This window comes from Heptranchias perlo, unplaced genomic scaffold (assembly GCF_035084215.1).
Source record: "Heptranchias perlo isolate sHepPer1 unplaced genomic scaffold, sHepPer1.hap1 HAP1_SCAFFOLD_50, whole genome shotgun sequence".
Taxonomy (NCBI): Eukaryota; Metazoa; Chordata; class Chondrichthyes; order Hexanchiformes; family Hexanchidae; genus Heptranchias; species Heptranchias perlo.
This window is the reverse complement of record NW_027139516.1, coordinates 3,361,125-3,433,213: the sequence shown is the minus strand read 5'-3', so window position 1 is coordinate 3,433,213 and position 72,089 is coordinate 3,361,125. Positions and strand designations below refer to the sequence as shown.

Below are 72,089 nucleotides of genomic sequence, written 5' to 3'. Positions count from 1 at the left end.
CTATATTAACAATCAACTGTAAAGTCATTCCCCAGTGTGTGAGTTATCATGAGCATATTAAAAAAACTGTAAATTCATTCCCCAGTGTATTGTTTATCATGACTATATTAACAAACAAATGTAAATTTATTTCCCAGTGTTGTGGTTATCATGACTCTGTTAACAAACAACTGTGAATTCATTCCCCAGTGTATTACTTCTCATGACTATATTTACAAACATATGTAAATTCATTCCGCAGTGTATATGTTATAATGACTGTATTAACAAACAAAATGAGAATTCATTCCCCAGTGTATTGGTTTTCATGACCACATGCACAAACAAATATAAATTCATTCCCCATTTTTTTTGTTATGTTGACTAAATTAACAACTGTAATTTCATTCCCCAGTGTCTGAGTTATCATGAGTATATTAACACAACACTGTAAATTCATTCCCCAGTGTATTGGTTATTATGACTATCTGAACATTCAACTGTCAATCCATTCCACAGTGCATTGGTTATCATGACAATGTGAACAATCAACTGTCAATTCATTTCCCCAGTGTATTGGCTATCATGACTATATTAACAAACAATTGTAAATTCATTCGCACAATGTATTGGTTTGCAGGACTAAAGTAACACATGTAAATCCATTCCTCAGTGTATTGGTTATCATGACTATATTAACAAACAACTGTAAATTGTTTTCCCAGTGTATTAGTTATTATGACCATCTGAACAAACAACTGTAAATCCATTCCCCAGTGTATTGGTTATCATGACTAAAAGAACAAACCAATTAAATTCATTTCCCCAATGTATTGATTATCATGACTACAATAACAAACAACTGTAAATTCAATCTCCATTGTATTTATTATCTTGACTATATGAATAAACAAGTGTAAAGTCGTTCCCCAGTTTATTAGTTATCATGACTGATATCAACACAGAACTGCAAATTCGTTCCCCAGTGTATTAGTTATCATGTCGATGTGAACAAAGAGCTGTAAATTCATTCCCCACTGTATTGGTTATCATGACTCTATTGACAAACAACTGTAAATTCATTCCCGATTGTATTGGTTATCATGAATACCTTAACAAAGAACTTTAAATTCATTCCACAGTGCATTTGTTATCCTGAATATATAAACAAACAACTGTAAATTCATTCCCCAGTGTATTGGTTATCATGACTATATTAACGAACAACTGCGAATACATTCCCCAGTGTATTGGTTCTCATGACTATATTAACAAACAACTGTAAATTCATTCTCCAGTGTATTGGTTCTCATGACTATATCAACAAACAATTGTAAATTCATTCCCCAGTGTATTGGTTATCATGACTATATTAACAAACAACTGTAAATTCATTCCCCAATGTGTTGGTTATCATGACTACAATAACACACAACTGAAAATTCATTCCCCCAGTGTATTGGTTGTCGTGACTATGTCAACAAACAACTGTAAATTCATTCCCTAATGTATTAGTTATCAAGACTATATTAACAAACAACAGGAAATTCATTCCCCAGTGTATTAGTTATCATGACTATATGAACAAACAACTGTAAATTAATTCCCCAATATGTTGGTTATCATGACTATATTAACAAACAACTGTAAGTTCATTCCATAATGTATTCGTTATCATGACTATATCAACATAAAACTGTAAATTAATTCCCCGATGCATTAGTTATCATGACTATATTAACAAACCACTGTAAATTCATGCCCCAGTGCATTGGCTATCATGACTACCTTAACAAAGAACTTTGAATTCATTCCACAGTGCATTGGTTATCATGACTATGTTAACAAACAACTGTAATTTCATTCCCCAGTGTATTGGTTATAATAACTATATTAACAAACAACTGTTAATTCATTCCCCAGTGCATTGGTTATCACGTCTTTATTAACAAACAACTGTAAATTCATTCCCCAGTGTATTGGTTATCACGACTTTATAAACAAACAACTGTAAATCAATTCCCCCAGTGTATTGGTTATCATGGCAATTTTAACAAGCAACTCTAAATGAATTCTCTATTGTATTGGTTATCATGATTGTATCAACAAACAATTGTAAATTCGTTCTCCCAGTGAATTGGTTACCATGACTATATTAACAAGCAACTAACTTCATTCCCCTGTGTCGTGCTTATCATGACTATATTAACAATCAACTCTAAGTTCATTCCCCCAGTGTGTTATTTATCATGACTACATCAACAAACAACTGTAAATTCATTCCCCGATGTATTAGTTATCATGACTATATTAACATACAACTGTAAATTCCTTCCCCATCATCTTCGTTATCATGACTATATTAACAAACAATTTACATTATTTCCCATTGCATTAGTTATCATGACTATATTAAAAAACAACTGTAAATTCATTCCCCAGTGTTTTGGTTATCATGACTCTATTGACAAACAACTGTAAATTCATTCCCCAGTGTATTAGTTCTGATGACTATACTAACAATAAACTGAAAATTCATTCCCCAATATATTTGTTATCATGTCCAATTTAACTACTCACTGTAACTTTATTCCCCTCAATCAGTTATCATTTTCATTATAACAATCAACTGTAATGTTATTACTTCTATGATTCTATGGAGATAGAGAACGAAAAATAATAAATATAAAGAGAATTCGGGAGGAACAGAAAGAGGGAGAGGGGTGAGAGGGAAACCTATAGAGAGAGGGAAAGTGAAACAGACTGGCTTTTCCCTCTCCCTTCGCATGGCTTTCTGGAAAGTGCAGACTTTTTCGATCTCGGGATAAATGCAGCTGAAGTGCTCGGTTCGATCAAGCAGAGACTATTTCTCTAATGGGGGGAGGTGCTGCATCTTAAGTCACCTTAGAGTCAGACACACGCTGTTTGATAAACAGGTATGACATTTGCTCTCCGTTTTTAGCAGACAACCAACAAGGAATCATTTTTTGAAATTGATCCAGAAATATTGTCGTTTATTTGATGATGGCAAAGGAGGATTGGAGAACGAGAGGAGATGGGTCCTCTCCTCACAGGGCAGACTGTTGCTGGTTTTGTACCTCGACAGATTCCGCTTTTCCTATCCTGTCCCTGACTGCCACGATGCACTGGTTTAGTTCTCAGTTCTGAAACTGGTATCTTCCCCGAGACCAGATGCTGTCACTCTGAGATCTTCATGAACATTGTACCTTCAATCCTAATCATATCTTGACATCTGTAGCTTGGCTCATTCATGCAGGTGGATTTTGATTTCATTCCAAACTCGTGTTAGCTGTGGTTCAGTGGGAGCACAATCGCTTCTGAACCATAGGGTTGTGTGTTATAAGCCCGTTGGAGCGCTGGTATTCAGTGTCCCAACAAATACCTGGCAAGGGACCAGATGAACCTTTGACCCCTTCACCTTACATCCTCACTGAAGAACTGTCTGGGTTTAACCTCCCAGCTTATGTCCAGAAGTGAATGATGCCAAATATTGCTCGCTGAACTGGCTTACATCTCCCAGTTCAGATTGAATGAGTTCATCTCACCGACCATTAATTAGGATCCCCACAAGCTACTGAGTGAATGGATTAACACTTTCTTTCCAAATCTTCAAAGAAGTCAGACAGCAAATCATGCACAATAGTGGTTTACTGACTTGGAAATCATAATTACCGTTGTTAAACATTGAGTACAACAATAATAAGTACATATAGAGAGTTGCATACAGGGTCAAGTAGCAATTTTAATAACAAATAATTAATAGGCATACAATTAACACAATGAATAACCGATTGCAAAAGCAGCTGAGAGTATCACCGTAATTCAGCATTAGCTGGATCACTGATTCTCACATTATAGTTTAGATCCGTGTCTGACAATATTGCAGATTAGTGAGATTAATTTAGGATTCACTGTGTGGATATCTGACAATTTAACCCCATGAGATCGCCAGGCTAAGGAATAGATTAGAGAACAAATTCACATCGGGCGTCAGAGCAAAACGGGCGACAACGAATCGGCAGCTCGTTTTCTACTCTGCCTGATTCTATTTTCCATTTAATGCTGCATTCCCCGATGAGATGTTAAACCAGGGCTCCCTTTGTCTCAGTGCATGTAAGAATGCAGCCCCACCATGGACCCTTCCAGACACTGCATTGACCCACTGTCCCACTGCAGCCCAGACTGAGCCCCACCCTGTGCCCTTCCTGTCTGTACATTGACCCAGTGTCTCACTGCAGCCCAGACTGAGCCACACCCTGGGCCCTTCCTGTCTGTACATTGACCCAGTGTCCCACTGCAGCCCAGACTGAGCCCCACCCTGGGACATTCCTGTCTGTACATTGACCCAGTGACCCACTGCAGCCCAGACTGAGCTCTACCCTGGGCCCTTCCTGTCTGTACATTGAAATAGTGTTCCACTGCATCCCAGACTGAGTCCCACACTGGGCCCTTCCTGTCTGTACATTGACCCAGTGTCCCACTGCATCCCAGACTGAGCCCCACCCCGGGCCCTTCCTGTCTGTTCATTGACCCAGTGTCCAACTGCAGCCCAGAATGAGCCCCACCATTGGTACCCCTGTAAATATCGACTCACTCTCACCGACCCCTGTAAATAATGACAGAATCTGGGGACTTCCTAAATATCTACAGTCCTTGGAACCATTTTACATATTGGCTCACTCACAGACATCCATCATTTTGATGACACAATCTGGGGGCTGTCTCTATATCTACAGTCCTTGGTCCCCCTTTTTCATGTTGATTCACTCTCCCAGACCCCTCGACAAGCGGAAACAAGAACATCAACAACTTGCCTTTATACAGCACCTTTAACGCAGTAAAACGTCTCAATGCACTTTACGGGAGCGATGAGCAAACACAATTTGACACTGAGCCACATGAGGAGACATTAGGACGGGGTCAAAGAGGTAGGTTTTAAGAGTGCCTTCAAGGAGGAGAGAGAGGTGGAGAGGTGGAGAGGTTTAGGGAGGGAATTCCAGAGCTTCGGGCCGAGACAGCAGAAGGCATGGCCGCCAATGGTGCAGCGATTAAAATCGGGAATGCGCAAGAGGCCAGAATTGGAAGATCGCAGAGGTCGCGGAGGGTTGTGGGGTTGGAGGAGGTGACAGATGTTCGGAGGGGCGAGGCCATGGAGGGAATTGAAAACAAGGATGAGAATTTTAAATTCGAGGCGCTCCCGGATCTCGAGCCAATGTAGATCAGCGAGCACAGGGATGATGGGAGAAAGGGACTTGGTGCGAGTTTGGATACGAGCAGCAGAGTTGTGGATGCGCTCAAGTTTATGGAGAGTCGAAGATAAGAGTCCGGCCAGGAGACCGCTTTAATCGTCCAGTCTGGAGGTAACAAAGGCATGGATGAGGGTTTCAGCAGCAGATGAACTGAGGCAGGGGCAGAGACGGGGGTGATGTTAGGGAGGTGAAGTAAGCGGTCTTAATGATGGAACTGGTTTATGTTCAGAAGCTCATCTCAAGGTCAAATAGGACGCCAAGGTTGCAAACGGCCAGGGAGACAGATGGAGTCGCTGGTTTGGGAACGGAGTTTGTGGCAGGGACCAAAAACAATGACTTTGCTCTTCCCAATATTGAGTCGCAGGAAATTGTTGCTGATCCAGTACTGAATGTCAGACACGCAATGTGACAAATGAGAGACAGTGGAAGAGTCGAGAGAGGTGGTTGTGAGGTTGAGCTGGGTGTTGACATTGTACATGTGGAATCTGATTTTGTGTTTTCGGATGATGACGCCGAGGGACAGCATGTCGATGAGAAATAGGAGGAGGACAAGGATCGATCCTTGGGGGACTCCAGAGGTAACGATGAGGTAGAAGGAAGAGAAGCCATTGCAGGTTATTCACTGGTTACCACTGGATAGATAAGAATGGAACCAGGCGAGCGCAGTCCCTCCCAGCTGGACAATGGAGGTCAGGCCTTGGAGGAGGATGGTGCGGTCAACCGTGTGAAAGGCTGCAGACAGGTCGAGAAGGATGAGGAGGGATAGTTTACCACAGTCTCAGTCACATAGGATGTCAATTGTGAGTTTATAAGGGCCATTTCAGCACTGTGACAGGAGCGGATACCTGATTGGAGGGATTCAAACATGGAGTTGTGGGAAAGATGGGCACGGATTTGAGAGATGACAACACGTTAAATAAATTTGGAGAGGAAAGGGACATTGGAGATGGAGGCGATAGTTTGCAAGGACAAAGGGGTCAAGAGTGTTTTTTTGAGGATAGGGTAATGACTGCAGATTTGAAGTGGAGGAGGACAGTACCTGAGAAGAGGGAACCGTTAACAATATCAGCTAACATGGGGCCCGAGAAGGGAAGTTGGGTGGTCAGCAGTTTAGTGGGAATTGGGTTGAGGGAGCAGGAGGTGGGTCTCATGGTCAAGATGAGCTCGGAGAGGGTATGAGTGGAAACAGGAGAGAAACAAGAGAAAGATGTGAGTTCAGGGCTTGGGCAGGGGGGAGCCGTAGGGGAAGTTTGCCTCGGTGGGCTAGGGGAAGCGAGGCAGCTGAACGGATGGTCTCCATCTTAGTGACAAAGAATTCCATGAGCTTCTCGCACTTTTCGTTGGAGGTGATGGTGGAAGGCGACAGGGGAGAGGGTGTTAAGAAGATGGTTTCTGGTGGAGAAGAGAAGCCGGGGGTTATCTTTACATTCCAGGATGATCCTGGAATAGTGAGCAGTCTTGGCAGAGGAGAGAAGGACCCGATACTGCCCGAAAGAAGGCCCAAAAGAAGGAGAAATTAGGAGGGTTGACAAAAGCTTGAAGCAAGAGATGGGTTTCACGGGAGGTCTGAAAGAAGGAAAGAACTTGCCTTTGTATCGCGCCTTTCAAGACCTCAGGACGTCCCAAAACAGTCAATGAAGTACATTGTGAAGTGCAGTCACTGTGGTAATGTAGGAAACGCTGCAGCCAATTTGCACACTGCAAGCTCCCACACATTTCATTGAGATAAATGAGAAGAAAATCAGTTTCAGTAATGTTGGTTGGTGGATAAATTTTGGCCAAGACACCAGGAAGAGCTCCTCTACACTATTTTGAATATTGCCAGGGGATCTTTTACATCTACCTGAGAGGGCAGATGCGCCCTCGCTTTAACGTGTCCCACAAAAGTTGGCACCTCCGAAATTGTCGCGCTCCATCATTACTGCCCCTCCGAACGTTCAGCACTCCCTCAGTACTGCCACTCCGACAGTACTGACCCGCTGCAGTCCGTGTGGTGAAGGTTCTCCCACAGTGCTGTTTAGAAGGGAATTCCAGGATTTTGACCCAGCAACAATGAAGGAACGGCGATATATTTCCAAGTCGGGATGGTGTGTGACTTGGAGGGAAACTTGCAGGTGGTGTTGTTCCCATGTACCTGCTGCTCTTTTCCTTCTGGTGGTAGAGGTCTCGGGTTTGGGAGGTGCTGTCGAAGAAGCCTTTGCGAGTTGCTGCCGTGCATCCTGTGAATGTTTATGGTGGTAGATGGGGTGCCAATGAAGCGGGCTGCTTTGTCCTGGATGGTGTCGAGCTTCTCTAGTGTTGTTGGAGCTGCACTCATCCAGACAAGTGGAGAGTATTCCATCACACTCCTGAATTGTGCCTCGTCGATGGTGGAAAGGCTTTGGGGAGTCAGGAGGTGAGTAACTCGCCGCAGAATAACCAGCTTCTGACCTGCTATTGTAGCCACAGTATTTATGTGGCTGGTCCAGTTAAGTTTCTGGTCAATGGTGACCCCCAGGATGTTGATGGTGGGGGATTCTGCGATGGTAATGCCGTTGAATGTCGAGGGGAGGTGGTTAGACTCTCTCTTTTTGGAGATGGTCATTGCCTGGCACTTGTCTGGCGCGAATATTACTTGCTACTTATCAGCCCAAGCCTGATGTTGCCCAGGTCTTGCTGCATGCGGGCACGGAATGCTTCATTATCCGAGGATTTACGAATGGAACTGAACACTGTGCAATCATCAGTTAACTTCCCCATTTCTAACCTTATGATGGAGGGAATGTCATTGATGAAGCAGCTGAAGATGGTTGGGCTGAGGACACTGCCCTGAGGAACTTCTGCAGCAATGTCCTGGGGCTGAGATGATTGGCCCCCAACAACCACTACCATCTTCCTTTGTGCTAGGTATGACTCCAGCCACTGGAGAGTTTTCCCCCTGATTCCCATTGACTTCAATTTTACTCGGGCTCCTTGGTGCCACATTCAGTCAAATGCTGCCTTGATGTCAAGGGCAGTTACTCTCACCTCACCTCTGGAATTCAGCTCTTTTATCCATGTTTGGACCAAGGCTGTAATGAGGTCTGGAGCCGAATGATCCTGGCGGAACCGAAACCGAGCATCGGTGAGCAGGTTACTGGAGAGTAAGTACCGCTTGATAGCACTGTCGACGACACCTTCCATCACTTTTTTTGATGATTGAGAGTCGTCTGATGGGGCGGTCATTGGCAGGATTGGATTTGTCCTGCTTTTTGTGGACAGGATATACGTGAGCAATTTTCCACATTGTTGGGTAGATTGAGAAGAATAAACCCATATTTTCTAGTTCAGAAGAATGAGAGGTGATCTCATTGAAAATTATAACATTCTTAGAAGACTTGACAGGATAGATGCTGTTAGGCTGTTTCCCCTGGCTGGAGAGTCTAGAACTTGGGATCATAGTCTCAGGATAAGGGGTGGGCGATTTCGGACTGAGATGAAGAGGAATTTCTTCACTGAGTTTTGTGATTCGTTGGAATTCTCAACCCCAGACGAGTGTGGATGGTGAGTCGTTGAGTATATTCAAGGCTGAGATCGATGAACATTTGCACTCTAAAGGAATCAAGGGATATGTGGATAGGCCGGGAACGTCGAGTTGAGGTCGAAGATCAGCCATGATCTGACAGAATGGCGGAGCAGGCTCGAGGTGCCGTATAGCCTACACTTGATCCTTATTCCTCACGTTCTTATAACCATCCGAGAGCACAGTGCTCCCTCAGTACTGACCAGCCGACAGCACAGTGCTCCCTCAGTACTGACCATCCGACAGCACTGTGGTCCCTCAGTACTGGTCAACCGACAGCACAGTGCTCCCTCAGTACTGGTTATCCGACAGCACAGTGCTCCCTCAGTACTGAACATCCGACAGCACAGTGCTCTTTCAGAACTGACCATCCGACAGCACAGTGCTCCCTCAGTACTGACCATCTGACAGAGCTGTGCACCCTCAGGACTGACCATCTGACAGAACTGTGCTCCCTCAGTACTGACCATCCGACAGAACTGTGCTCCGTCAGTACTGACCATCCGACAGAACTGTGCTCCCTCAGGACTGACCATCTGACAGAACAGTGCTCCCTCAGTACTGCCATCAGACAGCACAGTGCTCCCTCAGTACTGAAGATCCGACAGCACAGTGCTCTTTCAGAACTGACCATCCGACAGCACAGTGCTCCCTCAGTACTGACCATCCGACAGCACAGTGCTCCCTCAGTACTGAACATCCGACAGCACTGTGCTCCCTCAGTACTGAACATCCGACAGCACTGTGCTCCCTCAGTACTGACCATCCGACAGCACATTGCTCTTTCAGAACTGACCATCCGACAGCACAGTGCTCCCTCAGTAATGACCATCCGACAGGACAGTGCTCCCTCCGTCCTGACCATCCGACAGCACAGTGCTCCCTCAGTACTGAACATCCGACAGCACTGTGCTCCCTCAGTACTGAACATCCGACAGCACTGTGCTCCCTCAGTACTGACCATCCGACAGCACATTGCTCTTTCAGAACTGACCATCCGACAGCACAGTGCTCACTCAGTACTGACCATCCGACAGAACTGTGCTCCCTCAGTACTGACCATCCGACAGAACTGTGCTCCCTCAGGACTGACCATCTGACAGAACAGTGTTCCCTCAGTACTGCCATCAGACAGCACAGTGCTCCCTCAGTACTGACGATCCGACAGCACAGTGCTCTTTCAGAACTGAACATCCGACAGCACTGTGCTCCCTCAGTACTGACGATCCGACGGAACAGTGCTCTTTCAGAACTGCCCATCCGACAGCACAGTGCTCCCTCAGTACTGAACATCCGACAGCACTGTGCTCCCTCAGTATTGACCATCCGACAGCACAGTGCTCCCTCAGTACTGACCATCCGACAGCACTGTGCTCCCTCAGTGTTGACCATCCGACAGCACAGTGCTCCCTCAGTACTGACCATCCGACAGCACTGTGCTCCCTCAGTATTGACCATCCGACAGCACAGTGCTCCCTCAGTACTGACTATCCGACAGCTCTGTGGTCCCTCAGTCCTGACCATCCGACAGGACAGTGCTCCCTCAGTACTGACCATCCGACAGCACAGTGCTCCCTCAGGACTGACCATCCGATGGAACAGTGCTCTCTGAGTACTGCACTACAGTGTCTGCCTGGATTGTGTGTTCAGGTCTCTGGAATGGGACTTGAACTCACAACCTTCTGACTCAGAGGTGAGAGTGGTACCACTGAGCCCCGGCTGGCACCTGAAACGAGGAGAGGAAGATGGAGGGGCTTACGGAGACCACATTGGAGCGTGGATATCACTGAAGGCACGGCTGTCAAAAGAAGGACAAATGCACTGTGGATGCACAAGTTGCCAGAAGTGGAGGACGGGAGTGGTGAGCGACTCACCAATCAAAAAGCCAGGGGTGGGATGGAATCGGTAGCGAGGACTTTCCAAATGTTAACTGGAGGAAATTGTATCTCATCGAAAACAGAATGTGGGTCTGACAAACACAAAAACATTGGAGTCTTAGAAACATAGAAAGGTTACTGCACAGAAGGAGGCCATTCGGCGATTCGAGTCCGTGCCGGCTCTCTGCAAGAGCAATCCACCGAGTCCCACTCCTCCGCCCTTTCCCCGTTGTCCTGCATTTTTTTTTCCTTTCAAGTACTTCTCCGGTTCCCTTCTGAAGGCCATGATTGAATCTGCCTCCACCATCCCCTCTGGCAGTGCATTCCAGATCCGAACCACTCGCTGTGTAAAAAGGTTTTTACTCATGACATCTTTGGTTCCTTTGCCAATCTCCTTAAATTGATGTCCTCTGATTCTTGTCCCTACCGCCAATGGGAGCAATTTTTCTCTATCTGCTCTATCTGGACCCCTCATCGTTTTGAACAACTCTCTCAAATCTCCTCTCAACCTTCTTTGTTCCAAGGAGAATAACCCCAGCTTCTCCAGTCTATGCACATAATTAAAGTCCCTCATCCCGGGAATCATTCTGGTAAAAATCTTCTGCACCTCCTCTCAAACCTTCACATTTTTCCGAAAGTGCGGGGCCCAGAACTGGACATAATACTCCAATTGTGGACGAACCAGTGTTTTATCAAGGTTCATCATGATATCCTTGCCTTTGTGTTCAATGCCTCTATTTATAAAGCCCAGGATTCTGCATGCATTTTTAACTGCTTTCTCAACTTGGACTGCCACCTTCAACGATTTGTGTATAGAAAAGCTCAGATCTCTGTCCCGCACGAAGAGTCAAGAGAGGCGGTAGTTTTGTCAGCATCCATCCGAAAGCTAGTCCGTGTCTGCGGACTATGTAACCAAAGGGCAGCATGTAGATGAGGAAGAGGAGGGAGCCAAGGATTGAACCTTTAGAAACATCAGAGATAAAGGTGATAGGGCGGGAAGAGAAGCTTCTCCTGGCTCTGATCAGATAGGTGAGTGGAACCAAGAGAGGGAAGTCCCACCAAAAGGGACCAGTGTCCGATGTATGAGGAGGTCATTGGTGGGTTTGCTGTTGGTATGAAGACGGGGAGGGGTGGGCCATGGAGGGATTTAAACTCAAGGATGAGAACTTTAAATTTAAGGAACTGGGAGGCAGTGAGGGTCAGCGAGGCCGAGCAGGACCTGGTGCTGGTTGGACATGAATAACAGAGTTTTGGACGAGCTCACATTTATGGAAGGTGGAGGTTGGGTGGCCGGCCAGGAGTGCATTGGAGGACTGGAGTTTGGAGGGGACAGAGGCAATGATGAGGGCTTCAATGGCAATGGGTTGAGGAAGGAATGGAGGCGGGTGAGGGAATCACGGGGCCTTTGCGATGGATGTCAAATCGGGTCATGAGCTCAGCTCAGTGTTACACGGGGCCAATTTTACTGGAGCCGTTAACCAATGTAGAATAAACGGGTAAACATCTGCAGTAATAGCGGAGAGAGGAATGTCAATGGGACACATTCAGTGTCCGTCCGCTAATATCACCCACAGTCATTTCTAGGCTGCAACCCTCAACCTACCCTACTTGTGTCCCCGGATTCAGTCTACAATGCGGAGAATCTGGAACATTTATAGATGAATCTCCAGGAGTGAACATGGTGAATACAATTAGATAAAAACTGTAAATGGATACGATCATTATTATTGGATCAGTCCTGTATGAGAACAGATTTAAACTTTATTCCTAAGAGAGGTCTGATTAAGATAATATCCTGGACTTTGAGATCTTCGTGTTTTATTCACCACATTATTTACATCGGAGTCAAAGCTGCTGATGTAATGTGTTTGTTAAACTGTCTGTAACTAATAGCAATGGTCAGGAGTATAACCGTGTCAGTGGAGACTTATCGCGTGTATAAATCAGGGCTTGTTGGAATGGATCAGCTCAGAGTGCCTGTTGGAGTTGTGGTTTCCAGGCCAACAGAAATCAGTGCTTCTCACAGAAATGGGATATCCAGTAATAATTCATGTACAACGCATGTATTATCCTGTTCTTGCAGCGGTTGGAGTTTCAGGTAAGCCATTATCCCAGCTGTTAATAGTTTAAATCAGTGTTAAGTCGAATGCTGTAATTGGCAAATTACTTTTTCTCCCGACATATATTACACAGTGACTTGTTCTGTTCTATCGGTTGAATGATGGAATGTGTTAAGTCTCTGCTCTTTCGGTCATGTCGGAGGTGCATTATATCCGTAATGAACTTTGTATATCCAACCCTGACATTGTTACTGGATTAGTCCCTGTATTAATATATTGTTGAATAATGCTATCTCCTTAACTTGTAAAGGCTCGAACTTGTAGGAGTTATATTATATCTGTAGTGACCTTTGTACTTACAAAGCTGGCATCATTACTGGATTATTCCCGTACTGAATGTATTGGAATCAGACGCTGTCAGGACTAAGAGCTGGTATCAGACCACCAGGAGCTGTTAATATTTCCATCGTGTGGAACTAACCTGTTCTGGAATATGTTTTCATCAATGTGTTTTCAGTGATTGATAATGAGACTTCTCACGGTCTCAGTGTCACAAGGAGGCAGTGCAATGTCCTCCCTCCCCAATAACATGCTTCAGTTTAACTGGGATTTCAATTAATTTATTGGTGAACACTGTTATGAAATATTATTTCATTATGTGTGTATCTGACGCCGCTTCAGATGTCTGGTTACTGAACTGAGTTTGCTGCTGACTCCTTCACATCTCATTCTCTGCTTCACTGTGGATGAATTCACTGACTGTCACTGGACTTCATTGTAAAATGAAATGTTTCGATGTTATCTTGTATCAGTTAACACTCTATCTGTTGGAAACAGGAGCCCTTCTATGTATCTGTAGATTATAAGTGTGATTTGGCGTTTTGTTAATTGAACAATCCCGCCATCTATCACTTTACTATATAATTACAGCAGAATGAATCTGAATTATTGTGACAGCTATCTGGGAGAGGAAATTGATTCTGTTTATTCCATGATTTGTAGATGAAGTGAACAGTGTAGGTGAACAAGTGGAGAATCGGATGATCTGTAGAAACGTTAAACTATTCCACAGAGGCTTCACTATTTAACAAACTGACACTGAGAATAGGATCGGTGGAACACGGGGCTGGTGAACAGAATGCAGGCACAGGATGATAGGATTTAATCGGATATAAAAATGGACTTGGGAAAGAGAGTAGATTGAGTGATAGAGAGGGCGACTGAGAGGGAAAGCGAGATGCTGTGGTGTGAATAATAAATCAGAATGAACTGCTGAAACTTCCAGTACAATTAAATATAGAAAATGTGACTTATGATATGGTCAGATTGGGTGAGTTTTTATTGTGGGACTCGCTCCTTGTGTTTATATCCCTGTCAGGCCCTCAGTCTGATTATGTGAATGTTCCTTGTTTTCCAACGTATAACTAAACATGATTAAAAGTTACTTCAAGAAGAGAATCAATAATTTCTTGATCGTAATGAATTATTCGGATACTGTACGTTAAAGTTGGGGTGAATTCAATGAACAACGAGGTTGATTTAATTAATACATATCAATGTAATTTTAATTGAATGCACAAAGTAAATTTATTGAACATATTTTATACACAACACACGTTCGCTGAAACCTACAACCACAGAAATGAACAGTTGAATGTATTAGTTGGATTGTGTTACTGGTACCTATGGATTAGATTTCCTCCAACACTCTGCTGCAGTCTCTCCCTGTGAATCCCAGCCTCTCCTCCCATTGCATTGAATCCTCTGTCTCCTCATCCGTTCCTTCAGTTTGTCCACTTTCCCAAACCATCTGCTCCTGACTCCCCTCCAGCTCCTACATGTCCTTTTCCTTGACTCCCTCCCAATCTCACTCACTGGCTTGGTCTCCAGCTGCCTTTCCCGTTTAGTGCCAGCCCCTGTCGGCTCTCTTAACCCAGAGCAACAAACCAGCTGCACCTCCTCCTGTCCCCTCACGTTCCGACCCTTCCCTCTCTTTCCCGTCAGTCTGGAACCTAACTCCTGCTTTAATTCGCTGTATTCCCATTGTGTAAAACCCATTCTCCCTTCCCCACCGGCACCGAGTCCTCACTCAGCCCTTCCAGTGAATCCGGTGCTCATTTTATTCACTTTCTGTATCCATCCCCCGATTCATTATTGATCATTGTGTTTAAAAACATCTCTCTGCCCGAAAGCGATGCCCAGGTCCATCAATCACTTTCCACCCTTCGATGCAGCAACAAAGCTGGAAATTTCACCCCAGATCCTCTCAAACTGCTGCTTTGGCTCCAGGTCTGATCAGTAATTTCTCTGATTCCTTTTTTCTCTCTTACAGTTAACTTGGTGGCGATTGTGATCCTGTCCCGAGGAAAGTGCGGTCTCTCCAAATGTATCAGTCGCTATCTGGTGGGAATGGCAGTGGCCGATCTCATGGTCGTTATCGCGGATCCGATACTGAGAGAGATTCCTTTGATGTATCTCCCAATTTCATTCCTGAACATTACTCCCGTGTGCAGTTTTATTATATTCTTGGGATTTGCAGCTGCGAATGTTTCTGTCTGGTTCACAGTCGCTTTCACCTTTGATCGATTTGTGGCCATTTGTTGTGAGAAGCTGAAAACTAAATATTGCACCGAGAGAACGGCGGTTGTGGTTCTGGGAACAGTGAGTGTGCTGGGCTGTTTGGTGAATGTCCCCTGGTACTTTACACTTGAAAACGAATTTATAATTGATAATGTTTCCTTCTTTTGTGCGACTAAATTGATCTTCCGTACTTCCCCCGCATGGGCAGCATTTGACATGTTTCACCTCATTTTAACCCCTTGTGTCCCGTTCTGTCTGATTTTGCTGCTCAATGTTCTGACTGTCAGGCGTATTTTAATGTCCAGTCGAGTCCGCAGGGGACTCCGGGGCCGCAGCAATGGAGAGAATCAGAGTGATCCAGAGATGAAGAACCGAAAGAAATCCATCATTTTACTCTTCACTATATCGGGCAGTTTTATACTGTTGTGGCTGACGCGGGTTGTCTTTTACATTTATGTGCGAATTGCAGATATTCGGTATTATTACTCCTACACTGACCCTGTTTTGCTCACAGAACACACAGCAAAGTTGCTGCAGCTTCTCAGTTCCTGCACAAACACGTGTATTTATGTCGTGACCCAGACTAAATTCAGAGAGGAGCTGAAGAACGTTGCGAAATACCCACTCAATCTAATTGTTAAATTACTGAAATCATAGAAAGAGCTGAAGGGTTTCAAGCACTCGAACTAAATCCCATTTCATACTCCGTCCCCGACACTTCCCGGGGAATGGAAAGTACATTTTATATTAGCAGCACAGAATCACGAAATGATCTTACATCTGATTCTGATATATTTTATTGACAATCTTTCCTATTGAGGCAGGATTTACTCTGCAGACGACACTTGAATTGTTGCTCGAAATGGCGGCTCGAAAGGGCTCAGCTGGACTTCAACCAATTGGCCACCGGGCAAATTTTGAAAAGTTGGTAATAAAAGTAGCTGCTGTGGGCCTGATCAGAATGCTTGCAGTCCACATAAATGGAAAAGGAGAGAACGAGGGAGAGAGAGGGAGAGAGAGAGAAAAAAATGACAGGGCGTTAGAGAAAGAGGGAGAAAGAGACAGAGATGGGGGAGAGGAAGAGAGGGAGAGGGAGAGCGAGGCAGGGGAGGGAGAGAGACACACACAAACAGCGGGAGAGAGAAACAGAGAGAAGGGGGGAAAAGAGAGAGATTTGGACAGATGGGGAGAGAACACAGGGACAAAAGAAATATAATGATTAAAAAAGCGCAGAAAAATTTCAGACAGATTCACATAAAAGCGAGGGTGTGTGTGTGTGAAAGAGAGAGAGTGAGACACAGAGAGAGAGACACACACAAAGAGGGAGAAAGACAGAGCTACTCGGAAAAGGAGAGATATAAAGACAGTTTGTAAGAAAGGAGAGAAAAATAAAGAGTGAAAGAAATCATCTATATAATGAGAGAGAGCAAGCAGACATGGATGGAACGACAGAGAGAGAGACTGACAAAAAGTTACAAAGTGATGGAAGTGGAAGTGGAAATAATAAGATAGAAAAACAGGCAGAAAATTAACAGAGACAAACGACATAAACAGAGAACAGATACATTGAAAGACGGACAAACACATAAAGAGATAGGAGGGTAGAGACAGGAGTGAGAATCGAACACAGAAAGCATTAAATAACCAAACAAACTGTGCAATCAGCCTGGAGTGTGTGAGAGTGCTGACCAGCAGAACAGCAGCAGATGAAGCAGGCCAGACTGTTCATGTTTGTTCTGGGGTAACACTCTTGTGGATTTAATTTTGACATTTGTAAAGGTGATGCCTGGAGGCTGCACAATAAAGTCACTCAGCCTTGTGTACCTGGCCCTGACCATTACTTACTGGAGGAGTTTCCCAGCTGCTCTGTGTAGTATAAAATCATCTGATAAACGAAAGCCTGAGAATAAATCGGCTTCAGCATGTCATTCGGAAAAGGACTCTTAAAAGGTGGAAGGTGTGTAAAAAGGATTGTTAATGACGTATTGTAAAAGATCACACAGCAGAGGATAGATCACCATAGCAATAAGAACGATTCCAGGAGGGCGAGAGCTGGTTTGAACATCTGCCGACCTAACTCGGTTACGTTGTGGACACTGGGAGAAAACAAGTAAAGTGTCAATCAATCGTGGGTTGTATTTTTATGAACCTATTGTTGATAAGTCACCGTCCCAGAGATGTGAATCTGTGTTAAAAATCTGTTTAAAAGCTGGGCAGAAGTTGAGTGGAGAGAGACACAGATCCACCATAACTGTTCCAAACTCACCTTTCGCTTCCTGGCAGCACCACCTCACCTGGAATTTTCCTGACTACTCGCTGCCTCCCAGCTTGATGCCATGATGCAGGTTCACAGATTGCCTGTGAAGCGGATGACCTGGATACAAGAGAAAGCCTCGCTGCATTACACCTGTATCCATGAAAATACCTGGAATCTTCCTGGCAGGCTTGAGCCAACCATGAGGATATAACTTTCATTATGGGTTTATTCTAAGATAGACATTTGATTTCCAAACGGTTATGCATTTTAGGAATTCAGAATGTGTTGTTTTATTGGTGCTAAAGCAATTCTAAATCAGATATAAACCCAAGGTGCTGTTTAAATTTTAATGCCAATTTTTCCAGTGTATTAATAATAATACATGATTGTTTTCTTTATGAAGCCATGGTTTGTGCCTGAAGTTTCTTTAAGAAAAAGAGCTCATCAAGTTAAATGTAAAATTAAATTTCGTGGAGATAAAAAGTCATTGCCCCAAATTAAAGTGTAAAATCACTTTGCACCTTTTTGCTCCTCCATCTGTACCATGTGTAACTTTCCCAGTGAGCTGCTGGATTCTGTAATAAATCACAATGTACTCTTACCCCTTCTGCTGTGTTACTAAACTGGACAGGGTCCCGCAGCACTCTCCTGATCTGTTACTGTTACAAATACTGTTATTGTTTCAGATTAAAGAAATATATGAATAATGGAGAAATTAACCAAATCCCAGATCACAACTACATTCAGATTGAGTCCAATTTTACTCTGATTTATTCAATAGAAGCTCGAATTACATTTTCGACACAAAATGGCTAATTGGACCTTCCCTCCAAATGTCTGGTCTCTCCTTCTCCAAAGCATTACGTCCAAATAACCAAATGCGAATCCAATTTTTGCTGAAATTCACTTTTTGGTGTTTAATGCCCTCACTGCACCGCTGTCTTTGTGTTAAACACCAGCCAATGCGAGTTTCACACAGTTTGTATCTTTAACTATAGTGCAACAGTGATATAACAGCAACAGCAAATGAACCCCCTCCGTCTCTCTCAACACAACAAGCTCGACCTTGCCCCTCACCCTGACTGCTGCCCATTTTACTTCCGGTACAATGCAGCCATTTTGAATGAACTTCATGGCCGCCATTTTGCTGACGATGCCCTCATTGTCCCTCACTAAGATGGCCGCCCTACCCGTCATTAAGATGGCTGCCTTACTGGAGGCCATTTACTTTCAGGTTCAGGGCAGCCATTTTGTTTAAGCTTCAGGGCAGCCATTTTGTTTAACATGGTTACCTTGACCCCAATAAGATGGCCACCTTGGCTCCAAGTATGATATCCAGCTTGCCCCTCAGTATGATGTCTGCCGTAGAGCCGGCTATCTTGTTTCCTGTCCCAGACTTTGAAGTTGTTGTTCATGGTATCATCGTGGGTTCAACACAGCAGAAGGCCATTCGGCCCACCGTGCCTGCGCTGACTCTTTGAATGGGTGATCTCATTTCCCTCTCAGCTCTCTCCCCACAACCTTTATCTGGGCCATGTAGTAGTGGTAATGTGTAAATATATATATTTATGTATCCAAGTTGTTGTTGTAGTAATTGCTGTAATATATAAATGCAAGTTGTTATGTCTATAAGGATTGTCTCTCAATCTTTACATTTATCTACTTTATAAACTGGGCTTTGTTTCTCTGTAAATGAATGTTGCTGAGAGATTGTCCCTGTAACTGAGTGAGGGATCTTGCTGTCTATTTGTTTGTTTTTTAAGTTCTTTGCTTTAGCTCTTTTAAATGATATGAATTCATTTGAACACTTTGGCTAATTGGAAAAAGTCACAAACTGAACGTTGACCACAAACTACAGGCTTTTTATCCACTGCTAATTAAAACAAGAGAAAAGAGCAAAGGTAAAGTTCGTTCACCTTGTTGTTCCCTGTTCCAGGAACAGAAGAGAAAAGGAACTCGGGGCAGTTTGGATCCTGCAGCAAATATTGACCAGGACAGAGAGTCAGACCGGCACATTTTAGGGGGAATGAGTGAGGGGCAAAGTAGGAGAGAAAACCCTGAAACTTGTATTAGAGAAAGAGTGAAACAACATGCGCTCTTCAGTCTGTCCCGAGTCACTCTCTCTCTCTCTCTCTCCCAACTTTCCTCTCTTTTCTTTAGAGTCTCAGATTTGTAACTGGGGATTTTATCAATGATGTTTGTTGAGAGTTTGCCTATGGAACGGAATGAATGTGAGTGAGTGAGTGTGAGGGAGCTCTGGGCTCTTGCTGTGCTTTTTTCATCTCTTGCTTTGTTTTTAATCAATTCCTTATTTCTCTCTCTCTGGTGGATTATTTTTGTGGAAATGCCGTAACATGAAGATGTGGAAAGAGAAATTTTGGGAGGAAGTGGAATCCTTGGAGAAGAAGCTCTCTCTTCAGAGGGGAATGACCGACGCCTTCACCACAGGCTGCCCCCAATAGGGCTCACGTGAGTTGTGTCTGGGTTTCTGTGGGATCACTGGGAGCACTGTGGGGTCACTGTGCGATCTCTGTGGGGCATTGAGGGATTACTTGGTCACTGTGATCACTGGGTCACTGTGGGATCATTGGGTCACTGTGGTGTCACTGGTTCATTGTGGGATCACAGTGGGATCACTGGGATCACTGTAGGTTCACAGTGAGATCATTGGGTCACCGTGGGATGACTGTGTTTTTGAGGAATCACTGTGGGACACAGCGGGATCACTGGGACATCATGAGATCACTGGGGCTCAATGGTATCACTGGGTCACTGTGGGATACTGTGGGATCACTGGGAAACTGTGCGATCCCTGGGACATTGTGCGATCACTGGGACATTGTGGGATCAGTGGGTCGCTGTGATATCTCTGTCGAGCATTGAGGGTTCACTGGCCTCACTGAGTCACAGTGGCCTCCTCCTGTTCCTGTGTAAAAGTGTTGAGGTGCTGAAAGGCCTTCTCCTGTTCCTGTGTAACAACCTTGAGGGGCTGAATGGCCTCCTCCTGTTCCTACTTAACCGGCTCGAGGCGCTGAATGGACTCGACTTTCAAGTGCATTTGGCTCGAGGGGCTGAATGGCCTTCGGTTCCGGTATAACACGCTGGAGGGGCTGAATGGCCTCCTGTTGCGAGCGAACAAGCTGAGTGGCTAATTGGGCTCATCCTGCTCCAGTGTAACAGGCCCAAGGTGCTGAATGGCTTCCCCCTGTTCTTATGCGACTGGCTCGAGGGGCTAAATGGCCTCCTCCAGATCCTACATAACAGGATCGAGAGGTTGAATGGGCCTCGCTGTTCTACAGTCTAATATTCGCGAGGGGCTGAATGGCCGCCTCCGATTCCGATCGAACAGGCTTGAGGGGCAAAATGGCCTCCTCCTGTTCGATCGCTCAGCTGGTAGTGCAGAGGACTGTACTCGGAAACAAAGTCATCCTAAGGTTGCGGGTTTAAATCTGGATTGAAGAAGCCCGCGTGCTTTTGGAGTAAGCAGCAATTATCTCAAGGCCGCTTTCTTAACTTTACAGGCAGCCGACAGCTTAACATGTTGGTGCTGAGGCACTGGAGAGCTCTTTTCCTTTCTCAAACCTGAAAGCTTTCTGCGCCTGCCCGAACACGGCAGTTTTGCTCCAGCGTTTGTCTCTGCTCACCAGCAGGGAGTGCCTTTGAGCAACAACACGTCAAACCGCACTCACTTTCAGGCAAATAAGCCTTCCATCAGTCAGTCAGTCAGACAGAGCTCTCGCTGTTTCCTCAAGCTCGGGGCGGCTGTTCTTTTCCGATGACCTCGTCTGCTTCCACAGGCTCGGGCTCTTCTCAGCATCATTCACGATTACTGAGCCTTCCCGTTCTGCTGTTGCTCACTTGCTGATGCTCGATACCGCGGATTGGAGCAAAGTATTGAATATATTCAGGGTGGGTGCAATTCGTGGCGCTGCTTTGAAGCGAGTGTGAAGCGATTATTGTGAAGGGCAATTGCCTTACTGCATTTGGCGAGTTCGTTCAAATGGTAAGTGCGTGCTTCGTATGCGAAAACTTGAGGGATCGATGCACGGATTTTCCACTCACTTTATTAGCTTGGGGAAATGTCCGGAAACAAACTGCTGTCAGTTTTGAGCAAAACCATCACCCACGGAATTCCTAAGCTTCGATAAAGAGGGGTCAAGGGCAGTAAATCTTTTGGTGTGCTGCAGTCAGCAAAAGGTTTTGAATTTAGTGTTTCGCAAAGATGGAAAGATGAAGTGAGACATTGAAAAAAGCTTCACAGGTCCTGATATCTTTTCTGTGGATTGAACTCAGGATTTACAAAGTTAATAAAACTAATGCACTCCCTGCTGTGTGAAGAGCGCACGAATTGTGGAGACTGCCAGGCAGCACTGCCAATTCGGTCAGTTTGCAAGCTATCAAAAGTCATAAAGTAATGGGCAGTTTGCAAACACAATCCAGTCAGGTAGGATTTGACCAGACAATCTTCTGATTTGCCATGAGACACGATATCCACTGCTCCACTGGTCTTGGGTGTGCAGAGAAAGCAGCAGCTCACACTGCCACAGCGCTGCGGTCTGAGCAGGAAATGAGTCAGTCTCGGTCATGCACACGTGACTCCACGAGTCCGGGAGTGTCAAAAGGCACACAGTGAATATTTACCAAAGAGAGCAATAAGAACATAAGAACATAAGAAATTGGAGCAGGAGTAGGCCAATCGGCCCCTCGAGCCTGCTCCGCCATTCAATAAGATCATGGCTGATCTGATCCCAACCACAAATCTTGGCTGCTTCCCTTCGATCGTTCAGCTGGTGCAGCGGAGGACTGCAATACAATTAACAGATAAAAGTCATCCTTAGGTTTCTGGTTGGAACTAGCGAACGTGCTTTTGGAGTAAGCAGAAATTAGCTCAAGGCCGTTTTCTTTACTTTACAGACAGCCAAAAGCTTAACATGTTGGCGCTGAGGCACAGGAGACCTCCTTTCCTTTCTTAAACCTGAAAGCTTTTTGTGTCTGCCCGAAAACGGCTGTTTTGCTCGAGCACTTGCCTCTGCTCACCAGCAGGGCGTACCTTTGAATAACAACACGTCAAACCGCACTCACTTTCAGGCAAATCAGCCTTCCATCAGTCAGACAGACCGACAGACAGAGAGAGCTCTCGCTGTTTCCTCAAGCTCGGGCTGCTGTTCTTTTCCGATGACCTCGTCTGCGTTCCGCAGGCTCGGGCTCTTCTCGGAATCATTCACGATGACTGTGCCTTCCCGTTCTGCGGTTGCTCACTTGCGAATACTCGATACCGCGGATTGGAACAAAGTATTGAAAAAATTCAGGGAGGTGGCAATTCGTGGCGCTGTTTGGAGGCGAGTGTGAAGCGACTCTTGTAAAGGGCAATTGGTCTCGCTAAGCAGGGGAATTAGCTCAAATGGTAGAGCGCTCGCTTAGCATGCGAGAAGTAGCGGGATCGATGCCCGCATTCTTGACTCACTTTTTTACCTTGGGGAATTGTCCCGAAACAAAAATGGTGTCAGTTTTCAGCAAATCCAGAACCCACGTCAATCCTCAGCTTCGACAAATAGAGATCAAGGAGCAGCAAATCTTTAGGTTTGCTGCAGTCAGCAAAAGTTTTTGATTTTGGTGTTTAGCAAAGATGGAAAGATGAAGTGAGACATGGAAAAAATCTTCACAGGTCCTGATATCTTTTCTGTGGATTGAACTCAGGATTTGCAAAGTTAATAAAACTAATGCACTCCCTGCTGTGTGAAAAGCGCACGAACGGTGGAGACTGCCAGGCAGCATTACCAATAAGGTAAGTTTGCAAGCTATCTATAGTCATAAAGTAATGGACAGTTGGCAAAAACAATCCAGTCAGGTAGGAGTTGTCCAGACAATCTTCTGATTTGTCATTAGACACGAAATCCACTGCTCCACTGGTCTCGGGTGTGCAGAGAAAGTAGCAGCTCACACTGCCACAGCGCTGCGGTCTGAGCAGGAAATGAGTCAGTCTCGGTCATGCACACGTGACTCCACGAGTCCGGGAGTGTCAAAAGGCGCACAGTGAATATTGACCAAAGAGAGCAATCTTGGCTGCTTCCCTTCGATCGTTCAGCTAGTACAGCGGAGGACTGCAATACAATTAACAGAGAAAAGTCATCCTTAGGTTTCTGGTTGGAACTAGCGAACGTGCTTTTGGAGTAAGCAGAAATTAGCTCAAGGCCGTTTTCTTTACTTTACAGACAGCCAAAAGCTTAACATGTTGGCGCTGAGGCACAGGAGTCCTCCTTTCCTTTCTTAAACCTGAAAGCTTTTTGTGTCTGCCCGAAAACGGCTGTTTTGCTCGAGCACTTGCCTCTGCTCACCAGCAGGGCGTACCTTTGAATAACAACACGTCCAACCGCACTCACTTTCAGGCAAATCAGCCTTCCATCAGTCAGACAGACCGACAGACAGACATAGCTCTCGCTGTTTCCTCAAGCTCGGGCTGCTGTTCTTTTCCGATTACCTCGTCTGCGTTCCGCAGGCTCGGGCTCTTCTCGGCATCATTCACGATTACTGTGCCTTCCCGTTCTGCGGTTGCTCACTTGCGAATACTCGATACCGCGGATTGGAACAAAGTATTGAAAAAATTCAGGGAGGTGGCAATTCGTGGCGCTGTTTGGAGGCGAGTGTGAAGCGACTATTGTGAAGGGCAATTAGTCTCGCTAAGCAGGGGAATTAGCTCAAATGGTAGAGCGCTCGCTTAGCATGCGAGAAGCAGCGGGATCGATGCCCGCATTCTCCACTCACTTTTACTTTGGGGAATTGTCCCGAAACAAAAATGGTGTCAGTTTTCAGCAAATCCAGAACCCACGTCAATCCTCAGCTTCGATGAATAGAGGTCAAGGAGCAGTCAATCTTTTGGTGTGCTGCAGTAAGCAAAAGTTTTTGATTTTAGTGTTTAGCAAAGATGGAAAGATGAAGTGAAACATGGAAAAAAGCTTCACAGGTCCTGATATCTTTTCTGTGGATTCAACTCAGGATTTACAAAGTTAATAAAACTAATGCACTCCCTGCTGTGTTCAGAGCGCACGAACGGTGGAGACTGCCAGGCAGCACTGCCAATTAGGTTAGTTTGCAAGCTATCTAAAGTCATAAAGTAATGGACAGTTTGCAAAAACAATCCAGTCAAGTCGGAGTTGACCAGACAATCATCTGACTTGTCATTAGACACGATATCCACTGCTCCACTGGCCGAGGGTGTGCAGAGAAAGGAGCAGCTCACACTCCCACAGCGCTGCGGTCTGAGCAGGAAATGAGTCAGTCTCGGTCCTGCACACGTGACTCCACGAGTCCGGGAGTGTCAAAAGGCGCACAGTGAATATTGACCAAAGAGAGCAATCTTGGCTGCTTCCCTTCGATCGTTCAGTTGGTACAGCGGAGGACTGTAATACAAGTAACAGATAAAAGTCATCCTTAGGTTTCTGGTTGGAACGAGCGAACGTGCGTTTGGAGTAAGCAGAAATTAGCTCAAGGCCGTTATCTTTACTTTACAGACAGCCAGAAGCTTAACATGTTGGCGCTGAGGCACAGGAGACCTCCTTTCCTTTCTGAAACCTGAAAGCTTTTAGTGTCTGTGCGAAAACGGCTGTTTTGCTCGAGCACTTGCCTCTGCTCACCAGCAGGGCGTACCTTTGAGTAACAACACGTCAAACCGCACTCACTTTCAGGCAAATCAGCCTTCCATCAGTCAGTCAGACCGACAGACAGACAGAGCTCTCGCTGTTTCCTCAAGCTCGGGCTGCTGTTCTTGTCCGATTACCTCGTCTGCGTTCCGCAGGCTCGGGCTCTACTCGGCATCATTCACGATTACTGTGCCTTCCCGTTCTGCGGTTGCTCACTTGCGAATACTCGATACCGCGGATTGGAACAAAGTATTGAAAAAATTCAGGGAGGTGGCAATTCGTGGCGCTGTTTGGAGGCGAGTGTGAAGCGACTATTTTGAAGGGCAATTGGTCTTGCTCCGCAGGGGAATTAGCTCAAATGGTAGAGCGCTCGCTTAGCATGCGAGAAGTAGCGGGATCGATGCCCGCATTCTCCACTCACTTTTTTACCTTGGGGAATTGTCCCGAAACAAAAATGGTGTCAGTTTTCAGCAAATCCAGAACCCACGTCAATCCTCAGCTTCGATGAAACGAGATCAAAGAGCAGCAAATGTTTTGTGTGCTGCTGTAGTGAAAGTTTTTGATTTTGGTGTTTAGCAAAGATGGAAAGATGAAGTGAGACATGGAAAAAAGCTTCACAGGTCCTGATATCTTTTCTGTGGATTGAACTCAGGATTTACAAAGTTAATCAAACTAATTCACTCTCTGCTGTGTGAAAAGCACACGAACGGTGGAGACTGCCAGGCAGCACTTCCAATTAGGTAAGTCTTCAAGCTATCTAAAGTCATAAAGTAATGGACAGTTTGCAAAAACAATCCAGTCAGGTAGGAGTTGTCCAGACAATCATCTGATTTGTCATTGGACACTATATCCACTGCTCCTCGGTGTGCAGAGAAAGTAGCAGCTCACACTGCCACAGCGCTGCGGTCTGAGCAGGAAATGAGTCAGTCTCGGTCATGCACACGTGACTCCACGAGTCCGGGAGTGTCAAAAGGCGCACAGTGAATATTTACCAAAGTGAGCAATCTTTGCTGCTTCCCTTCGATCGTTCAGCTGGTACAGCGGAGGACTGCAATACAATTAACAGTTAAAAGTCATCCTTAGGTTTCTGGTTGGAACTAGGGAACGTGCTTTTGGAGTAAGCAGAAATTAGCTCAAGGCCGTTTTCTTTACTTTACAGACAGCCAAACGCTCAACATGTTGGCGCTGAGGCACAGGAGACCTCCTTTCCTTTCTTAAACCTGAAAGCTTTTTGTGTCTGTCCGAAAACGGCTGTTTTGCTCGAGCACTTGCCTCTGCTCACCAGCAGGGCGTACCTTTGAAGAACAACACGTCAAACCGCACTCACTTGCAGGCAAATTAGCCTTCCATCAGTCAGACAGACCGACAGACAGACAGAGCTCTCGCTGTTTCCTCAAGCTCGGGCTGCTGTTCTTGTCCGATTACCTCGTCTGCGTTCCGCAGGCTCGGGCTCTTCTCGGCATCATTCACGATTACTGTGCCTTCCCGTTCTGCGGTTGCTCACTTGCGAATACTCGATACCGCGGATTGGAGAAAAGTATTGAAAAAATTCAGGGAGGTGGCAATTCGTGGCGCTGTTTGGAGGCGAGTGTGAAGCGACTATTTTGATCGTTCAAAGCAGGGGAATTAGCTCAAATGGTGGAGCGCTCGCTTCGCATGCGAGAAGTAGCGGGATCGATGCCCGCATTCTCCACTCACATTTTTACCTTGGGGAATTGTCCCGAAACAAAAATGGTGTCAGTTTTCAGCAAATCCAGAACCCACGTCAATGCTCAGCTTCGATCAATGGAGATCAAAGAGCAGCAAATCTTTTTTGTGCTGCAGTCAATGGACAGTTGGCAAAAACAATCCAGTCAGGTAGGAGATGTCCAGACAATCTTCTGATTTGTCATTAGACACGATATCCACTGCTCCTCGGTGTGCAGAGAAAGTAGCAGCTCACACTGCCACAGCGCTGCGGTCTGAGCAGGAAAAGAGTCAGTCTCGGTCATGCACACGTGACTCCACGAGTCCGGGAGTGTCAAAAGGCGCACAGTGAATATTTACCAAAGTGAGCAATCTTGGCTGCTTCCCTTCGATCGTTCAGCTGGTACAGCGGAGGACTGCAATACAATTAACAGAGAAAAGTCATCCTTAGGTTTCTGGTTGGAACTAGCGAACGTGCTTTTGGAGTAAGCAGAAATTAGCTCAAGGCCGTTTTCTTTACTTTACAGACAGCCAAACGCTCAACATGTTGGCGCTGAGGCACAGGAGACCTCCTTTCCTTTCTTAAACCTGAAAGCTTTTTGTGTCTGTCCGAAAACGGCTGTTTTGCTCGAGCACTTGCCTCTGCTCACCAGCAGGGCGTACCTTTGAAGAACAACACATCAAACCGCACTCACTTTCAGGCAAATCAGCCTTCCATCAGTCAGTCAGACCGACAGACAGACAGAGCTCTCGCTGTTTCCTCAAGCTCGGGCTGCTGTTCTTGTCCGATTACCTCGTCTGCGTTCCGCAGGCTCGGGCTCTTCTCGGCATCATTCACGATTACTGTGCCTTCCCGTTCTGCGGTTGCTCACTTGCGAATACTCGATACCGCGGATTGGAGCATTGAATTCATTCAGGGAGGGGGCAATTCGTGGCGCTGCCTCAAGACGAGTGTTAAGCGATTATTGTGAAGGGCAAATTCACCACCGCACCTGGGGAATTAGCTCAAATGGTAGAGCGCTCGCTTCGCATGCGAGAAGTAGCGGGATCGATGCCCGCATTTTCCACTCATTTTTTACCTTGGGGAATTGTCCCGAAACAAAACTGGTTTCAGTTTTCAGCAAATCCATAACCCACGTGAATCCTGAGCTTCGATAAATCGAGATCAAGGGGCAGTAAATCTTTTGGTGTGCGGCAGTCAGCAAAAGTTTTTGAGTTTGGTGTTTCGCAAAGATGGAACGATAAAGTGAGACATGGAAAAAAGCTTCACGGGTCCTGATATCTTTTCTTTGGATTGAACTCAGGATTTGCAAAGTGAATAAAACTAATGCATTTCCTGCTCTGTTGAGAGTGCACGAACGGTGGAGACTTCCAGGCAGCACTACCAATTAGGTCAATTTGCAAGCTATTAAAAGTCATAAATTAATGGACAGTTTTCAAAAACAATCCAGTCAGGTTGGAGTTGACCAGACAATCTTCTGATTTGTCATAAGACACGGTATCCACTGCTGCATTCGCCTCTCGGGTGTGCAGAGAAAGTAACAGCTCACACTCCCACAACGATGCGCAATGAGCAGGAAATGAGTCAGTCTCGGTCATGCACATGTGACTCCACGAGTCCGGAAGTGTCAAAAGGCGCACAGTGAACATTTACCAAAGAGAGCAATCTTTGCTGCTTCCCTTCGATCGTTCAGCTGGTACAGCGGAGGACTGCAATACAATTAACAGATAAAAGTCATCCTTAGGATTCTGGTTGGAACCAGCGAACGTGCTTTTGTAGTAAGCAGAAATGAGCTCAAAGCCGTTTTCTTTACTTTACAGACAGCCTACAGCTTAACATGTTGGCGCTGAGGCACAGGAGACCTCCGTTCCTTTCTTCAACCTGAAAGCTTTGTGTGTCTGCCCGGAAACGTCTGTTTTGCTCGAGCACTTGCCTCTGCTCACCAGCAGGGCAAGTGCACCTTTGAGTAACAACACGTCAAACCGCACTGACTTTATTACGAACAGAAGACAAACACACGTCTTCGTTCAAAAAACACCCTGCAGGTGGACACATAGTGAGATAAATACAGGGCAGAGATGCAGACAGTATCCGGAAACATCGGGAAGTAGACAAGAGAAATAGATTGAGCGCTTTTTTATCAGAAAAATGTCTGAACCTCCACGGTCAATGAAAGGGCTTTTGTTGGTCGGTTTCCCATTGAACCGGATAATTCGGGAGAACTTGGTAGATGTTTGGTTCGGTTCCCTTGACCCCACCAGCGGAAAAGGTTTGTCGATTCCACCCGACAACTCGTTTCAAAAGCCACTCTGTCCAAAGCAAATGTATCCTTCCAGATTAAAAGGGAATAAAACTTGAAAAGAGTGTCACTGTGGATCAGTTTTCTCTCACTCAAAGTAAACTGTTCAATGAAGTAAAAGATGCACCTTCCAAAGAATCAGGGAACAGCCACTGTCTCCCTTTTTGGCAGGAGAAGAAAATCGATGTGGATGTTTCTGGAGACCAAGTTCCAACATAATGTTCCTGCCCGGAATCGAACTGGGGACTTTTTGTATACAAAGCAGACATGATAACCGCTGCACTACGGAAATGGATAATATTTCACTAAACAATGGGCAACTGAATGGTGTTCTCTCTCTGCTCGCAGTTGGAATGTGTTGTTTCAAGTGCAGCAAGAGATCCAGACAGTGGCTGTTCCCCCTTTGCTTTAAAAACTCTCAGGGTGGTGGGTTTCAGCCCACGTTGGGCGAGTACCGTTTTAAACTTATATGCTGCTTCCACCGGTGAGCCACAGCTCTGACACTTCCCCCACCCCCCCTCCGTCTCACCGCTCACGATGGGGCCGCGCCCGGGCTGAATCTCTCCAATTCGGTTTCCGCCCCTGTCGCAGCATGAAATGGCCCTTCTCAAAGTCACAAATGATGCCGTATGTGACTACCACCATGATATACTATCCCTCCTCATCCTTCTCAAATACAATATCTCACCGTGCTGTTATGCTGTTAGACTAGTTTCCTCTCTCTGCTCTTATTTGGAATGTGTTGCTTTTCCGTCTGACAACACTTAGTATCATCGTATTATGTTAGTCCACAAGAGGAGATCATTCGGCCCGTCGTGCCTGTGCCGGGTCAAACGCACATTTTCGTTCAAAATTCGTTCAGGAATAGATTGAGTGCTTTGTTATCAGAAAATTGCCTGAACCCCGACAGTCTACAGCTTTCCACCTCAATATCAACCACACGGCCTATTTTTGTGTCACCCGAAAATTTCTTCATCATGCCCCCTACGTTTAAGTCCAAATCGTTAATGCATACCACAAAAAGCAAAGGACCAAGTACCGAGCCTTCCGGCACCCCACTGGAAACAGCCTTCCAGCCGCAAAAACACCCATCGACCATTACCCTTTGCTTCCTGCCACTGAGCCAATTTTGGATCCAACAAGCCACATTCCCTTGGATCCCATGGGCCTTTAATTTTTCGATCAATCTGCCATTTGGGAATTTTTCAAAAGCCTTGCTAAAATCCATGTCGACTACATCAATTGCGCTACCCTCATCGATCCTCCTTGTCACCTCCTCGAAAAATTCAATCAGGTTAGTCAGACACGACCTCCCCTGAACAAATCCATGCTGACTGTCCTTGATGAGTCCGTGCCTTTCGAAGTGACAGTTTATCCGAGCCCCCAGAAATTATTCCAATAATTTGAAATGGAGTCTTTCTCCTGGTTGCTGCAATAACAGACAAGGCGATTAAAGTAACCATGCCCGGCGAGTTCAGTCGGGAGAGCATGAGATTCTTAATCTCAGGGTCGTGGGTTCGAGCCCCACTTTGGGCGAGTGCAATTTTCAACTTTTATGCTCAATTCACTGACCAACAGTGCAGAAATAATGCAGAATGGAATATGCATTCGGTAGTCAGGATGGCCGAGCGGTCTAAGGCGCTGCGTTCAGGTCGCAGTCTCTTCTGGAGGCGTGGGTTCGAATCCCACTTCTGACATTCCTTACTTTTACTAAGACGTGAAAATATTTTATTGGTGGATTGGGCTGCAGCTGATTTTTCGACCAAGTTGAGTTGCTCCTCCCACAAAAGCAACTGGCTTTGTGATGGAAATGTGACTTGAGAAGTTTCAAACGGTGAAATGTTTGACATATTAATGACCTGGACAAAGAAATAGAACAGCAGTGGGAAACATTTAAAACGGTGATCAATAGAGTCCAGGAGAAATATATCCCACTGAAAAGCAAGAACAAACTAGCCAGAAATGACACACCAGGGATGAATAAAGAAATAAGGGTAAAATTGAAACTGAAGAAAAAGGCACACACTGGACAATAAAAGAGAGAGGGGAATGTGAAAAGACTGGGAAAGAAGTCTAAAGAAATATTAGAAAGGCAAAAAGGAATATAAAAAAAAGCTAAGTATTCGAGACACAACAACAGCCAAAGAAAATTTAGGATAGGAATAGGCTCACTTAGCGATACACACGACAAACTCACAGGCAATGACAGCGAAATGGCAGAAATATTAAATAATCACTTTGCTTCAGTATTTACCAGGGAGACTAATATTGTGGGCATGGCAGTAGAAGAAGAGATCAAAAAATATGTAAAGACATTTAAGATGGAAAGCGGGGAGATAATTGATAAACTAATCAAACTCAGAGAGGAAATTTCCTGTTCGGAGGCTAACCAGAGTTTCAAACCGCTCAGCCACGCTAATTTCCGTATTACTGTTCAGGAGCTCATTTCACAGGGACACGATTACTGCGCTCCATTTAGGGAGGCTCAGTGAAAGGCGGAAATTGATCTATTAATCGAATCATAGAATAAGACAGCGCTATTCGGATACCATTCGGCCCATCGTGCCTGTGCCTGCTCTCTGAACGAGCTGTCCAGTTAGTACCACTCGCCTGCTGTTACTCCATTGCCCTGAAAATGTTTCCATCCAAGCGTTTATCCAATTCCCTTTTGAAAACTGTGAGTTAAGAAAAACAATAATGAAAGGGGTGCTGGGGCCTCTGCAGCGTCGATGTAGAGTGTGTGATAATTGAAGTTATCAAGATGGTTGCTTTACACATGGTATGTTGTGCAATCATCCTGAAATATCTTCAATATCCAATACAAATTGAATTGCAAACCTGAAGGACAAACACTGGAAAACAAGTCACGAGTGAACGCAAATCATCTGGGACCCGTTTTCAGCTTCACGGCACTTTAAATAAAGTGAAATAACTTTGCATTGAAAATATTTGGAACTTGCATCTGTGCCTTCACCTGTTCCATTTGTAAAAGTTGCTGGTGTCTGATGATGTACACGCCTCTGCTCCCTCCATTGATCAAGAAAGGAGGTGTTTGACGTTGACGGGACCTGTTGGTTATGAGCTCATCCTTTACATTGAGTGGGTTCGCGTTTTTTAAACGGCGTCAGCTTTAGCCCAGCGGTGAACTTCACAACAAACAAGTTCGACACCGTCTCACCGCGGGCATTGACTGACATGTTTATTGTTATTTCTTTCAGACCAAAATGAATAGTGACCGTGATTTTAAATTTGCACTAAGTGATTTTTAGATAGTCGCCTTTAAATGTTTCAAAGGCGACTCCTAATTTATGATAGTCCGGCCATTTCACCAGCCGTGTTGAAAACAAAACATGTCTCTGCTTTTCGCGTCTTTTTTCGAAAGGCAAAAAATATATTTCCCCTGGCCTCTGAAGGATGGACAAGTACATTTCAGAAAGCTGAAGCAAGTTCACCGAGCTTAAATCGTCTGACCACGTTAAAGGCAATGTATACAGATATATATGCAAGTCGTTGCTGCCTGTTTCTGTGGTTCTCTTTTTTCTGTGTGTGTCCATCTGCAAGTCGATTTTGAATCAATACCAGTGTTCGTGTCAGTTTGTTGCATGAAATAAATGAGGGTATCAGGCGCTCCCCTCCCTGCCACTGGGTCGGTGCTGAGTCAGGTTTTAGGCGAAACACCTGTTTCTTTTCTGTGAAAAAGCAATTGAAACCTTCATTCGGGAATTATCCAGTCTCATGTGAGCGGTGAAAGAAACAGTGACCCCGATGTGATGTGAACACGCAGCCTTTTGATCTGGAGTCAGACCTTTGCGCCATCCACTCTGAATACAGGATCCAGGATGTTATTACATATATATGAATGTTTCTCAAACACCGTTTCATTTATCCCACCTTGGTTGAATGGACAGGACTTACCAAATTTCCACCAGGTCCCACCGGGTGTGGGACAGTATTGGAAGCAGCCTTCACCCCCAATATCACAGGTCTTTCATCGCCTGCTCTCAGCGGGCTGCAAGTTATGGACTTTGTTCACATTTAATCAGCAGTGTGAATCGTTAAATATTTACTCATTTTTAATGGGAACAAGGTTTCCGCCCGGTTTCGAACTGGGGACCTTTCGCGTGTTCGGCGAACGTGATAACCACGACACTACGGAAACCTGAAGCTTGCAGTCCCGTGTTCGGGACATAACGCCTCAGCCAAGCTGATTTCACAGAGATACATTTACTGCGCTGTATTTCGGAAGGCTGCAGAGAAGGATCGGTGGCGATGGTCAGGCAGGGAATCCCAGAGCATCGCGCCCACACAAACATTTCACTGTTTTTCATGTGCCTGATATCCGACCGCAGTTTGAACTAGCGAATCAGGCATGCTCAGATTACATTGTTCACAGAGTGTTTTCTTGCAGCCAAATCACACATTCGAAAACTTGAAATGAGATTACGAGATCGGAGCCAATTAAAGTGCTCCCAGTTACTGCAGATCAGGAATTAAAACCTGGCACCGGCTTCAGGACTATCAGAATGAGGCAATGAATCCGAAAGTGGGAAGAGAAAGGTGCAACTTTCGTCCCTGAGTGGGCTCAAACCACCAAAGCTTTTGATTAACATCCGAACGCGCTAACCGATTGCGCCACAGAGATCACCCAATGCATGTGTTTGCAAGATACACTAAAGCAGCGTGTCACCTAGCCAAAGTTACAAGTTGCAGCCACAGAAATGCAATTGACAACTATCAGTGTTACTTTTCCAGAAACAACGGATGGGACATTGTTTGTGGAAACATGGAAACGGTCTGGTCTCGCTCACAGCATCGATAGATTGTCCAAACCTAATTGCCCTTGAGAAGGTGGTGGTGAGCCGTCTTCTTGAACCGCTGCAGTCAGTGTGGTGAAGGTTCTCCCTCAGTGTTGTTAGGTAGGGAGTTCCAGGATCCAACGGCGATGAAGGAACGGCCGATATATTTCCAAGTCGGGATGGTGTGTGACTTGGAGGGGAACGTGCAGGTGGTGTTATTCCCATGTACTTGCTGCCTTTGTCCTTCTAGGTGGTTGATGTCACGGGTTTGTGAGGTGCTGTGCAAGAAGGCAATCGAGTAACAAGTCGAGCAATGTATTCCGCTCAATCATTGATCATTCCATTCAGATCTTCTGCTTTTCAGCTGCACTTCCCCCCAAACATTGCAAATAATTTTGCTCAGTATTTGTTTCGCTTGTTTAATATTTTGTTCTCCGGCTTAGCTAGATTAATATTTCATTTCAATTATCAATGACAGGGAGCAATGAAAAATGAACTAGTGAGCAAAGTTTCGTTTATTATTAAAAAGCAGTGATTCCGAAATTATCCAGGCTGATATGAATGGTATAAGAAGTAGTGATTTCGACATGATTTAAATACGCAGCCTTCAGAATCCAGAGTCAGACGCGCTACCGTTTCACCACGAGGTCTACTGATGGCATAGATTATATATATATATATTATATATACTTATTATATACTTAAATATATATGTTTGATGCAGTGTTCTCTTGTGGTTGGGAATAGTTCATTGCACAAAAATAATTCAAGTCTGTGAGACATTTAATGTTTTCTTTAATCACCATTAATACGTTCTGTTGCACACTGAAGGAAATGCTAACTTGTTTGCCAAGTGACAATTAAAACGTCAATAAATCTTTGTGTTTTGTATGTCATGAACTTTTATCCCTTCCCGTTTTACATACTGTATTTTAGGAGTCTGCTTAAAAGTGTTTAGTGCTTATTATACCAGGAATCTGGTGTAGGCGTTGTTAAATTTAAAAAGGTTTGTCGCCCCTTTCATGCATGAACAAACTCGACCCTGAAGGTTGATGGGGAGCAAGTCCCAACAACATGCTTCCCTCCGAGGTTAAATCGGGGACTTTCTGCGTGTAACTGGTGAACATGATAACCGCTGCACTATGGAAATGAGAAACTTTTCGTTCTTAGCTCTGAAGGAAGTGTCTCGGGAAAACATGAACTGTTGACTCTCTTTGCACTGACTCTTTTCACGAATATTTCATCGATCGAAACTCTCCAAGTCACAGGGAAAAAATGTCAAAGTCATTAAACTCCCGAATCAGCCCCAAAATCTATCAATCTCAGTTTTGAAATTTTCAATTGACCCCCAGCCTCAACTGCTTTTTGAGGGAGAGAGTTCCAGAATTCCACTCCCCTTTGTGTGAAGAAGTGCTTCCTGACATCAACCCTGAACGGCCCACCTCTAATTTTAAGGTTATGCCCCCTTGTTCTGGACTCTCCCCACCAGAGGAAATAGTCTCTATCTGCCGTGTCAAATCCTTTAATAATCCAAACACCTCAATTAGATCACCCCTTAATATTCTGCACTCAAGGGAATGCAAGTCTGGTCTTTGCAACCTGTCCTCATAATTGCTAATCAAGGATAGCCAACAAAAAGGGTTTTACGAAGGCTGGCTCTTGAATGCATTGGTTTTTGTCAACGGGCTCGTTGGTCTTGGGGTATGATTCTTGCTTCGGGGTTCTCTGTCCAAATATGTGAGAGGTCCCGGGTTCAAATCCCGGATGAGCCCTTATTTTACTCTTCAACTTCCAAAGACAGAAAAGTACCCAAATCACCCCACATGAGTGAAACAATTCCAATGTTTCATACTATTACCAAACACAACTGCCCAACGTGGTTCTGATGAAAGGTCATTGACCTGAAACATTAACTCGGTTTCTCTCTCCACAGATTCTGCCTGACCTGCTGAGGGTTTCCAGAATTTTCGATGTCATCAGAGTATCACTTCCCTCATCACCCAACTACACTCCTCCACTAGATGCAGCCTTGTGGTGCAAACAGGCTCCTTCGGCACAGCCAGGTGTTCTGCTTTCGGCATTAATTATAACTATAACTTTTGAACTTGTTAGTTAAAACATATGGCCTTGCCCATTGACCAGAGAGCAGAATGGTGTTTATCTCTCACCAGTGCAGCCCTTTCCCGCTGCGTCAGCTTGGAATGATATGTAGCAATCATACATATCTCACACCTCTCCTGCTTCCCTGTGAAGCTGGTAAGACGAATAGCACACAATGCTGTCTGACACACAAACACACCAGCTCTGAATGATTTAAAGGCCTTGTTATGATTGTCAGAGAATTGTTTATATCAAAAGGATAATTAAACTTATGAGTATTATGATATCAGCTCCGATCCAAGAGTTTCTGGACTTCAGAATCTACTCGTCTCTATATTAAACATATGCATGCATATAAAATGAAGCAAATCTGTCTTATTATTGTAGTTTCATTCTCCCAACAGAGATTTATACTTCCTTACTTAAGAGGCAAATGGTAAAGGTTAATATTAATTCAATATAAAGACTAACTCTTTCCTTACAATACAGATACCCCAAACTAATATAACACCTCAAACTGATAGAGCTTCTCAAATTAAAACAGTACCTCAAACGAATACGGTACCTCAAGCTAATACAATACCTGAAACGGATAGAGAATCTGAAACTAATATAATACCTCAAGCTAATACATCATCTCAAACTAATAAAGTACCTCAAACTAATACAGTACCTCAATCAAATACAGAACCTGAAACATAAATTAATACCTCAAACTCATACAGCATCTCAATCTAATACAGTATCTCAAAGCAATAAAGTACCTCAAACAAATACAACAGCTTAATCCAATACAGCACCTCAAACTGATGCAGAATCTGAAATTAATATTTTTTTTTATTCGTTAATGGGATGTGGGTGTCGCTGGCGAGGCCGGTATTTATTGCCCATCCCTAATTACCCTTGAGAAGGTGGTGGTGAGCCGCCTTGTTGAACCGCTGCAATCCGTGTGACGAAGGCTCTCCCGCAGTGCTAATAAGTAACAGACAAAGCAGCGATTAGCGCGCCGGTTGCAGGAGAGCTGGTTGGCGGTGATATCGATGCTGTGAGCGAGATCAGACCGTTTCCATGTTTCCACAAACAATGTTCCTTCCTTTATTTCTGGAAAAGTAACACTGATAATGGACAACTACATTTCTGTGGCTGCAACATGAAACTTTGACCAGGTGACACGCTGCTTTCGTGTATATTGCAAGAAACCGCACCGGTTGGTCTCTGTGGCGCAATCGGTTGCGCGTTCGGCTGTTAACCGTAAAGGCTGATGTTTCGAGCAAGAAAACACTCAATGAACAATATCATCTGAGCATGCCATTCGCAATAGTTTAAACTGCGGTCGGATAACAGGTACATGAAAAAAACAGTGAAATGTTTGTGTCGGCGCGATGCTCTGGGATTCCCTGCCTGACCATCGCTACCTGTCCTTCTCTGCAGCCTTCCGAAATGCAGCGCAGTAAATGTATCCCTGTGAAATGAGCTCCTGGACAGGAATACGGAAATTAGTTTGGCTGAGGGGTTATATCCATATCACAGAGCTTGAAGCATCAGTTTTCCGTAGTATAGTGGTTATCACGTTTGCCAAGCAGGCGAAAGGTCCCCGGTTCGGAACTGGTCGGGCGCACTTTGTAAACCTTGTCCCCATTAAAAATGATTAAATATTTAACGATTCACATTGCTGAATGATGTGAACAAAGTCCATATCTCCCAGCCCTGTTCATGCAGTCCGCTGGGAGCAGGCGATGAATGCCAGCGTGACATTGAGGGTGAAGTCTGCTTCCAAGACTGTCTCACACCCGGTGGGATCTGGCGGAGATTTGATAAGCCCTATCTATTCAACCAATATATGAAACGGTGTTTGAGAAACATTCAAAAAATATAATAACATCCAGGATCCTGTCTTCAGAGTGCGTGGCGCAAAGGTCTGACTCCAGATCAAAAGGCTGCGTGTTCACATCACATCGGGGTCACTGTTTCTTTCACCGCTCACATGAGACTGGATAATTCCCGAATGAAGGTTTCAATTGCTTTTTCACACAAAACAAAACAGAAGTTTGGTCTAAACCCTGACTCAGTACCGACCCAGTGGCAGGGAGGGGAGCGCCTGATACCCTCATTTATTTCATGCAACAAACTGACACGAATACTGGTATTGATTCAAAATCGACCTGCAGATGGACACACACAGAAAAAAGACAACCACAGAAACAGACAGCAACTACTTGTAGATATATATATATATATATATATCTGTATATATCGCCTTTAACGTGGTCAGACGATTTAAGCTCGGTGAACTTGCTTCTGCTTTCTGAACTGTACTTGTCCATCCTTCAGAGGTCACGGGAAATATATTTTTTGCCTTTCGAAAAAAGACGCGAAAAGCAGAGACATGTTTTGTTTTCAACACGGCTGGTGAAATGGCCGGACGATCATAAATTAGGGGTCGCCTTTGAAACACTGAAAGGAGACTACCTAAAAATCACTGAGTGCAAATTTAAAATCACGGTCACTATTTATTTAGGGCTGAAAGAAATAACAATAAACATGGCATGATGTGGAGATGCCGGTGATGGACTGGGGTTGACAATTGTAAACAATTTTACAACACCAAGTTATATTCCAGCAATTTTATTTTAAATTCACAAGCTTTCGGAGGCTTCCTCCTTCCTCAGGTGAACGTTTGTTGGAAACGTTTGTCATTTCCAACAAACGTTCACCTGAGGAAGGAGGAAGCCTCCGAAAGCTTGTGAATTTAAAATAAAATTGCTGGACTATAACTTGGTGTTGTAAAATTGTTTACAATAAACATGGCAGTCAGCGTCCGCGGTGAGACGGTGTCGAACTTGTTTGCTGCGAAGTTCACCGCTGGGCTAAAGTTGAAGGACGCGAACCCACTCAATGGAAAGAATGAGCTCAGAACCAACAGGTCCCGTCAACGTCAAACACCTCCTTTCTTGTTCAATGGAGGGAGCAGAGGCGTGTACATCATCAGACGCCAGCAACTTTAAGAAATGGAACAGATAAAGGCACAGATGCAAGTTCCAAATCTTTTCAATGCAAAGTTATTTCTCTTTATTTAAAGTGCGGTGAGGCTGAAAACGGGTCCCAGATGATTTGCGTTCACTCGTGACTTGTTTTCCAGTGTTTGTCCGTCAGATTTGCAATTCAATTTGTATTGGATATTGAAGATATTTCAGGATGATTGCACAACATACCATGTGTAAAGCAACCATCTTGATAACTTCAATCATCACACACTCTACATCGACGCTGCAGAGGCCCCAGCACCCCTTTCAATATTGTTTTTCTTAACTCACAGTTTTCAAAAGGGAATTGGATAAAAGCTTGGATGGAAACTTTTTCTGGTCTATGGGGAAACAGCAGGCGAGTGGGACTAACTGGACAGCACTTTCAGAGAGCTGGCACAGACACGATGGGCCGAATGGCATCCGAATGGCGCTGTCCTATTCTCTGATTCTATTAATAGGTCAATTTCCACCTGTCACTGAGCCTCCCTAAATGGAGCGCAGTAATCGTGTCGCTGTGAACTGTGCTCCTGAACAGTAATACGGAAATTAGCGTGGCTGAGCGGTTTCAAACTCTGGTTCGGCTCCTAACAGGAAATTCCCTCTCTAGCTTTGATTAGTTTATGAATTATCTCCCCCCTTTCGATCTTAAATGTCTTTATATATTTTTTTATCTCTTCTTCTCCTGTCATGCCCACAATATTAGTCTCCCTGGTAAATACTGAAACAAAGTGATTATTTAATATTTCTGCCATTTCGCTGTCATTGCCTGTGAGTTTGTCATGTGTATCCCTTAGTGGCCCTATTCCAATCCTAAATTTTCTTTGGCTGTTGATGTGTCCAGAATACTTCGCTTTTTTGATATTCCTTTTTGCCTTTCCAATAGTTCTTTAGACTACTTTCCCAGTATTTTCACATTCCCCTCTCTCCTTTATTGTCTCGTGTGTGCCTTTTTCTTTCGTTTCAATTTTGTCCTTATTTCTTTATTCATCCCTGTTGTATCATTTCTGGCTAGTTTTTTCTTGCTTTGTCGTGGGATATATTTCTTCTGGACTCTATCGATCATCGTTTTAAATGTTTCCCACTGCTGTTCTGTTTCTTTGTCCCGGTCATTAATATGTCAAACATTTCACCATTCAAAACTTCTCAAGTCACATCTGCATGACAAAGCCAGTTGCTTTTGTGGGAGGAGCAAATCAACTTGGCAGAAAAATCAGCTGCAGCCCAATCCACAAATAAAATATTTCCACGTCTTGGTAAAAATCAGCAATGTCAGAAGTGGGATTCGAACCCACGCCTCCAGCAGAGACTGCAACCTAAACGCAGCGCCTTAGACCGCTCGGCCATTCTGACTACCGATACCATGCTTTATTCTGCATTATTTCTGCACTGTTGGCCAGTGATAGCAGCATGAAACTTAAAAATGGTCCTCGCCTACTGTGGGGCTCGAACCCACGATCCTGAGATTAATAGTCTCATGTTCGACCAAATGAGCTCGCCAGGCCTGAGTACTAATTACCGCCTTATCTGTTATTGCAGCAAGCAGGAGAAAGACTCAATTTCAAATGAGGGACAGGATCAACTGTCACTTCGAAAGGCACGGACCAATCAAGGGCAGTCAGCATGGATTTGTTGAGGGGAGGTCGTGTCCAACTCACCTGATTGAATTTTTAGAGGAGATGACAAGGAGGATCGATTAGGGTAGCTCAATTGATGTAGTCGACATGGATTGCAGCAAGGCTTTTGAAAAATTCCCACATGGCAGATTGGTCGAAAAAGTAAAGGCCCATGGGATCCAAGGGAATGTGGCTTATTGGATCCAAAATTAGCTGAGTGGTAGAAAGAAAGTGAGTTCTTCGAGGATATAACGTATAGGGTGGATAAAGGGGAACCAGTGGACATAGTGTATTTAGACTTCCAGAAGGCATTCGACAAGGTGCCACATAAAAGATTATTACTTAAGAAAAAAAATCACGGGATTGGGGGTAATATTCTGGCATGGGTGGAGGATTGGTTATCGAACAGGAAGCAGAGAGTTGGGATAAATGGTTCATTTTCGGACTGGCAACCAGTAACCAGTGGTGTTCCACAGGGGTCGGTGCTGGGTCCCCAACTCTTTACAATCTATATTAACGATTTGGAGGAGGGGACCGAGTGCAACATATAAAAATTTGCAGATGATACAAAGATGGGAGGGAAAGTAGAGAGTGAGGAGGACATAAAAAACCTGCAAGGGGATATAGACAGGCTGGGTGAGTGGGCGGAGATTTGGCAGATGCAATATAATATTGGAAAATGTGAGGTTATGCACTTTGGCAGGAAAAATCAGAGAGCAAGTTATTTTCTTAATGGCGAGAGACTGGAAAGTACTGCAGTACAAAGGGATCTGGGGGTCCTAGTGCAAGAAAATCAAAAAGTTGGTATGCAGGTGCAGCAGGTGATCAAGAAAGCCAACGGAATGTTGGCTTTTATTGCTAGGGGGATAGAATATAAAAACAAGGAGGTATTGCTGCAGTTATATAAGGTATTGGTGAGACCGCACCTGGAATACTGCATACAGTTTTGGTCTCCATACTTAAGAAAAGACATACTTGCTCTCGAGGCAGTACAAAGAAGGTTCACTCGGTTAATCCCGGGGATGAGGGGGCGGACATATGAGGAGAGGTTGAGTAGATTGGGACTCTACTCATTGGAGTTCAGAAGAATGAGAGGCGATCTTATTGAAACATATAAGATTGTGAAGGGTCTTGATCGGGTGGATGCAGTAAGGATGTTCCCAAAGATGGGTGAAACTAGAACTAGGGGGCATAATCTTAGAATAAGGGGCCACTCTTTCAAAACTGAGATGAGGAGAAACTTCTTCACTCAGAGGGTAGTGGGTCTGTGGAATTTGCTGCCCCAGGAAGCTGTGGAAGCTACATCATTAGATAAATTTAAAACAGAAATAGACAGTTTCCTAGAAGTAAAGGGAATTAGGGGTTATGGGGAGCGGGCAGGAAATTGGACATGAAGCTGAGTTCGGATCGGTCAATGCCCTGTGGGTGGCGGAGAGGGCCCAGGGGCTATGTGGCCGGGTCCTGCTCCGACTTCTTGTGTTCTTTAGATTTGTGGTTAGGATCAGATCAGCCATGATCTTATTGAATGGCGGAGCAGGCTCGAGGGGCCGATTGGCCTACTCCTGCTCCAATTTCTTATGTTCTTATGTTCTTATGTAATGGTCAACGGGTGTTTTTGCGGCTGGAAGGCTGTTTCCAGTGGTGTGTCGCAGGGCTCGGTACTTGGTCCTTTGCTTTTTGTGGTATACATTAACGATTTGGACTTAAGCGTAGGGGGCATGATTGAGAAATTTGCGGTTGACATAAAAGTGGGCCGTGTGGTTGATAGCGAGGAGGAAAGCTGTGGACTGTGGGGGTTCAGGCAATTTTCTGATAAAAAAAACACTCAATCCATCTCTGAACTTATTTTGAACGAATACGTGTGTTTGACCCGGCACAGGCACGATGGGCCGAATGATCTCCTCTTGTGGACTAACATAAAACCATGATACTAAGTGTTGTCAGATGGAAAAGCAACACATTCCAAATAAGGGCAGAGAGAGGAAACTAGTCTAACAGCATAACAGCACGGTGAGATATTGTATTTGAGAAGGATGAGGAGGGATAGTTTATCATGCTGGTAATCACATAGGGCATCATTTGTGACTTTGATAAGGACCATTTCATGCTGCGACAGGGGCGGAAACCTGATTGGAGAGATTCAGCCCGGGCGTGGCCCCATCGTGTGCGGTGAGACGGAGGGGGGCGGGTGGAAGCAGCATAAAAGTTTAAAACGGTACTCGCCCAACGTGGGGCTCAAACCCACTACCCTGAGAGTTTTTAAAGATAAGGGGGAGCAGCCACTGTCTGTGTCTCCAGCTGCAATGGAAAGAACACATTCCAAGTACGAGCAGAGAGAACACACCATTCAGCTACCCATTGTGTTACATACTATGCCATCGGTTTCCGTAGTGTAGCGGTTATCACGTTCGCTTTACACGTGAAAGGTCCCCGGTTCGATCCCGGGCAGAAACATTATGTTGGAACTTGGTCTCAACAAACATCCAGACCGATTTTCTTCTCCTTCCATAAAGGGAGACAGTGGCTGTTGCCGTCTTCTTTGTCAGCTGCATCTTTTACTTCATTAAACAGATAATTTTGAGTGAGAGAAAACTGATCCACAGTGACGCTCTTTTCAAGTTTTATTCTCTTTTAATCTGGAAGGATATATTGGCTTTGGACAGAGTGGCTTTTGAAAGGAGTTCGTCGGGTGGGATGGGCAAACCTTTTCCAATGGTGGGGGACAATGGAATACGAACCAACCATCTCCCAAGTTCTCCCGAATTCTCCGGTGCAATGGGAAACCGGCCAACAAAAGCCCTTTCATTGACCGTGGAGGTTCAGACAATTTTCGGCTAACAAAGCGCTCAATCTATTTCTCTTGTCTCTTTCCCGATGTTTCCGGATACTGTCTGCATCTCTGCCCTGTGTTTATCTCACTGTGTGTCCACCTGCAGGGTGGTTTTTGAACGAAGATGTGTGTTTGTCTTCTGTTATTTGCATTAAATAAATGAGGTCATCAGGTGCTTCCCTCCCGGCCAGAGGCAGACTTTCGAGCAGGGTTCTGTTAATTGTGAAGACGCAAAGAAAACTTGAATTGCAGAATTGTTCAAACCGGCTCTCAGGGAAAAAACTGTGACCCCGACGTGATTTGAACACGCAACCTTCTGATCTGGAGTCAGACGCGCTATCGTTGCTCTACGAGGCCTGGATGCTACATTGCGTGTTTGTTTCAATCAATGTTTGTCAAGCACCGCTTTAGAGCTCCGAGATTGGTGGAATGAGTTGGCTTTCAAATCCCCGCCCACTCCCACCGGATGTCAGGCAGCATCAGAAGTCGCCGTCACCTGTCAGCGGCAGCATGGTGCTCGCTTCCATCGCCTGCTGTCAGCGGACTGCAGCAAATCCAATTCCATTCATCCTGCACCCAGAATTATCACATCACAGGAAATGGATGTGGGAAACTGCTCAAGGTACATAACAGGAGGGGATCTTCTGAAAAACATTTAGACTTTCCGTGTTTAGACTTCGATTGGAACTGCAAAAAAGAACGTGTGAAAATATAAACTATGGGTGTGATGTTTATACATGTAGGAAACTGCTCAAAATACATAACAGGAGGGGAAACTTCTGAAAAACACGTGGACTTTCGATGTTTGGACTTTGGTGAGAACTGCAAAAATGAACGTGTGAAAATATAAATTATGGGTGTGATGCTTCGATTTAAAGTGAATGTTTGTTTGCGGATTTCTCCCGTTACTGTCGCAACTATGGGTTGTTAATCCATCAACAATAACTTCCGCTTGATTTTAGCTCGAGTGGTTACAAAATAGCAATTTTAATAGACTGATTACAACAGAGTTGCACTATAGGTGTCTTCAACATTACATTCAACAGTATTATTATCATAATACAACTGTCTACAGATTACATTAATGACAAGCAATCAACACAAACTGACCTGTCTGCGAATCCAGGTAGATCAGATCTGACCTTTGCGGACTGCCTGTGGCAATGGACTTCTGACTGTCCCCTATTGAGAGCTCTAACATTTGAGAAGGGAGCATGCCCTATCTTTATACGATTCGGCTGCATTGTTCTGTCCGTAAGCACCACTGATCTTAACTCATGGTCGTAAACCATCCCACTTTGCTGACTCTCAGAAACCACCAAGGGTTGTTTATTGTCTTAGTTTTTTTTAGACTTTCTCCGTCATCAGGTTTTGGATAATTATACTAGGTTAGCACAACCTGGAATTCAGGTGTCCAGGCACTCAAGTTTCTCTGGACATCAACATTTCATAGTTTCTCACCATTTCAAAAATATTCAGTTCTCTGTTCTTCCTACCAAAGTGAATAACCTTACATTTCCCCACATTATACTCCATCTGCCACATTCTTGCCCACACGCTTAACCTGTCTGTATCCCTTTGTAGACTCTTTGTGTCCTCTTCACAGCTTACTTTCCCACCTAGATTTGTATCTTCAACAAACTTGGATACATTACACTCGATCCCTTCATCAAGTCATTACAAGTCGTCTATAGGCATATAAATAGCAAACTGGTCGTGAGAGGAGGGGTATGAACGATTAGGGACCAAAAAGGAGATCTACACATGAAGGCACAGGGCATGGCTGAGGTTCTAAATGAGTATTTTGCATCTGTCTTTACCGAGGTAGAAAATGCTGCCTAATCACAGTAAATCACATTAAATGGGGAGGTAGTTGAGATACTGGATGGGGTGAAAATTGATAAAGAGGAGATCGTAGAAAGGCTGGCTGTACTTAAAGTAGATAAGTCACCTGGTCCGAATGGGATGCATGCTAGGTTGCTGAGGGAAGTAAGGGTGTAAATTGCAGAGGTCCTGGCCATAATCTTTCAATCCTCCTTAGATACAGGGTTTGCTGCCATAGAACTGGAGAATTGCAGATGTTACACCCTTGTTCAAAAAAGGGTGTAAGGATAAAACCAACAACGAGATGCCAGTCAGTTTCACCACGATGGTGGGAAGGTTTTAGGAATGATGATCTGGGACAAAATTAATAGTCATTTGGACAGGAAAGCCACTTTGGATTTGTTAAAGGCAAACCGTGATTGAGTTTCGTGATGAATTGACAGAGAGGGCTGATGAGGGCAATGTGGTTGATGTTGTGTAAATGGCCTTTCAAAAGACGGTTGATAAAGTGCCACAAAATAGACTTGTCAAAATGGGCGATAGTGGATGCTTCCTTATTCTTTAAAAGCGCTTTCTTTTATTTCACTCAACAGATAACTTTGAATGAGCGAAAACTGATCCACAGTGAGGCTTATTTCAAGTTTATACCCTTTTAATCTGAAAGGATATATTGGCCTTGGAAGGAGTGCAGCAAAAATTCACCAGATTGTTACCAGGGTGCAATAAGTTAAATTATGAGAAGATGTTGTATAAATTAGGTTTAAAATCACACAAGTCACACTGCAAAACGTTTTCATTTTTGATACATACATTAATGACCTGGACATGAGTATACAGGGTATAATTTGAAAGTTTGCAGATGACACGAATCTCGGGAATGTAGTAAACAATGTGGTGGATCGTATCAGACTTCAGGAGGACATAGAAAGCCTGGTGAAATGGACTTTAATAATAGAGGCATAGAGTACAAAAGCAGCACAATTATGCTAAACGTTTATAAAACACTGGTTAGACTGCAGCTGGAGCATTGTATTCAATTCTGAGCACCGCACTTTAGGAAAGATGTCAAGGCCTTGTAGAGGGTGCAGAGGAGATTTACTGGAATGGTAACAGGGATGAGGCACTTTAGTTATGTGGTGAGACTGGAGAATCTGGGATTATCCCCTGAAAGCGCAGAAGGTTAAGGGGAGATTTGAAAGAGTTGTTCAAAATAATGAAAGGTTTTGACAGAGCAAATAAGGAGAAACTGTTTTCAGTTGCAGAAGGGTCGGTAACCAGAGGACACAGATTTAAGGTAATTGGCAAAAGAGCCTGAGGCGACATGGGGGAACATAATTTACACAACGAGTTGTTATGATCTGGAATGCGCTGCCTGAAAGACCGGTGGAAGCAGATTCAATAGTAATTTTCAAAACGGGATTGGATAAATACTTGAAAAGGAAAACAATTTGCAGGGCTTATGAGGAAAAAGCTTATGGTGGTGAGACATCTTGGATAGCTCTTTCAAAGAACTAGCACAGGCACGATGGGCAGAATGATCTCCTTCTGTGTTGTAACATATTAAGTTTTGCTGGACGGAGAAGCAACACATTCCAAATCAGAACAGAGACAGGAGACTAAGTCAGTTCACCATTGTTTTTAATGAGATAGTAGCGGTTTCCGTAGTGTCGTGGTTATCGCGTTTGCTTCACATGCGAAAGGTTCCCGAGTGTAAACATTGTTTTGAAATTTGCTCTCCATAAACATCCACGGAGGAGACTTTTTCTCGTGCCAAAAAGGGCGACAGTGGCTGCTCCCTTATTCTTGAAAAGCTGCATCTTTTAATTCACGAAACAGATAACTTTGAGTGAGAGAAAACTGATCCTCAGTGACGCTCATTTCAAGTTTTATTCCCTTTTACTCTAAAAGGGTATATTGTCCTTGGAAGGAGCGCAGCCCAGATTTACCAGAATGTTAGCAGGGCTCGAAGGGTTAAATTATGAGGAGCGGTTACATACTTCTATTCCCTGGAATATAGAAGTCTTTTTATGATTTTGAAAGGTAGATAGACAAACCCTTTCCGCTGGTGAGGGAGCCTAAGACAATATCACAATATCACAGTAGATGTTTTACGAGTGAAAACGGCCCTACGCATCACTGTGAGTGTCAGAGACGAGCCCCTTGGTGCTGCGTCCTGTACAGTGAATGTCAAAACTTGTAAAAGTTGCAGAAAGTGTCAGGGGTTCAGATACACAAATCTCTAATGGGAATGAGATTTTGTCAGAGGTTGCAGCCTTCCCTATTTCTCTTGCCCTTTGCGAGGCACCTGTTCCGGTTTAAATTCACAAACTGGATGAGTTGGTGATCACGGTACAGCAGACTCAGCGGTCCCGGGTGAGAGAGAGAGAAATCAGCCCGGGCGCGGCCACAATGTGCGCGGTGACACTGCACGGGAGGTCGGGGGTGGAGTCAGAGCTTGGGTTCACCCCTGAAAGCAACATTAAAAGTTTAAAAGCGAATTCGCCCAACGGGGAGCTCGAATCCACGATTCTGTGATTAAGAGTGTTATGCTCTACCGACTGAGCGAGCCGGGCCTGAGAAACCCAACCACTCTTGTCTGTCATTGCAGTAAACTCGCCCCTGGGTGTCCATGTGCAGCAATCCCAAAATAACGTCCATTTCATTGGCTGTGTTTATCTGTGTGTATGATTTTGAACGAATATGAGTGTTTGCCTTCTGTTAGTAACATTCAATAAAAGAGGGCATCAGACACTTCCCTCCCTGACACTGGGGAACCAGTGAAAACGCAACTAAAGCATGAATTGCGGAATTATACAGACTCTTATCAGCGCCAAAAGTAGCTTTAGTATATATACACCCCAATAAATAAATAAATAATACAGGTGTATGTAAATACATTTGCAACGAAAAGAGTCACAAAACCAGAAATATTATTTGAACCTAATACAAGCACTCCCAGATATATTTAGAAACCTGACATGTGTTTTCTGGTGGTGTCGTGGTTAGGATTTGGCATTCTCACTGCCACAGCCTTGGTTCGATTCCTGATCAGAGGACTTGCTGTTACAAAAAACAAATGCCAATTTTGGAGAATCACAGCAAATGTTCGACACAGAAGGAGGCCATTCGGCCCATCATGTCCGCGCCGGCCGAAAATGCGCCACTCAGCCGAATCCTACTTTCCAGCGCTCGGTCCGTTGCCTTTTTGGTTACGCCACTTCAGGTGCATATCCAAGTATTATTTAAATGTAACGAGGGATTCTGCCTCCAGCACCCTTTCAGGCAGTCAGTTCCAGACTCCTGCCACCCTCTGGGTAAAAATAATTCTCCTCAGCTCCTCTCTAATCCTTCCACCAATCACTTTAAATCTATGCCCCCTGGTTATTGACCTCCCTGCTAAGGTAAATAGGTCCATCCCATCCACTCTATCTAGGCCCTTCATAATTTTGTACACCTCAATTAAATCACACAACTCCCTCTGAATACCAACATATATTGGACTCTCACCTTTTAAAAAGTATTCTGCTTTTCGATTCTTCCTACCAAAGTGGACAATTTCACATTTTCCCACCTTATACTCCAACTGCCACCTTCTTACCCAATCACTTAACCTGTCCGCCTCCCTTTGCGTCCTCCTCACGGCTTACTTTCCCACCTACCTTTGTATCATCAGCAAACTTGGATACATTACACTCGGCCCCCTCATCTCAGTCATTAATATAGAAAGTAAACAACAATTGCAATATAAATTGTCCGCCCAGGATCGAAAGTAGGGCCGTTCGCGTGTAAAGTGAACTGGTAACCACAACACCACAAAAAAACCGCTGGTGACTTATACTGGACAGAGGGGAACTGACCAGTCACCTCTCTCTGCTCTGATTGGGACAGTTTCAATTCTCTTTAAACAACATCTCTCCTGTCCCAAACTAAAATCATGGAATAGAATCATAGAATATTACAGCACAGAAGGAGGCCATTCGGCCATGTTGCCGTGCCTACTCTTTGAAAGAGCTGTCCAATTTAGTCCAAAAAACCCAGCCTTTTCCCCGTAACCTTGCAAATCAGTCCTCTTCAAGTACCTGTCCAATTGCCTTTTGAAAGTTCCTATGAAAGCTGCTTCCACCACCCTTTCAGGGAGTGGCTACCAGATCGGAACTCTGTGTGAAAAAAAATCTCCTCATTTCCCCTCTAGCCCTAAAAGCTCTCAATCCTTCTCCACGGATGCCTTTTTACAAACATTTCATTCATCAAAACCACACAAGTTACACAGGAAAAAGTCTTCAATTTCAAGTAATTAACATTGCGAAGGAGCTCCCGAATTTCCCTCCCCTAACCTTATGAATCAGATCATTCTCGTCTGGATCCTTTTCCACATGAACCGGCCTCTCCCCTCAGGAAGTAGCCATTCTGATTCTGTGACTGTGGCCAGCTTTGTTCGGGCAGTTGGTTTGACAGGGACCTCACACCGCACCCTCCTCCCGTGTTTTCTTCCACATCCGCAGATTGGGGCCGGGCCTGGACTGATTTTTTCTCTGTCTCACCCGGGGCTGCTGCTTCTCCTATTCAGATCACAAACCAGCTCTCCTGCACCCGATCACCAACTCACCCAGTTTGTAAATTGAAACCGGAGCAAGTGCCTCGTCAGAGGGCAAGAGATGCAGGGTAGGCAGCAACCTCTGACAAAATCTCAGGCTCATCAGAGAGCTTTGTGTATCTGAACCCCGAATAACCTTCTGCTCCTTTTAAAGTTTTGACCATTGTACACGAGGCGGCACTTGCAGAATCATCTCTTGCACTGACAGTCAAGCAAGCGGAGGGTTCACTCGTGAAAGCAGCGTAAAAGTTTAAAACAGAATTCGCCCAACGTGGGCCTTGAACCCACAACGCTGAAATTAAGAGTCTCAGGCTCTACCGACTGAGGTCACGAGGCCTGCTGAAGTTTCTCCATTTGGTCTGTTATTGCAGCGAGGCGGCTACTGGCTCCGCCCTATGGGCTGAGTTTAGAATTTTAGAAGGAGAGAGCTCAGAAGCAGGCCATTGGGGCCATTGCGACCGTGCCTTGTCCGACAAACCATGGACCAGATTCTCCTGAATTCCAAGGTGTGGAACGAAAGCGAACAACAAAATCCCTTCCATTCGACCGTGGAGGTTTTGAACGAATACGAGTGGAACTGACCAGTCACCTCTCTCTGCTCTGATTGGGACAGTTTCACTTCTCTTTAAACAACACCTATTTTGAGAAACCGGTTTGTCTATTTCCCGGTGTTTGCCTGTCTCTCTGGCTGTGTTTATCTCTGTGCGTGTGGAGCTGCAGGCTGATTTTGAATTAATAAGTGTGTTTGTGTATGTTTCTTGCAATAAATCAATGTGGGAATCAGACGCTTCTCTCCCTGACACTGGGGAACTATTGAGGCAGGAGTCTGTTTATTGTGAAAAAGACAATGCAATATGAATTCCCGAATTATTCAGACTCCAACCAGCGCTAAAAACGAGTGTGACCCTGACGTAATTTAAACACGCAGCTTCCTGATCTGAAATCAGACGAGCGACCGTTGCGCCACGAGGTCTAATAGCAGGGACCTGGATGTTGACCTTTATGAAAGTTTCTCATCCACCGTTTCATTTATTTCATATTACCAAATCCCCGCCCACTCCCACCGAGTGTCAGGCAGCCTCAGAAGCAGCCTTCACCTGTCCGCGGCAGCATGACTGCAGCAAATCCAATTACACATACCCGGCACCCAGAATCATCACATCACAGGAAAGGAACTGCTCAAAATGCAGAACAGGACGGGCAGCATCTGGAAAAACGCTGAGACTTTCGGTGTGTGGACTTTGTTCAGGACTGCTAACAGGACGGTATGAAAATTTAAACAAATGGATGTGTATAAATGGATGTCATGCTTCTTTATAAAGTGAGTGTTTATGTTTTATGTGCCGTTTATAAATTTATTTTGATTATTTTTACAATATGATATATCTTGTTATAAATATATATGATTGCATGTGTGACACTTATAAATACAGTTGGGTGTAACTGTGTGGTGGTTATCATTATATCGCTGTGTATCTGTGTTATGTATTTGTGTGTAATAAAAATAAGACATAGAGAAATAAATATCCAGAAAATACATTTACAATATATACACCCCAATAAATGAATAAATAATACAGATACATGTAAATACATTTACAATATATACACCCCAAAAAATGAATAAATAATACAGATACATGTAAATACATTTACAATATATACACCCCAAAAAATGAATAAATAATACAGATTCATGTAAATACATTTACAATATATGCACCCCAATAAATAAATAAATAATGCAGATAAATATAAATACATTTACAATATATACAACCCAATAAATGAATAAATAATACAGATACATGTAAATACCTTCACAATATATACACCCCAATAAATGAATAAATAATACAGATACATGTAAATATGTTTACAATATATACACCCCAATAAATGAATAAATAATACAGATACATGTAAATACATTTACAATATATACAACCCAATAAATGAATAAATAATACAGATATATATAAATACATTTGTAAGCAGCAGTTATGAAATGCATTTACATCTAACAAATCAGAAATATATTTTTAATCTGACACGGCTGCAGCCCAAAATATTAATAACGATGGCAAAGATATGTTGATAATATTGCATATAGCGCCCCCTGATGGTCTAGTGGTTAGGATTCGGCGGTCTCATCGCCGCGGCCTGAGTTTGAGTTCCGGTCAGAGAATTTGTTTTTACGAAACAGTTCACTTAATTGCTCAAAATAATTCAAGTCTCTGAGATGATTCTTTTAATTACCATTAATAAACGCACAACTTTCTGGTTCGCACTGAACGAAATGCTAACAAGTTGGCCCAGTGACTCTCGAAACTACGCTAACTTTTCTGACTTCCTTCCCTTCTCATTTTTTGCACTTTATTTTAGGAGTCTGTTTGAAAGTGTTCAGTGGTGATGAGACCAGGAATCTGGTGCAGCCGTTATTGAATGTGAAAGATTGCAGCCCAATTTATACCAGCTGGCCACCACACAATTCTGCCCATCACACTTTAGGAAGGATGTCAAGGCCTTGGAGAGGGTGCAGAGGTGATTTACTAGAATGGTGCCAGGGATGAGGGACTTCAGTGAGGTGGAGAGACTGGAGAAGCTGGGGTTGTTCTCCTTTGAGCAGAGACGGTTAAGGGGAGATTTAACTGAGTTGTTCAGAATCATGAACGGTTTTGATGGAATAAATAAGGAGAAACGATTTCCAGTGCCAGAAAGGATGGTAATCAGAGGACATAGATTTAAGATAATTGGCAACAGAGGTGAGATGAGGAGAATGTTTTTGCGCAGCGTTTTGTCATGATCTGGAATGCACTGCCTGAAAGGGTGGTGGAAACAGATTCAATAATAACATTCAAAGGGGAACTGGATAAATACTTGAAGGGGAAAGTTTTGCAGGGCAATGGAGAAAGGGAAGGGGAGTGGGTCTAATTGGATAGCTCTTTCAAAGAGTTGGCACAGGCACGATGAGCCGAATGGCCTCCCTCTATGATGTTTCCATGCTGTGATTCTATGTTATGGAGGATTTTCTGATGCAGTGGATATTCGGGGCAGAGGACCAAGTGGGGATTGAGCTCGACGGCAAGTGTATACAGTTCGTTCAAAGGACTGAAGCCGATGGTTTCATTCTTCCCGTCGTTTAGCAGCAGGAAATTACTCGGCCTTGCAGGCGACATTTTTTGTCTTCATTCATGGGATATGGGTGTCAATGGCAAGGTCAGCATTTATTGCCCATCCCTAATTGCTCTTGAAAAGGTGCTGGTGAGTCGCCTTCGTGAACTGCACCTTTCATTGACTGTGTCATTGACGTTTTCTGGATAGAGAGAAACTATTTCCGCTGATTCGGGATTCTTGGACTCGGGGGCACAGTCTAAAAATTAGAGCCAGATCTTTCATGAGTGAGATTAGAAAACACTTCTACATAAAAAGGGTGGTAGAAGTTTGGAACTCTCTTCCAGAAAAGGCAATTGATGCTAGCTTAATTGATAATTTTAAATCTGAGATAGATAGCTTTTTGCCAATCGCAGTTATTAAGGGTTATGGGCCAAAGGCAGGTATATGGAGTTCGAACACAGATCAGCCATGATCTTATCAAATGGCGGAGTGGGCTCGAGGGGCTGAACAGCCCACTCCTGTTCCTATTGTACATTTCCACAAGCGTCTGTTTTCTCCAGAGTTGTTGAATGACCGCCTTGCGTTTCCAGCACATTTTCGTTTAAAGCTCGGTTCAGGGATGAGCCGGTGGGCGTCAAAACGTGCCGTGGATGGAGAGCGGGTTGGTTATTGCGGGAAGAGCAAACCAATTGGGCCGAAAATTCAACTGCAGCTCAAGCAACAAATAAAATAGGAGTCAAAATAATCGATGTCAGAATTGGAATTCGATCCCACCCCTCCTGGAGATGAAGCGATCTGGACACAGTGCTTTAAACCACTCGGCTATACTGACTGAAAAAAACGCATTCATTCGCCACCCTTTCCACACTGAGACCTCCCGCCACCCCCCGCCCCGCCCCGCGGAGAAATTTTCACTCACTCCAGTGCTTGGTAAGATAAATGCTGCTGGAAAGGCTCGGTGAGCGGGATGCCACCTCCCCGGGTTTCCCTGAGCCTATTGTACTTTATTCCTATTTAATCACGGAAATATCCGCAACCAGGAGCTAAAAAGAATTAAAAGCTGAATTACAGAGACAGAGCAATCCATGGTACATCTGGGAACATTGTGATTAGAGCTCCCTGTTGGTCTCGTGGTTCGATGTTCGGTGTTTTCATCACCGCGGCCCTGGCTCGATTCCTGGTCAAAAAAGCAACTTTTGAACACTTGTTGTTAATCGCATGAACTTACTCAAACACTGTGGGAAGAGAAAAAAACAATCATTGTTCGAATCACCATTAATTAACCGATCACGTTATTTTGCAGAATGAAAGGCGACTGAGGGAAGTTGGAAAACTTTAATAATTTCTTTTGTGCGATCAACTTTTTATCCCTTTTCATTTCCCACACTGTATTTTTAAGGGCTGTGTTTTAAATGTTCAATGCTCGTGAAACCACGAATTTGTGTTAAATTTAATAGGACCGGCTATTTCACAGAGGAAAAAAAAAATCTGCCCCAACATCATGTTCCCGCCCAGGATTGAACCGGGGACATTTCGCGTGTAAGGGAACGTGATAACCACTACACTACGGAAACCTCTGTGTTGGTTATTAGCCAGAAGTTCGAATGACTGCATTGATTCGCTTTCATAACTATTCAATTGATCGAAGTTGCACAAGTCACAAAAGAAAAATGTTCATTTCAATGTTATTATACTCCCAAATGTGGCCTGCCTTGTTTGGACAGGGGTTGACCCAGACCTCACAGCCTCAACAAAACATATTCGCAACATTTCCACAGGGAACAGGAGGAGGCCATTCAGCCCCTTGAACCTGTTCCGCCTTTCAATTCGATGAGAGAAGATCTGTACCTGAAATCCATTTACCCGCCTTTACTCCCTATGCCTCGATACCCTTACCCAACAAAAATCTATCCATCTCAGTCTTGAAAGCTTCAATTGACCCCCAGCATCCACAGTCTTTTGGGGACAGAGTTCCAGACTTCTACTGCCCTTTGTGTCAAAAAATGCTTCCTGATTTCGAACCTGAATGGCATGTTTCAAATTTTAAGGTGATGTCCCCCTCGTTCTTGATTCCCCAGAGGAAATTGATTCTCTCTCTCAATTCTATCGAATCATTTAAACATGTTAAACACCTCGCTCAGACCGCCCCTCAATCTTCTATACTCGATGGAATACGAGCCGAGTCTATGCAGCCTGTCCTCATAATTTAACCTTTTTCGCCCCGGTAACATTCTGGTGAATCTGCTCTGCACCCCCTCCAAGGCCAATCTATCCTTCCTGAGGTGCAGTGTCCATAACTGAACGCAGTTACTCCAGACGCAGTCTAACCAGAGCTTTATATAACTGGAACATAACTTCCACTTCTTTATATTCCAGCCCCCTGAGATAAAGGCTAACATTCCATTCGCCTTTTAAATTATTTTTGGACCCGTCCGTTAGCTTTTACTGATTTATGCAAAAGAACCGTTAATTCTCTCTGCTTCTCCACAGTTCCGAGCTTCTTACCATTTGGAAAATACCCTGATCATCGGTCCAAAGTGGATCACCCCACATTGAACTCCATCTGCCATAGTTTTGCCCACTCACTTAATCCATCAATGTCCCTTTGCAACTTTCCAATCGCATCCACACGACTCACTGTACCACCTAACTTAGTGTCATCAGCAAACTTGAATATACGACTCTCTATTCCTTCATCAGAGTCATTGATAAATATGGTGACAAGCTGAGACCCCAGTTACAGAGGCCTGGGGGACACCACTAGTCCCATCCTGCCAATTGGAGTATGTACCAATTATCCCTACTCTCTGTCTCCTATCTCCGAACCAATTCTCTACCCATGTCAATACATTGCCTCAAGTTCCATGCGCTTTCATTTTTGCCAACAGTCTCTTGTGTGGCACCTTATCAAATGCTTGTCGGAATTCTATATTAATAATATCATAGGAACATAGGAGCATCGGAACATAGCCTTTGTATGTAGAAGTGTTTTCTAATCTCACTCCTGAAAGATCTGGCTCTATTTTTTAGACTGTGCCCCCAAGTCCTAGAATCCTCGACCAGCGGAAATAGTTTCTCTCTGCCCATCGTGCGTGTGCCAGCTCTCTGAAAGAGCTGTCCAGTTCGTCCCACTCGCCTGCTGTTTCCCCATAGCCCTGAAAAAGTTTCCATTCAAGCGTTTATCCAATTCCCTTTTGAAAACTGTGAGTTAAGAAAAACAATATTGAAAGGGGTGCTGGGGCCGCTGCAGCGTCGATGTAGAGTGTGTGATGATTGAAGTTATCAAGATGGTTGCTTTACACATGGTCTGTTGTGCAATCATCCTGAAATATCTTCAATATCCAATACAAATTGAATTGCAAACCTGATGGACAAACACTGAAAAACAAGTCACGAGTGAACGCAAATCATCTGGGGCCCGTTTTCAGCCTCACGGCACTTTAAATAAAGTGAAATAACTTTGCATTGAAAAGATTTGGAACTTGCATCTGTGCCTTTATCTGTTCCATTGCTTAAAGTTGCTGGTGACTGATGATGGACACGCCTCTGCTCGCTCTATTGAACAAGAGGTGTTTGACGTTGACAGGACCTGTTGGTTATGAGCTCATCCTTTACATTGAGTGGGCTCGCGTCTTTTAAGCGGCGTCAGCTTTAGTCCAGTGGTGAACTTCGCAGCAAACAAGTTCGACACCGTCTCACCGCGGGCGCTGACTGATATGTTTATTGTTATTTCTTACAGACCTAAATAAACAGTAACCGTGATTTTTAATTTGCACTATGTGATTTTTAGGTAGTCGCCTTGAAATGTTTCAAAGGCGAATCCTAATTTATGACAGTCCGGCCATTTCACCAGCCGTGTGGAAAACAAAAAATGTCTCTGCTTTTCGCGTCTTTTTTCGAAAGGCAAAAAATATATTTCGCGTGACCTCTGAAGGATGGACAAGTACATTTCAGAAAGCTGAAGCAACTTCACCGAGCTTAAATCGTCTGACCACGTTAAAGGCGCTATATATATATGCAAGTAGTTGCTGTCTGTTTCTGTGGTTGTCTTTTTTCTGTGTGTGTCCATCTGCAGGTCGATTTTGAATCAATACCAGTGTTCGTGTCAGTTTGTTGCATGAAATAAATGAGGGTATCAGGCGCTCCCCTCCCTGCCACTGGGTTGGTACTGAGTCAGGGTTTTGACAAAACTTCTGTTTTTTTTTGTTGAAAAAGCAATTAAAACCTTCATTCTGGGATTATCCAGTGTCATGTGAGCGGTGAAAGAAACACTGACCCCGATATGATGTGAACACGCAGCCTTTTGATCTGGAGTCCTGGATTTTTATTTTTTATATGAATGTTTCTCAAACACCGATTCATTTATCCCACCTTGGTTGAATAGATAGGGTTTATCAAATCTCCGCCAGGTCCCACGGGGTGTGAGACAGCATTGGAAGCAGCCTTCACCCCGAACATGACGCTGGCTTTCATTGCCTGCTCGCAGCGAACTGCGATAACAGGGCTGTGAGATGTGGACTTTGTTCACATTGAATCAGCAATGTGAATCGTTAAATATTTACTCATTTTTAACGAGAACAAGGTTTTAAAATGCTTCCGCAGGAACCTTTCGCGTGTGAGGCAAACATGATAACCACTACACTACGGAAACTTGACAGTTCAAGCGCCGTGTTAGGGACATAAACCCTCAGCCAAACTAATTTCCGTATTACTGTCCAGGAGCTCATTTCACAGGGATACATTTACTGCGCTGTATTTCGGAAGGCTGCAGAGAAGGATCGGTGGTGATGGTCAGGCAGGGAATCCCAGAGCATCGCGCTCACACAGACATTTCACTGTTTTTTTTCATGCGCCTGATATCCGACCGCATGCTCGGATGACGTTGTTCACAGAGTGTTTTCTTGCAGACAAATCACACATTCGAAAACCTGAAATGAGATTAAGAGATCCGAGTCATTTAAAGTGCTCCCATTTACTGCAGATCAGGAATTAAAACCTGGCACCGGCTTCAGGGCGATCAGAATGAGGCAATGAATCCGAGAGTGGGAAGAAAAAGGTGCAATTTTCGTCTCTGGGTGGGCGCGAACCACCAACTTTTTGATTAAGAGCTAAACGCGCTAACCAATTGCATCACAGAGACCATCAGCTGAACTTTCTTGCAAGATACACTAAAGCAGCGTGTCACCAAGCCAAAGTTACATGTTGCAGCCACAGAAATGCAATTGTCCACCATCAGTGTTACTTTTCCAGAAACAAAGGATGGGACATTGTTTGTGGAAACATGGAAACGGTCTGGTCTCGCTCACAGCATCGATATCACCGACAACCAGCTCTCCTGCAACCGGCGCGCCCACCGATGCTTTGTCTGTTACAAAGTGGCACTGTGGGAGAACCTTCGCCACACTGACTGCAGCGGTTCAAGGAGGCGACTCACCACCACCTTCTCAAGTGCAATTTGGGATGGGCAATAAATGCTGGCCTCGCCAGCGACGCGACGCCCACATCCCATGAACAAATAAAGAAAAAGTGTTGTGAGCGTTCTTGCGCTGATGTCAGGTTTTGATCCCTGGTCTGCAGTAACTGGGAGCGCTTTAAATGGCTCCGACTTCATAATTTCAAATACAACATCAGAGTACCTGTTCCAGGAGGACATGCCGACTCAGTTGCGTCTTGGCCGCCTGTCTGGTCAGTCCTTTATTCGTCTCCAATTCTGTTTCCCAAAGCGTATCTACAGATTCACAAAGCTGTTTGTCATTTCGGTTCCTTTCGATTTGTCCAGCTCCCGACTGGCAATAAATTGCAAACCTGGTTGCAACCCTCCGCCTTCCATCGTGTCCGGGGATGGGTTATTTGGAGAGACTGGAGAAGCTGGGATTGTTCTCCTTCGAGCAAAAAGAGGTGAAGGGGAGATTTAATAGAGGTGTTCAAAATTATGTGCGGATTTTGATAGAATTGATGGGGAGAAGCTGTTTCCATTGGCAGGAGGGTCGATAACCAGAGGACGCAACCTGCATTTTGATAGCGCCTTTAACGTAGTAAAACGTCACAAGGTGCTTCACAGGAGCGTTATTAAACAAAACTTTACACTAAGCCACATAAGGAGATATTGGGACAGGTGACCAAAAGCTGAGTCGAATTGGTAGGTTTTAAGGTATGTGTTAAAGGAGAGAGAGGCGGAGAGGTTTCGGGAGGGAATTCCAGAGCTTCGGGCCTCGGCAGCTGAAGGCACAGCCGCCAATGGTGGAGTGATTTAAATCGGGGATGCGCAAGAGGCCAGAATTGGAGGAGCACAGATTGTTTTTATTCGTTCATGGGATGTGGATGTCGTTGGCGAGGCCGGCATTTATTGCCCATCCCTAATTGCCCTTGAGAAGGTGGTGTTGAGCCGCCTTCTTGAACCGATGCAGTCCGTGTGCTGTTATGTGGTGAGTTCCAGCGACGATGAAGGAACGGCCGATATATTTCCAAGTCTGGATGGTGTGTGACTTGGAGGGGAACGCGCAGTTGGTGGTGTACCCATGTGCCTGCTGCCCTTGTCCTTTTAGGTGGTAGAGGTCGCGTGTTTGGGAGGTGCTGTCGAAGAAGCCTTGGCGAGTTGCTGCAGCTGCAGTGCATCCTGTGGATGGTACACACTGCAGCCACAGTGCGCCAGTGGTGAAGGGAGTGAATGTTTCGGGTGGTGGATGGGGTGCCAATCAAGCGGGCTACTTTGTCTTGGATCGTGTCGAGCTTCTTGAGTGTTGTTGGAGCTGCAGTAATCCACTCCTGACTTGTGCCTTGTAAATGGTGGAAAGGCTTTGGGGAGTCAGGAGGTGAGTCACTCGCCGCAGAATACCCAGCCTCTGACCTGCCCTTGTAGCCACATGATCTGGGAGGGTTGTAGATTACAGAGGTAGGGTGGGGCGAGGGCCATGGTGGGATTTGAAAGCAAGAATGAGAATTTTAAAATCGAGGCTTTCCCGGACAGGAGATTTGACTGGAACGTCACACCGTCCCCTCCCGTGTTTACTTCCACAAACTTACATTGGGACAGGGCTAGGGCGGATTTTTCTGTGTCTCACCCGGGGCCGCTGAGTCTCCTGCAGTCCCCCCGATCACCAACTCACCCAGTGTGTACATTTAAACCGGAAAAAGTGCCTTGCAAAGGGCAAGAGATGAAGGCAAGGCTGGAAGCTCTGACAAAAAAATCTCTTATCCACCACCGAGGTTTGTGCACCTGAATCACTAACTCTTCTTTCAAAGTTTTGACATTCATTGGATGACACGCGGTACCTACAGACTTGTCTCTTGCACTCACAGTGAAGAGGAGGGCCCTTTTCACTCGCACGCCAGCAATTGTGATATCAAGAAAAAGGTGGCGGAGAAATTCTCCATTTCAGCGAAAATGGAGCGCTGGGGTCCGCTCATGAGTGCAGCATAAAAGTTGAAACTCGCACCCACAATCCTGAGGTTAATGCCTCTACCGACTGAGCTCGCCAAGCCTGAGGAAACTGCTACTTCCTTGTCTGTCGGGCCCATCAATGTGTCAGAATCAAGCACCCGGGCGTTTAAGCAACAACCAACTGAACGAAGACGGTTCACTCACTTGTCCCAACACCTGCTGTGCCTTAACTTGCTCACCGCTACCAGTAGTTTATTTTGAAATGACGCTTCCCTCCCTGGCACCGCAAAACTAGTGACCAAAGTTCCGTTTATTGTTAAAAAGCATTAATTCCGAAATTATCCAGGCTCCTATGAATGGTAAGATAAATAGTAACTTCGAAGTGATTTGGACACGCAGCTTTCTGATTTGGCGTCAGATGCGCTACCGTTGCGCCACGAGGTTAAATGATGGCATAGATTATATATGTAAATATACTTATTACTTACTTAAATATATGTGATTGATGCAGTGTTCCCTTGTGGTTGGGAATAGTTCATTGCACAAAAATAATTCAAGTCTGTGAGACACTTATTGTTCTTTTCAATCACCATTCATACGTTCTGTTACACACTGAAGGAAATGCTAACTTGTTTGCCAACTGACAATTGAAACGTTAATGAATCTTTGTGCTTTGCATTTCATGAACTTTTATCCCTTCCCATTTTACATACTGTATTTTAGGAGTCTGCTTAAAAATGTTTAGTGCTTATTATACCAGGAATCTGGTGCAGCCGTTGTTAAATTTAAAAAGGTTTGTAGCCCCTTTCACACTTGAAGAAACTCGACCCTGGAGGTTTATGGGGAGCAAATCCCAACAAAATGCTTCCCTCCGAGATCAAATCGGGGACTTTCTGCATGTAACTGGTGAACATGATAACCGCTACACTACGGAAACGACAAACGTTTCGGTCTCAGGTCTGAAGGAAGTGTCGAGGGAAAACATGAACTGCTGACTCTCTTTGCACTGACTCTTCACGAACATTTCATCGATCGAAACTATACAAGTCACAGGGAAAAAATGTCAAAGTCATTAAACTCCCGAATTAGCCCCAAAATCTATCAATCTCAGTTTTGAAATTTTCAATTGACCCCCAGCCTCTGTAGCTTTTTGGGGGTGAGAGTTCCAGAATTCCACTCCCCTTTGTGTGAAGAAGTGCTTCCTGACATCACCCCTGAACGGCCCAGCTCTAATTTTAAGGTTACGCCCCCTTGTTCTGGACTCTCCCCACCAGTGGAAATAGTCTCTATCTGTCCTGTCAAATCCTTTAATCATCTTAAACACCTCAATTAGATCACCCCTTAATATTCTATACTCAAGGGAATGCAAGTCTCGTCCATGCAACCTGTCCTCATAATTGCTGATCAAGGATAGCCACCAAAAATGGTTTTCCGATGGCTGGCTCTTGAGTGCACTGGTCTTTATCAGTCAATGGGTATGATTTTCGCTTTGGCGGTTGTTAGTCCAAATATGTGAGAGGTCCCGGATTTGATCGAATTTGCTTTAGATCTTCAAATTCCAAAGACAGAAAAGTACCCAAATCAGCCCACATGAGTGAAACAATACCTATGTTTCATACTATTACCTAACACAACTGCCCAACTTGGTTCTGATGAAAGGACATTGACCTGAAACATTAACTCGGTTTCTCTCTCCACAGCTGTTGCCTGACCTGCTGAGGGTTTCCAGCATTTTCGATGTGATCAGAGTATCACTTCCCTCATCACCTAACTACACTCATCCACTCGATGTCGCCTTGTGGTGCAAACAGGCTTCTTCCGCACAGCCAGGTGTTCTGCTTTAGGCATTAATTATAACTATAACTTTTGAACTTGATAGTTAAAACATATGGTCTTGCCCATTGACCAGAAAGCAGAATGGTGTTTATCTCTCACCAGTACAGCCCTTTCCCGCTGCGTCAGCTTGGAACGATACGTAGCAATCATACAGATGTCACACCTCTCCTGCTTCCCTGTGACTCTGGTAAGACGAATAGCACACAATGCTGTCTGACACACATACACACCAGCTCTGAATGATTTAAAGGCCTTGTTATGATTGTCAGAGACTTGTTTATATAAAAAGGATAATTAAACTTACGAGTATTATGATATCAGCTACAATCCAAGATTTTTTGGACTTCAGAATCTACCAGTCTCCATATTAAACATATGCATGCATATAAAATGAAGCAAATCTGTCTTATGATTGTAGTTTCATTCTCCCAACAGAGATTTATAGTTCCTTACTTAAGAGGCAAAAGCTAAACGTTAATATTACTTCAATGTAAAGAATAACTCTTTCCTTACAATACAGATACCCCAACCTAATATAACACCTCAAACTGATAGAGCTTCTCAAATTAAAACAGTATCTCAAACTAATACAGTACCACAAACGGATCGAGAATCTAAAACTAATATAATTCCTCAAGGTAATACATCATATCAAACTAATAACGTACCTCAAACTAATACAGTACCTCAAACTAATACAACAGCTTAATTTAATACAGCACCTCAAACTGATACAGAAACTGAAAAAAATATTTTTTTATTCGTTCATGGGATGTGGGTGTCGCTGGCGAGGCCGGCATTTATTGCCCATCCCTAATTGCCCTTGAGAAGGTGGTGGTGAGACTCCTTCTTGAACCGCTGCAGTAAGTGTGGTGAAGGCTCTCCCACAGTGCAACTTGGTAACAAATAAAGCATCGGTGGGCGCGCCGGTTACAGCAAAAGCTGGTTGGCGGTGATATCGATGCTATGAACGAGACCAGACCGTTTCCCTGTTTCCACAAACAATGTCCCATCCTATATTTCTGGAAAAGTAACACTGATAGTGGTCAATTGCATTCTCTCTGACTGCAACATGAAACTTTGGCCAGGTGATACGCTGCTTTCGTGTATCTTGCAAGGAAAGGAAGCGGACGGTTTTTGTGGTGCAATCGGTTCAAGCGTTTGGCTGATTGATCGTAAAAGTTGGAGGTTTGAGCCCACCCAAAGACGAATGTTGCGCCTTTTTTCCCACTTTACAATTCATTGCCTCATTCTGATAGCCCTGAAGCCGGTGCCATGTTTTAATTCCTGATCTGCAGTAACTGGGAGCACTTTAAATGGCTCCGATCTCTTAATCTCATTTCAAGTTTTCTAATGTGTGATTTGGCTGCAAGAAAACACTCTGTGAACAATGTCATCTGAGCATGCCTGATTCGCCATAATTTACACTGCCGTCGGATATCAGGCACATGAAAAAAAACAGTGAAATGTTTGTGTGGGCGCGATGCTCTGGGATTCCCTGCCTGACCATCTCCACCGATCCTTCTCTGCAGCCTTCCTAAATACAGCGCAGTAAATGTATCCCTGTGAAATGAGCTCCTGGACAGTAATACGGAAATTAGTTTGGCTGAGGGGTTATGTCCCTAACACGGAACTTCAATCATCACGTTTCTCTAGTATAGTGGTAATTGCATTCGCCTAACACATAAAACGTCTCCGGTTCGAAAGCATTTTGTAAACCTTGATCCAATTAAAAATGATTAAATATTTAACGATTCACATTGCTGAATAATGTGAACAAAGTCCATATCTCCCAGCCCTGTTCATGCAGCCCGCTGGGAGCAGGCGATGAATGCCAGCGTGATATTGGGGGTGAAGGCTGCTTCCAATACTGTCTCACACCCGGTGAGACCTGGCGGAGATTTGACCAAGGTGGGATAAATGAAACGGTGTTTAAGAAACATTCATATATATAATAGCATCTCGGATCCCGTCTTCAGAGTGCGTGGCGCAAAGGTCTGACTCCAGATCAAAAGGCTGTGTGTTTGAGAATGTCTCACGAATGAGAACGTCTAAGTGGCAAAAGTATGAGAATGTATAAGTGGCAAAGTGTAGAATGAGAATGTCTCAGTGGCAAAGTAGAAAAATAGTAATAGGACAAGCAAGGGTTAATTAGAAGCTGCCTAGGTTAGAACAATGGGCCCCTTCAAGGCTAATAGTGAGATGAGTAACTCGTTAGATGTTGGGGTCTGCTTATGCTCATCATTGACATGTTGGGAGCAGGGAGTTTGGTGTAGGTGTCTCTGTGCAGCTGGGTGATCAATAGAAATAATGAGCTTAGTGAAGCCAGAGACCATTCCAGGTTAGCTGATAAGGATGTGGGATGATTGGGGGAAAACATTCCAAGCTAGGAGATGAAGAGACATTCATCTATGTCTGTCACTGCGGCGTGATCAGCTAACTGTATTGTCCATGATTGGCCTGTAGTGAGGTAACCCCTCATGGCCAACCTTTGCCAGGCTTATGATTGGTATTGACCCTCATGCTAACAATGTTCCAACCCCTATTGAACTGTATAAACGTGTGTATTTTCTGTATGTTCTTTGTCTTGTTCTGCCAGCATAGGTGGGACTCTATCGGGAGTCCAGATCAATGCTGCAGACCAAGTTCCAAGTTCGACTCTAATAAAGTTATTGTTGAACTGCAACGGTGTATTCGACTCAGAATTTGCTGAACCAGACTGAGGGAAAAGAATCGAGTTCATCATTTGGCATAGTCGGCAGGATCTCAACGGTCGATCACCGAGAGTTCGCGGAGCAAGAGGCGGATTGTCTCGGACACGGACGAAGGAGAGCGCGCGCCCGGGGTGAGTAAAGCTTTCTTTTACCACTTCGGCTTTCCTGAATCTGTTAAGTCTGACGACGAATCGTCCAATCGCTAACACTCGCGTGGCGTCCTTACGAGATTTAGGTCAGTCTGGCGAATACACCGAGATAGGTCAGTGATTCGACATCACTGAGGGTCAGCTTCGGCTGAGGGTCAGCTTCGGCTGAGGGTCAGCATAAGTGCTGAGGGTCAGCATAAGTGCTGAGGGTCAGCATAAGTGCTGAGGGTCAGCATAAGTGCTGAGGGTCAGCTTCGGCTGAGGGTCAGCGTACGTGCTGAGGGAGTAATTAAACTTAGGTCGGTGATCATTAAGCGTAAGGGAAACGAGAGATAAAAGGAACTAAAGACCTAGATACTGCCATAAAAGCAAAGGAATTAATTTGGAAAAATAATGCAGCTAAACCAGCCAAAGGGTTAATATGCTTTATGGAGACAGTACTGTCAAGAATTGAAAGAAGCTTCGGTATTAGCAAGTTGGCAAGATAACGCGTTGAAGTTAGGAATAACACTCACTGAGGGAGCAGTCTGTGGAGGTCTTAAAAGGAGAATGTAAAAATGAGAGACAGTCTAAACAGAAGTCTGAAAAGACTTCGGTTGAGCCAAAAGGGCTTGAGAAAAGTGGATTACGTAATCCAATGATTGGCCTTTGCTTGGCTGAGGAAGACGATGATGATTTGGATGAGTGGAATTGTTGGTCCCGTGTCGCTCCCCAGGGTCCTCGTGCTCCTCCTGTTAGGTCCCGTGTAGCTCCCCAGGGTCCTAATGCCCCTCATGAGTACGGTAATCTCGATCCTTCGGTGCCTACGGAACCGGCTGTTCAAACCCCTGCGATAACGTCTCAAATTGTCTCCCCGGTCTCCTCCCGTACCAGAAGTAAAACTACGGAATTATTGGCTCCAACATTTAAATTCTCAGCCAGCCCACTTAGTTTTAGAAAGCAGAGAGATCAGAGACTGGACAGTCAGGAGATTAGAGACACAGACAGTGGAGCAGCAGGAGACGACTTGACATTGCTAAACTCAGAACCTCGTACTGAGACACTAGTTAGGTATGAATCGACCCCTCGTCAGTTACCGATGAAACAGGTGCCTAATCCCGCCTATGACCTGGCTAACGTCGGAGCACCCGGCAACCCCCAATTGATAAATGTGTACTGTCCCTGGAGACCCCACGAGATGATGGCCATTCTCGCCGGGATGCCGGATAGGAAGAAATCACCTACCCTGTTTGTAGACTTTCTTCGGACTACCATTTCCGTTTATAATGCAGAACCAAGAGACTTGTGGGCATTAGTGCAGCAAATTTTAACCCCTGCTGAACGCACTCGGTTTTTGGGTCATTTACAGTATGCGAATTATACTGAATTGGCAAACGCTCAGGCACAGAATGGTGATCGCGAACAGTCTATACTCAACGCCTTGACCACCACCCTACAAAAACCAATTGACCTAAATAAGATCTTAGACACCAGGCCTAAAAAGGGCGAGGGAGCAGACGAATATTTGGAAAGATTCTCTGAAATATACCAGAATCAGTCAGGAGATGTAGCATACCGTGAGGGAAGAAACTCACCACTGTACTGCGCTATGCTACTGAACTGCCTACCGACTCAGGTTGCTCAAGCAATTAAGACTAATAATATGAACTGGTCAGAGAATACTCCCAATCAGATGGATAGGGCAGTGAAATACTACTGGATGGATAATAAGCACCAGGAAGGTCAAGCCCAGGTTAGAGTCAAAACTGAATATGTGGTAAAAAAGGAAGAGCCGAAACACATCCCAGACAGAACAGGATATCAGATGGAGCCTCAGTATTGTGTCCCAGGATGGGTTGACGGAGAAGGGAATGGGTACATTACACACCCTAACGGACCAACCGCTCCTAATTACGGCCCACCCTACGTTCCCCCGAGACGTGATTTTGAAGTGAGAGGAAGAGGGGGGAGAAAAACAGGGTCAGATGCCTGTTTTAATTGTGGTCAGCAAGGCCACTGGTGCAAGCAATGTCCCTCCCGTAGACAAGGAAAAGGGGGCCATATGCAAGGGGCAGCGAAGAGGAGGTTGGCAAGGGGATCGAGGACGAGGAAGATATACGGACTTTTCCCAAAACAATCCGTTCCCCCAGTATTGACTAGCTAACCTTGTGGTAAACGGGATCCAGTCAGAGCAGGAGCCCGTTCTGTCACTGATGATTAAAGGAAACCCACATACATTCTTAGTAGACACCGGAGCAACTATGTCATCTGTCCGATCGGAGCTCAATCTCCCTGAGTCCGGGGAAAGACAGAGTCTGTCTGGTTTTCAGGGACAAGTGAACCAATACCCGATATCTGAACTAGTGGAAGTACAATTTGGAAATGAGTCAGTAAAACACCAATTTGTAATTACAAGTGGACTAGACTGTAACCTCATGGCTAGAGACTTGCTATGTGCATTCCGCCTGAGCATTGAGTGCGGGGACGAAGGACTGACTGTGAAACCATGGGCCCCTAAAATGCAGTTTTATGTTTCCATCACCCCACAATGGTGGTCTCTCGACTTCAAAGATGAGGGTTCCCTTCATGTAACCTTGGCCTACGATATGAGTGGGAGAAATAAGGAATTGGAGGACTTTTACCGAAGCTATATAGGAACGGAATGGGAGGTTATTCGCCGGGCTATGGTTACAGGACCAGAAAGGAGAGCAGAGTATGTTGAGATCCACTCAGAGTTGTGGAAGGAAGCACCTGTTACAGGTTACATCACTCGGGGTGCTGCGAAGACAATGGGATGGGATCCAGGATACTTTGAAATAAAGGGAGTCCCACATATCACCCGGGAGGTGAATTACCCGTATCATGCGAAAGATTTAGGACCCATGGTAAAACAGACAGTCGAACAAGCTGATCCAAATAACCGACAGAAACAGACCCTGTCATGCGGCCGGACTATTCTGTTTTACCAGACACCAAGGGTTAACAGGGCACAATTGCGCCACCATGTGGGCAATGAAAAACCAGAATATGTTAATCCGCAAGTCTGGGCGGTGGATCCCACACAGGTCGGATGCGTTAAAATGACTCCTATTCATATTGCCCTGCAGGAAGATGTTGTACTAGCCTCTATTCGACAATATCCACTAAAGCAACAGGCGATACCAAGTATTGACAAACTGATCGCTGGGTTGTTAAAGCAAGGGATTTTGATCAAATGTCAGTCCCCGTGTAACACGCCCATACTGGCAGTTCCGAAACCAGGCAAGCCAAACCTGTATAGATTAGTACAGGATTTGCGATCAATCAATGCCATTGTACAGCCACTGTATGTGCTAGTGCCCAATCCAGCTCACATTCTGGCTCAAGTTCCGGCAGCAGCCAAAGTCTTTGCAGTAGTCGATCTCCAACACGCCTTTTTCGCTTTGCCGCTAGACCCATCAAGTCAGTACCTTTTTGCCTTCACTTACAAGGGACAGCAATATACGTGGACCCGACTGCCACAAGGCTTCGTTAACTCCCCAACGTTATTTTCTAGATGCTTCCAGGAGCAATTACAGACATTGACTTTAAAACAAGGGTCTGCTCTAGTCCAGTATGTGGATGATCTTTTGATAGCCAGCCCTGATGAGCAGAATAATTGAAAAGACACTGCCCAACTGCTAAATCACTTATCCTCGCTAGGGTACATAGTATCCCAATCGAAAGTACTGGTGGGCCAACAGAGGGTTAAGTTTCTTGGAGTCATGCTCTCAGCAACCGAGCGAAGCTTAGAAAGAAGCAGGATTGAACGAATCTGTCAATTCCCTGTACCTCGCACTGTTAAGGAGGTACGGCAGTGGATGGGAATGGTAAACTATTGCAGACAGTGGATCCCTAACATTGCCTTGGACACTAAATTATTAACGCCATACACCAGCATAGAGGGCGAATTTCAACTAGATTCTGACGCCTTGGGAGCATTTAAAAGATTGAAGGAAGCTTTGTCACAAACACCCGCATTGGGGAGACCCCTGTATGACAGACCATTTCAGTTGAACTGTACTATCCTCATTGATTGCTCAACTGCTGTTTTAACTCAAAAACACGGAGATAAGCATCGACCGGTGGCGTACTATTCTTCAAAACTAGATCCCGTAGCGCTAGGACACCTAGTCTGTACTCAGATTTTAACGGCTATTTACAACAGCCTACAGTCTGCTGCTAATCTGACTTTACAACAGGACATCACGGTGTACAGTTCACACTCGGTAACTGCATTATTAGGCCAGCTACAGACTCAACATCTTACCATGGCTCGACAAAATAAGTATGAGATATATCTGCTGAACAATCCTAAGCTGCGATTTAAATATTGTACTACCATCAACCCAGCATGTTTTCTCACAGAACCACCCCTTGGACAGGCTGACCCAGGACACGATTGTTTATCTTTAATTAAGGAAGACACTTCTGTCAGAGACGATCTATCTGATGTGCCAATAAAGGATCCGGACATAACCATGTATGTCGATGGGAGAGCCTCTATTGGTTCCCTTGGGGAGAAACTTTCTGGATATGCAATAGTGAATCAGGACGGTAAAACCATTGAATCTGCTGCTTTTGAGTTCCCATATTCTGCCCAGCAAGCAGAATTGTTTGCATTAATAAGAGCCTGCATTCTAGGGAAAGACTTGAGAGTGAATGAGTATACAGATTCGAGATAGGCTTTCAGGGTAGTTCACGATTTAGGACAGTTATGGAAAAACAGGGGGTTTCTGACTTCTGCAGGTACGCAGAATTCCCATCAGAAGTTAGTCTCAGATTTATTACAAGCCCTTATATTACCAAGACAGATCTCAGTTATAAAATGCTCCGCCCACACGACAGGACAGACCCCAGTAGATATAGGGAATAGATATGCTGATCAGGAAGCTAAGGAAGTGTCCCAGACACAGAGGGTGGTTGTCCCTAGAATGATGAGTCGGACTAAAAGCTCAAACCAAATCAAGTCTCCCTCTGAAAAGCCAATGCCAACCATCCAAGACGTCATTAAATTACAGGAGGACGCTCCTGACTATGACAAGCAATTGTGGGAACAACTTGGTTGTACTTATGACTGTGTATCTAAATTGTGGCTCACCCCTGCGGGGCAGACTTGTATGTCGGATGAATTAGCAGTATGGGTTATTGAATGTATACATTTTGCAACTCATTGTGGGGCCAAAGCTGCTAGCGATACAATGCTGGCCACTTGGTGGCATCCTAGGTTGCAAGCCCTAGCCCAGAGCATCAGCAGTCGCTGCCTCATTTGTCAAAAACACAACCCTGGAAAGGCAGTGTCTTGCGAAAAGGGAAAAAAAACCTTTACCTGAAGGTCCCTTTGAGACCCTCCAAATGGACTACGTTGAGTTGGTTAGATGTCAGGGTTATAAATATGTTTTAGTTATTGTTGATGTATTTAGTAAATGGATAGAGGCCTATCCGACAACGGATAATAAAGCCTCCACTGTTGTAAAAGTTCTGATGAAAGAGATCATTCCTAGATACGGAATCCCAAATCAATTGAGTTCTGATAACGGCCCTCATTTTGTCGGTCAGGTTAATAAGGAATTCTGCACCCAGATGGGCATCAAACAACAGCTACATTGTGCCGACAGGCCACAGGCCGCTGGGTTGGTTGAGCGTGCTAACCAGACTTTGAAATATAAACTGGCTAAACTGCAGGCAGAAACTGGTACTACTTGGCTCAAACTTCTTCCTGTCGCCTTATTTCAGATACGTACTACCCCGGCTGGGGCAATGCGGTTAAGTCCTGCTGAAATTATATATGGTAGACACCTCAAGACCCCGTGGAATCAAAACGTTCCGAAGACCGTCCACTTTCACCACATGACAACAGAAATGACTAACTATGTTTTGTCATTAACTAAGGCATTGAGAAGCCTCCACTCTCGTGTACGGGCTGCCTGCATCGAACTTCCTCCTATAATCAGTCCATCTAAAATCGAACCCGGAATGTATGTGTTAATCAGGAATTGGACAAGGAAAGGACTGGAACCTCGTTGGGAGGGGCCCTATCAAGTCTTACTCACCACCCCTACCGCTGTGAAAGTAGAGGGGAAGAGTGCCTGGGTTCACCTCCACCACTGTAAAACTATCAGTCCCACGTTTTAAATTTAAAATGCTAACTTCTCTTTTCTTTCAAGAAATCTTTCCTATACAGGTGCCGTGACCAGCCATGAAAGCCTTACTACGGATCTCCTCTATTCTACTCTGCTTCACCCTGGGAGTGAACAAACAGGATACCTGTCAGCGCGACCAGCCTGAACGCATATACCACCTATGCTCAGGAGACGTACTTCGATGCAACGACCCAGATGGATTCGGAATATGGAACGTCACCCAGGTGGACGCCTCTACCGGGCTCTTGCGGCAGCCCTACCGCACACTGATATTGGGAGCACAACAAAGGAACAGTCACTTACCATGTTACCGGACTAAATGCAAATTTGATTTTGTTTGCCACCGAAACGAAAGTGAATTCCCAGCCCCAGATCCATGCTATAAAGGAAGGATCAGGCGCTCTGTGACTCGGGTGTCTAGGGGACTGTATTTAAATACTTTTCTCTGTATGTCTCATCTCTATGCCCAAAGCTTAAACATGTCCTCCTGCTGGGTGTGTTCCCATATCCCTACCCATTCCAAGGGAGGTATCCCTCTAAGGCCGATTCCCCTAACTTCCCCAGAAATGGCAGAATGGGTGATAAATCGGAATGAAACTGACGGGAGCGGCATTAGAGACAATGGCTATGTACGAGCATACGATTTAACAGTGCCAGTTCCAGTGGGGGAGCAATGGAGGAAATACACCAACCACACCAAGTGTGGGATCAAATTTAAGGGATGGTACCAACCCAATTACAATCGTACCGATAAGCCCCCATTCCTGATGCTCACCAACACG

General features: G+C 44.7%; 5 non-coding genes across 5 annotated transcripts; 3 read left to right on the top strand and 2 right to left on the bottom strand.

Moving 5' to 3' along the window:
* Positions 1–30,650: 30,650 nt before the first annotated feature.
* On the top strand, positions 30,651–30,723 carry trnak-cuu (transfer RNA lysine (anticodon CUU)). The gene has a single exon. It is a non-coding gene; the product is annotated as a tRNA-Lys (tRNA).
* A 78-nt stretch (positions 30,724–30,801) lies between these two features.
* trnal-cag (transfer RNA leucine (anticodon CAG)) lies at positions 30,802–30,884 on the top strand. Its single transcript has one exon. It is a non-coding gene; the product is annotated as a tRNA-Leu (tRNA).
* A 9,492-nt stretch (positions 30,885–40,376) lies between these two features.
* trnal-uag (transfer RNA leucine (anticodon UAG)) lies at positions 40,377–40,459 on the bottom strand. Its single transcript has one exon. It is a non-coding gene; the product is annotated as a tRNA-Leu (tRNA).
* Positions 40,460–43,103: 2,644 nt separating this feature from the next.
* On the top strand, positions 43,104–43,176 carry trnav-uac (transfer RNA valine (anticodon UAC)). The gene has a single exon. It is a non-coding gene; the product is annotated as a tRNA-Val (tRNA).
* Positions 43,177–43,837: 661 nt separating this feature from the next.
* trnaw-cca (transfer RNA tryptophan (anticodon CCA)) lies at positions 43,838–43,909 on the bottom strand. The gene has a single exon. It is a non-coding gene; the product is annotated as a tRNA-Trp (tRNA).
* Positions 43,910–72,089: the final 28,180 nt, after the last annotated feature.